At 37.8% G+C, this 72089-nt stretch overlaps 1 protein-coding gene across 1 annotated transcript; it reads right to left on the bottom strand.

Moving 5' to 3' along the window:
• Nucleotides 1–39951: 39951 nt before the first annotated feature.
• Nucleotides 39952–54850, bottom strand: LOC145556067 (putative glucose-6-phosphate 1-epimerase). Its single transcript, XM_081617744.1, has 9 exons — nt 54710–54850; nt 54350–54493; nt 53304–53378; nt 43000–43056; nt 42758–42915; nt 42550–42681; nt 42231–42333; nt 41995–42094; nt 39952–40347 (listed from the first exon to the last, which is right to left on the bottom strand). Exons 2-9 carry the CDS (start codon nt 54422–54424, stop codon nt 40130–40132), a joined length of 918 nt encoding a protein of 305 aa, XP_081473870.1. The 5' UTR covers nt 54425–54493; nt 54710–54850; the 3' UTR covers nt 39952–40129.
• Nucleotides 54851–72089: the final 17239 nt, after the last annotated feature.

Here is a 72089-nt window from a genome sequence, read left to right as displayed (position 1 = left end):
CTCACTCTCTCTTGCGTCATACATCAATCCTTAGAATCTCACCCTGTGAATTGGGAGTCAAACTCAAATGATCAATGTAAAATAGTTGTAAAAACAGCGTACACCCACCATAACCAGCAACAAAGCCATACTTCCCAAACTTTTGCTGAAACTTTGTCTGATATGCCATCAGTTAATCATGGCTAAACTCTGCCCAATTGTACAACTCCGCCTCTTGAGCTATCGCAACGGCCGGCTGATGAGGGGAATACTAGGTCGTTATTTAATCTTCCCTCGGTAAAACTAAATTTATAAACACTTAACAAACCTAAATACGAGTATAGAGGCAAGTTAAGGGTCGAACCCAAAGGAATGGTAATGTTCAAATACTTTTGATTTGGGTGCCTAAGCTAGGTCGAAGCCAAAGATAAAGAGAGAATACTAACAACTAACAAAATAAGTTACCAAGAAAATAAAACACTAGGAACGGGAAATCAACAAGTAATCATGTCAATTGCAACAACTTGGGAAGATCATGCCAATCAAAGGTTGTGAAGACTAATGATAAGAGCAATCAATTTGAATAAAAGAGCTATCTCCTAATTGTTAAGCTAGGGTTCACTATGAATAACAAACTAAGAGAATCACAATCAAAACCAATCAATAATTGCAATTCCTAAATCAATTGGTCATGTCATTAGCAGTTACAATGCAAACTAGCATATTTCTTAAGGCCTAATCGAATTACACACATGCAAACCTTCATTGATCACTTTAATCTCAACAATCAATTAACAAAATCCCCAAATTAAATTAACCACAATCAATCAATCAATCATACAAGTTTCACCCAGATCCTAGCCAAACAACTATTCAAGAATCGTCATCTATCAACTAACAACTAAGGAAATCAAGAATCAACAATATATGGAGCACAATTACACTAACAAGCATCAAATATCAAAATCAATACAAACAAACATGAAATTAAACAAAGCAATAAAGAGGAGAGAGAGTGAGAAATCATCATTGATTGATAATAAAGATCTTCAATACAATTGTCATCTTGAATCTTCAAACTCTCAAATAACCATTGAAAATCCTCACTTTATCTCTCTAAAATCTACTCCTAAAACTAACCCTAAAACTAGAAAGAGAAGCTCTCAACTAAGCTACAAAATATGTGGTCTAATTTTGGATCTAAAAATTGTTCTCTCATTTTACCCCAAAAATGTGTATTTATATTTACAAGGTTAAAAGAAAATAAAAGAGAAAAGAAAAGAAAAGAAAAATAAAACAAAAAGGAATTGAAATAAAAATAAAATAAGAAAAGAAAAGAAAAGGAAAACAAATACTCCCTCCGTGTTTTTTTAAGTGTTCCACTTATTAAATCCGGCCGTATTTTAATAAGTGTTATACTTCCTTTTTTGGCAAAAAGATACATTAAAATATTATATCTCTCTCCTCTCATGGTCCCCATCCAAACCCACTATTACTTTTTTTTATTATATCTCTCCTCTCACATTCATTACTTTTCAATAAACTATTAACTCCACTATCTTTCTTTTACAATTTTTTAATATTCCAACTACCCCACTTACCTCTTAATTTATTAAAGTCAATTAAATTGCCTAAAACTATGTGCCGGTCAAACTGTAACACTTTAAAAAAACACGGAAGGAGTAAAGAAAATTAAAAGAAAAAATAATAATAAAATCTAAAACAAACCCCCCAAATCGTGACTCCTTTGGCTACTAAAATAAATGGGATTCAATCCCCTGCTTCGCTTAATCACGCACCATCACAACTTTCATCAACCTCCATCAATCAATCACCACCGCTCATGATCATCGTCTTCATCAAACTTCATAGAAAGATCGTTCGATCTTCGTTAATTGTCACGTGAGAAGCTCGTGATTAATTTATAAACACCCAGATGACTGCACCGCGGCTAGGCCGCGGCCTAGGCGCGGGGAGCTACTGCCTCGAAATTGCAATATTCACGTTCTTGTACGCGGCCTCGATGTATCAATGCGTGCCTGCGAAGAACTAGAATCAAATTGGGGCTTTGCTGAGGTCCGAATGGTTACAGATCAAGGTGGGCTTTAATTGTAGTGGTGCTTAATTGAGTAGGAGCTATTTTAGTGCGGTGGAGAAGGGTGGCTGCGGTAGGTGGCTTGGTTCGGCTTAATTGGTGGAGGCAGCATTAGCGGTGCGGGGCTGTTGTTGTTGTTGTTTGTACGGAGACAAGAGGGGTTGCGGTGGCTGCTTGATGGTGAAGAGGCGCAGCAGGCCGCGGCTGGTGGGTGATGGTGCTGCGGCTGCTCTATTTGTTGGCTGCTAGGTTGTGCGGATGCTGTTCGGTTGTGATTGGACGAGGCAGGTGCGACAATGCGTGGCTGATGGGTGATGGTGGCATTGTGAGTGGAGGAATGCAAGTATGCTACTGTTGCTGTTATTGTTGTTCGCGAATTGGGGAAGCAGGGGAGCATGGTGTGGTGAAGGATAAGAATAGTGGGGTGTAGGATAAGCTAGCAGCGAAAGGGTTGTGAGATAGGATGAGACTTGTTGGCTTGTTATCGTTGCAACACTTGATTGATTTTGAACCTAAGACCTCGAAGCATCAAGCTTGAACATCAGAACTCCGAATATGACAATTTGAATCGTGTCTTATCCCGAGCAATCACCTACACGGACAACTGAACATGAGGGAGATATAGGAGACAAATAAAATAAAATAAATGGAAATAAATAAAGTAAAAATAAAAAATAAAAGATATAAAACTAAAACTATGAATTCAGGACTGAAATAATTAAAAACTAATCAAAACTCAAAATGAGTTACTTTCTCCCTTCTGTTAATATTGCAACAAGGAGGAAATTACGCATCCCAAAACACATTTTATATGCTAAATATCTATAATTGTGTAAGAGTAAAAATTATAAAAAGTTGATATTGTGAAAGTATCTTATAAGACGAATCCAACAAGATCCCTCTTGACTATATTTTGCTTAACGTATAACTCATATTATATGGTCAAACAAGATCGATGAATAGTGCAAAAAGTCCATTGTTGCAATATTAATAGAACGCATGAAGTATTAAAATGGAAAAACAAGGAAAACTAAGAAAATTATATGAAAATAAAGAAAGAAAATATAGAAAAAGAACCTAAATCTTATTCTTTTGAGCGCCATATATGACGCTCATCAAATTTCCCCAAGCTAAACTTTTGCTCGTCCTCGAGCAAAACAAAATCAAATCCAAGGAAAAATGATGACATTATTCAAGCAAAGAAAGAAACAAGAAAACTAGATAATATGGGAATATACACTAACTCACTAACTCACTTTCATAGGAATCACGGTCAATTTCAACAACTAAAGACAAGCCATTTAAACCCCTTGATCGCCCTAGAGGAAGAGTGATGCTCTCGTAAAGGTTTCCTAAGAGATTAACCTATAACTCCGTAATAATACAAACAAGGCAAAGCATGAGAAGGAAATCAAAAGAAAATAAAAGCAAACACATGTTCATGAAAGGACTTTTCCAAATTTAAAAGCACAAATGAATGCAAATCTTTCTAAACAAGTAAGGGAGTGCACGTTCCAAGATACCCGAGGTTGATTGAAACATAAATATGCTAAGAATAGGAACTATTTTTCGCAATCCACTTTCATCCCAAACGGTCTTACCGTGTTCTCCCTACTAGTCTCATATCTTCCCCTATTGAGCATCTCAAAAGTTCCACGAAGGAACCGGAAAAAGAGATAATTTTGGGCAACTCGACGTCTTAACAATGCATCCCCTCTCCTTAGGCTATGACTCATAATTCCCTCCCCCAATATGTAACTCAACCTCTAGGTCAAAAGGACTTTCAAAGGTTGTAATGTAAGGCAAAAAGGGTAAAGGGTAGGCTAAAATTTAGTGGTTTTCCTAATTAGTGAAGCAAGGGGTGATCAATCCTCAACACCATAATCAAGTAAGCACCAAATAAAAGCACCAACACCCCCAAGCTTATTCAAAGCTAACATCACAAACATATACACAAAAAGCATGAGAACGCTTCCCCCCAAGCTTAAATGGACCATTATCCTCAATGCTCTAAATAGGGAGAAGGATACTCACATCAAAATATTTTTGCATTTTTTCATTTTTCACTTTTTTTCTGCATCACTGCTTTGTCCTCGCCTCTTTTAACTTTGGACGGCTTTTTCAACTTTGCACTTGCTTTGTCCTTGCCCTTTTTTAACTTTGGACGACTTTTTCATTTATTCATCTGCCATTATTCACACAAATATACAAAACACAAGCTTGCTTACAAATATGAACCAATATCCAAAATCATATACCACAAACTCCAATAAAATGATCATTTGCTTCACAAAAACCAAAAATAGAACAAAAATGAAACAAAGGCTCAAAATTCTAAAGATGTGTCTTGAATCATTCCTTATGCAATTAGAATTGATTTTAGTCTTCTAGATTCTTCTAGAAGGTTCTTTTCATTCCTAATTCAATTAACATTGATAAATTGTCTTTGGTTGACTTTTTACAGTTTTAATCAGAATAAAAGAGTGTTTTTAAGGAAAATACGATTTTGCCCCTCTGTACGGCTAAATTTTATCAGAATTAAGAAAACGCGTGAAAATAATTGTTAGCGCCTGACGACAGCGCTAACCTGTTTTATCCTCATCGAAACTCTGATTTGTTTTTCTATCCGTTTGGCTGATTTTCTCTATAAATAGCCTCCTAAAACCTCTGTTTTCAATCATCAACAACTATCAAATATCATCAACTCTCTAGTTTTCTAATTCTCTTCTCTTTCTAAGCTAAAGCTTATTCTCTCTCTCTCTTTCTAAGCCAACCCTTTTGCATACAAAATTCCGCATTCACAAAATCTAGAAACACCTAGCCAAGTTCGAAGTTGCCTTCGCCCTAGACGTGAAAGGTTTTAATTTCTGATGGTTTGGTCCCAAATCTTTATTTCAATTATTTAATTTAATTCTTTGATTTTATATTTTCCTTTAAGTTACTAACGTGTGTATTTTGTTATTAGAAAGAGGTACGAGGCATCCAAGTAAGTGCTTTAATGGTTTTATTGATATTATGATATAGAAATCATGTCTAGGTTGTTATTATGATTCCTAGCGTCATGTTAGGGTGTTTTGATCTTCCTAGTATCATGTTTAGGATAACTTTAATATCAAATATGACAATTGTGATGCTTCTTATTTTCTTTCCTAATAGCATGTTAGTATCATGTTAGGGCTAAAGCTTTAATCTTTATTGTTTAGTGACATGCTAGGGTTTGTTATTAACCTTGTTAGTATCATGCCTTGGATCTTGCTATTATTATGATTTAACATGAACATGTTTATTTCTATGATTATGATTATTATAATTGTTTTAATTATTATTATGATTATGATTATAATTGTTATAATAATTGTTATTTTTATGATTATTATTATGTTGCTTGATATTTATTGTTATTGCTTGATCACACCTTTTATGCATGTTTACAGTGACGGATCCAGGATTTTCGACTTGGTGAGTCACTATCAATTATTGATTACTTGTGAAAGTACAAATAATTTTTCCAAATCTTGTTCATAATTAATTTCAATCCAAAAATTATATATATAAAAAAAATTATATTTCACCAAATCGATTTCAATCTAAAATAGGACACAAAAATCCATAATACAACCAAATACTCCGTACTACTTAATAATTCAATCTTACAAGTTGAAAATATTTCAAATAACATGTTACAAATAAATAGTAATATAAAACTATTACATTAACTTTATGATTTTTTACTTAGATTTGTGGGAAAATATTAAAATTGGTTGCACAAATATAGGATATAAAATTATAAATAGAAGCAAAAATTATTAATTAAAAAAATGAGATAACTTAAGAGACCTGTTATTAAGTATAACTGGTCTCTTTAATGAAGAAAGAAAGCATCTCTAAAATGTGAAATGCAATAGCAGCATCAAATAGACCACTTACCTTAATAGTTGGTCTCTTTGATATTTTTATAAAAGGAAACTTGTGCCAGCTCTGTTAGCAGCATCAAAGAGACCGCCTCTCTACAATAAGCGGTCTCTTTGATATTTTTATTTTTAAAAAAAATCATTTTTTTTGGTGCTGCTGAGTCACGTGACTTAGTGTGCACTAACACAGATCCGCTACTGCATGTTTAAAGGGAATTTGTACTTGTAATCATGCTTAATAAGATAATTAATAATCTTGTTTAGGGTTAATTTGGTTATAATTCAAGTGATCTCCAATAATAGTTTTATTTGTGCATTAATGTTCAACCAACATAGATAAATAGGTTTAGGGTTAAACCTATTGATTGCATGTTAGTCACAAAGCGCACATGAATACGATCAGAATGAAGTAGAGGCCTATTATTAGGTCGGGTTCAATCTCTTTAAGGTTGGATTTTTACCTACATCCCCGAACTACCAGTCATGGTTCCAAACCTATTGGAGTTGACGATCTCTTGGATCGTTAAGGGGTGTAACCTTCACCCTGTGAACGGTTTACAAGTTTCTAAAATTTGTTGGCGACTCTTTTGCTCTAGCTTCTTTCCCTTTGGACGCCACCGTACTTTAGTTTATGATCACAGTGGGGTTCAAGCTAGGGGTAATGCTTGTAATATTCCCTACAGGGATGAAGGTACAAATCTAATCTAAAAGAGAAAGAATCTGTCCTAATAATAGGCCTCTACTTTATAATTTTTGTATTCATGTGCGCTTTCTAACTAACATGCAATTAATAGGTTTACTCTAAACCTGTTTAGCTATGTTGGTTGAATATTAATGCACAAATAAATCTATTATTGGCGATCACTTGAATTATAATAAAATTAACCCTAAACAAGATTATTAATTATCTTATTAAGCGTGATTACAAGTACAAATTACCTTTAAACATGCATAAAAGGCGCGATCAAGCAATAACAATAATAAGCATCAAGCAACATAATAATCACAATAATTAAAATAATCATGTTCATGTTAAAAAATAAAGCATAATAATAGCAATATCCTAGGCATGATACTAACAAGATTAATAACAAACCCTAGCATGTCACTAAACATTAAAGATTAAAGATTTATCCCTAACATGATATTAACATGCTTATTAAGAAAGAAAATAGGAAGCATCACGGAAATCATAATTGATTTAAGAAACATATTCATTATCCTAAACATGATACTAAGAAAAGCACCCTTACATGATACTAGGAATCAAAATAATAACCTAAACATGATTTCTATATCAAAATAATATCAATTAAACAATTAAATTTCTTACTTGGATGCCTCGTACCTCTTTCAAATAACAAAATACACGCATTAGTAACTTCAAGGAAAATAATAAATAAACAATTAGATTAAATAATTGAAATAGAGATTTGGGACCAAACCCTCAGAAATATCAAACATTTCACGTCTAAGGCGAAGGCAACTTCGAACTTGGCTTGGTGTGTCTAGTGCTAATGTATGAGGAATTGTGTTTGTAAAAAGCTAGGCTAGAAAGAGGGATAAGGAGAATAAGCTTTAGCTTAGAGAGAGAGAGAATTAGAGAATTCTGGTTATTGAAAAACAGAGGTCTAGGGACCCTATTTATAAGAAAATAGTCTGGAATCAATAGAAACGAATCAGAGTTTGAAAAGGAATAAAACACGCTTCTGTCGCCAACGACAGGGCTTGTAGCCAGGGGACGAAATTGTCGTCAGGCGACAGGCTTTGTCGCTAGGCGACAAACCTGTCGTTTGGCGATGCAGAAGGTTTTCCATGCGTTTTCAACGCGGAATCTACTTTTTGATAAAATCAAGTCGTAAAGTCCGTACGAAGGGTAAAATTGTAATTTGATTTAAAACACTTCTTTTATTTCAAATAAAACTCATAAAACATAATTATCAATCCTAATCCCATTAGGATTTAAAAGAACTTTCTAAAAGTTTCTAGAAGACTATAATCAATCCTAATTGCATTAGGAACGATAATTCGTAATAGGCCCTCCTCTAGATTATTGGGTCGCATATAAGAACCAAACCGGGCCCATTTTAGTATTTTTGCCATAACTTCCTCATTATTCATCGGAATTGGGCTTATAATATATCGTTGGAAAGCTCTTTTCGAGCCTAATCCAACAACACCATTATTGGACCCATGTCATGGACAAAACTAAATTGGATTGGCCTTTTTCATAAAATAGAGCAGGTTTTTGAAAACAGAAAGAAAGATTTTAAATAAAAACTAACCACAACATTAGACTTTCCACACTTTCACTTCCTTTGATTATGATTTGACGCAAAAGGTATTCATCACTGGGTTTGGTTTTGGAGAGACACAAATGGGTGTCTAAAGAAGCCCCCAATTTGACTGAGTTTAAAGAAACGCAAGTTTCAAAAACAAAAGTCAAAGTAGCGATAAGGACAGAGAATGATTTAGAATGTTTTGCGATCCTAAATCATTCTTGTAACGCCGATACCTGTAAACTAGCGTTAGTTAAAACAGATAAGAGAGTTAAGAAACGTGTATTTTGCATCGTCGAGCACACGTCTCTGGGGGTAACTGATTTTGTTGCATTTGCTGTTGTGACAACCTTCCACAAGCTAGGGAACACCATCTTGCCGCCTTGCCGATGCTGATGTTCACTCGTCTCTGAAAAATGGATCTTTTTTTTATATGTCCACGCGTCTCTGAACAAAGAGCTTTAACGATCTTCCTCAAGCTAGAGGACACCGCCTGAAGACTGCTACGCCTGTAACTGCCTCCAATTTCCGCTGTGATAGTCTACTCAAAGCTGGAGAATACTGTCAAAGATTTCTTTGCTTGAAACGATCTTCTACCGCCTTATGACCATCTTCCGCAAGCCAAGGAACATGATCGAAGATTGCTTCGCCTAAAGCCATCTTTAGTTGTTATGATAATATTCCGAAGAAAATTATCGAAGACCAACGCTTGTTGACCCTTAATGCTGCTTAAATTTTGTTGTTGATGTTTTGGGTGATGAAAATCCTCTTTTCTTCAGGAACAGTTGTCAACACAACTCTTGTATGATGTATGACAATCCGATTTAGGGAAAGTTGTCAATGCTTCGTAATAATCCATCCTTGGAAATGTTGCCACGATGAAGCGACAATCCGTATCTCGGAACATTTGCCAAAATCCAATTTTGGGAAAAGTTTCCAATGCTTCGTAACAATTTGTCATAAGAACTTTGCTACAATCGACAATCCACATCTTGGAACATAACTCTTGAAAGCAATCCACCTTGGAAATTTGCCAACACTATGCGACAATCCTTTTAGGAAAATATTGCCACTATTGACAATCCGCGTCTTGGAACATTTGCAAAAAAGAGTCAACCGACAATCCACTTCGGGAAAATTTGCCACTTACTGAAATGAATGACAATCTACGTTTAGGAACCTTTGCCGAAATTTATGATGAGTAGAGACCTACGACAATTCTTTGGGAAATTTTTCCATAAGGAACCATGTGTATGACAATCCAATCTCGGAAAACTTGCCAGAGATGACAATCTAAAATTAGAAAAAAATGCCAAACAGAGAAGGAGAACGACAATCCACGCTTAGAAACTTTGCCATAGATGACAATCCAATCTTGGAAAAATTTTCGTTAAAGAAGATGCGCGACAATCCATATTTAGAAATATTGTCAGTTGGGGATGACAATCCAATCTTGGAAAAAATTGTCGTATAAGTGCTTTCTTTTGAACTGATACGCTGGTGCTTGTAATGAGCCAATGCTTAGGCGCTTAAGTTAAGTGAGACGATCGTCGTCAGGTCAATCACTTACTGCGATTGTAATCGAGCCGACTACTAATCATGTCAATTTGCTTATAGGGGCTAACTAGCGTACCAAGGAACCCAATCAATTAATATGACCGCCGTCAGACCGATCGATAATCAAATATGATTGCAATCAAGCTGACTCAAGTTGATTTGCTAAGTTGTTTGCGTCCTTTTGCTTCAAACTTATTGTAAACCTTACCCGTCCGTATGGGACTTAGTGTACCTGCATTTACATTTTGGACTATAGGACTTTGCACATGTAATTAGGGTTGACCTAAGACTTAGTGTTGCTTGACTCATTGACTTGACACGACTCAAAATATAAACTTGACTTAATGATGACTCACTTTGTGTGACTCGTGTGTGCATAGTGTTGACTCATGAAGCTCGATATGTACATGACTCAAAATGCAGAAAAACAAAATTTCCCTCATTTTTGTGGAGGGTACCGACTTTCTCCCGAAAAAGAAAGACATAAAAAAAAAAGAAGTGAAGTGTTGGATGGTATGTTGAATGAGCTTAGTCAAATGTTGTTTGATACTATCTCTCAAGGTGCAAGGATTAATTCATCCTAGGCTATCTCAATTGTTGACTCAATGATGAAAGTATTTGGGTAAATTAGGCACAGAGGCTAAGTACTTCATACTTTATGATGCGATGATGAGTGATGTTGATATGACAAGGCATGATTCAGCGTTGTGTTAAGATTTCATGACAAAAGGCTCCTAAAGGAAGTATATTCGGTCATGTATCTGTGATGTGTGTGAAAGTGACACTAAAGCTAGGCCGCAAGGGCTAAGTGTGTGGAAAAATATTGAGAAGAGTCAAAAGATGGTGACTCTTAGGCTGGGTTGGCTAATAATGTAAGGATCAATCCCCCAAGTCGAGCTATAAATGAATAATAATGAGCATTGGGGATCCCTTGATATGATCAATTATAAATGTAAATATGAATGAATGAATGCATTTTTATTACAACCGCACCCCTTTGTGATGTTGCCTACGTATCCATTAGGAATCAGGCCGAACGTAGCTCTAGCCGAACCTCGCACAAGTGTGTGTGTATACCTCAAAAAGGTCTTGTTTAGGGTAAAAATACCCTAGACACGTGGACCAATGAGAGGAGGCCACGTGTCGAGTTCAGGATGGCCCACGTGGCTTAATATTCTCTTAACACATGGCCCCTTGGATACATCCCTGAAATGGCGGCCTTCCAGGGCCCAAATCCCAGGAAGCGCCGTAAAACGGCGCAACCCACTGAAATCTAGGTCAAGTGACCTAGATAGGGGCACGTCCTCCAATGACCCTATAAATAGGGAGATATTTCCCCATTTTGGGGACACATTCAATCATTTATTACACCTACATTCTCTCTCATCAGAAAAACAACTGAGCTTGGAATCTAAGCAGATCCCTACCTAAATTTCCGTACTCTTTATTCCCTTTCAAGTTACTAACTTGATCTTCGGAGGCGGAGCTCCAACCACCCGGAGTCTCCGTTGTTTTGCAGGTACTACTCAGTCGGACCAGACTTCGTGATGTAACTCTCCCGACGGACAAAAACACCCAAAACATTTGGCGCCGTCTGTGGGGAGAGTACCTCAAAGATGGTTCAAGAGTCTGTACCACCTTCTAACCGTCTAGGCGATGACCCGGAAGTTTTTACAGACCAAGAGGATGAAGATCCTCACGTCGAAACCTATACAGCCAATGATGGCTCTTTGATAACCAAGCGCATCCGGCCCAGAGACACTCTGGAGCGGGGTGCCTCCCAGGCGGGTACAAATCGACCCCCTGGGCAGCCGGAAGGGGAAACCCATACGGCAGCTGGATCAGCACCTGTCACCCGAGACGAACTCATGAGATTCATGACAAGTTTCAAGGGTGAAATTAAAGAACTGCTCACTAAGAGTCGGGCTTGCCCAAGTAGGGGTCAGTCGACCAAGAAGACTCCTCTGGACAAGGGGAAGTCAGTCAGAGATCGGCAGCCCACTCCTTATCCAAAGGAGAAGGCAGCCGGGACCATTGATTGGTCCAAAATTCTTCTTCCTAAGAGGAATACCAACAATACCCGCCGGACCCAACAGCCGGTGGGAAGTAAAAAATCAACCGGAAGAGAAATCAACAGCTGTCTGAGTCGGCTTCTACTTCGAACTTTCCCGACAGCTTCAACAACACCTCTGCAGGGAATGCACTTTCCCTACATGAGAGCCAGACAGGCGGTAATACTGTCCATTCTGGCCCTCTAATGATTGGAGTTGTACCGTATGTACCTTCTCAGGTCTACGGTTAGTATCCTCCTCACTTCATGCAGCCGGCCTTCTTTGGAGGTCAGGCGACATATAACAATGTCCAGCCAATAGACTGGCAGCTTCGTCTGCTCCGCCTGGGTGAACAACCTTCTGCATTCACCCGGAAGATAACCGAGGCGGCACAACCGGCCAAGGTTAAAAATGTGCTGGTAGGTAACTATGATGGTACCACCAACCCGGAAGATCACCTCACGGCATACACCAACCTCATGTACTTGCAAGGGTTGGATGATGCCACTTGGTGTCGATGCTTCCCGGCTACATTGAATGGCATTGCCCAACAATGGTTTGGAAACTTGCCAGCCGGGTCCATTAATAGTTTCAGGAAGCTTGCCTTCCTGTTTGCTTCCAACTTCTCAATGAACATCTCTGCTAAGAAAACAAGTCTTGACTTGATCACCATTAAGCAGGGAGAGAGAGAAGGGCTGCGCTCCTATGTCAGGCGGTTCAATCTGATCAGAATTCAGATTTAAGGACTATCTGATGAGGTAGCTTTTACAGAATTTTTCAAGGGTCTGAGAGACTCGTCGACCTTTAAGTTCGACATAGTCTGAAAAGGGGCTTTCACTTTACAGGCGGCCCTAAGGGAGGCGGAAATCTACATTCAAGAAACGATCTCTGCTCGCCTGGTAACCAGTCGGACTCCAAGAAGTCCAACAGGCAGAAAGACAGTCGACCTGCTCAGCTGGCCAAAAATAAAGAAGAGAGCAAGAAAAGAAAGGATATTTGGGCGGTTAGTGACTCTGACCAACCGTCCCAGAAGAAGAAGAAGGAATTTAAACCGTACGTTCCTAAGTACGAGTTTAACAAGGACTGCAACTCCATCCTCATGGAAATCAAGGACCGGTTGTCCCTAGAGAAGCCGAATCCAATGAAAAGTTCCATTCAATCAAGGAACAAAAACAAATTCTGCCAATACCATGAGGAGGTTGGCCATGACACCAACGACTGCTTCAGCCTTCAACGGGCGTTGGACCGTCTGGCTGACAAGAGGATGTTAAAGTCCTACATTTCTAAGTCCAAAGGGACTAATAAGAAGAATCTGGGGCAGTCGTCTAAGACACCCCAGCCTACTACTAGTTCGGACACTAATAAGGAGCCGGTCTACACAATAGCAGGCGGGTTCTCATGCGGTGGCCCGACCATCCGGGGCACCAAGAGCCATCTTCAAAAGATGGACAAAGATGATGATGAGCAGGCATCTGCTAGCTCCTCCTTCCCAGACGTCCTAATCACTGAGAAGGACAGGGGCAGCGTCCGTCGTCCGCATGATGACCCGGTCGTCATTGAATGTAAGGTTGCCAACCAGCTGGTTGGACGGATCCTTATTGACACCGGCAGATCATCAGACATAATCAGCCTCCGATGCCGGCAAAAGTTGAAATACAATGTCAGCAGCATGCATCCGGTCACCCACCCCTTGGTTGGTTTTGGGGGTGGAATGGTTTACCCAGTCGGAAGGGTTGATTTACCAATCCGGCTGGGTGAGAAAGGAAAAGGGCGACATCTAGTCGTCAAGTTTTTGGTCGTTGAGGAGCTGACCGCCTACAACATTATTCTGGGTCGGCCAACCCTCAACGAAGCTAAGGCTGTAATCATCCCTTCCCTAATGCTCATTAAGTATGAGAGGGATGACGGCTCTGTTGGTTCCTTGAATGGAGATCAGAAGACAGCCAAGGAGTGCTATCTCTCAGCCGACCCAGCCCCACCAGCAGCCAGAAAGAAAAGAAAGGCACCTCTGCTGGAAACCCCAGACGGTCGACGTCTGCCTAGAACTTGGAATGTAGATAACTTAAAAAAGTACTACTTCTGAGAAGTGTAAATTTTTGTAAACAATAAGTCAATTAATGAGAATTCGAACTTTGTTTGCAGATTTATTTTTCCATTTTTATTGTTTGCCCGCCTGGGTAATACTCAGACGGACCCTTTGTTTAACTGGCTAAGTTTGATACTTAGTTTAATTTAATGATATAATTGCTTGTCCGCCTGGGTAAAACTCAGACGGACCCTTTGTTTAAATGACTAAGTTTGATACTTAGTGTAATTTAATAATTGCTTGTCCGCCTGGGTAATACACAGACGGACTATCCGTTCAAACAACTAAGTTCGATATTTAGTATAAATTCAATGTTGTAATAACGCTCGGCCAATGGTCCGATTAAAAACTAAGCACAAAAACGCTTAGTGGCTATACAACCGGTCTCAAACACGACCAAAGGCCAAAATGGCCGGATGGTTGCTTATTTTATAAAACCGCATGTCCCAACATGGACAAAGGCATCCGGCGACACCCCTCTGGGTGCAATCGTCGCAGAGGACAGACTATTCGTCGGTTCTACGTACCTATGCAGACGGCAAAAATTGAACGACCGAATCGGTTAACTCATAGCCGTCTGACCAGAATAATCTATGAAGAACGATTAAGTTACCAAATACTGGATGCCCTGGGGCATCAGTCGGTCACCGGCTGAAGTTCTCACTTAGGTCATTTATTCCAAAGTTGCACTCATTCTCCCTATTGGGGCAAAAGATTTTGTGTAATGGCTATGTGATAACCCCAATCGGAATATAACCGCCTGGGTAAGAAGCTCAAACCACCCGCTCTAATGGCCAGCTGTGCACTTGGTTTGGGGCAATCACCATTGTGATTGACTGGCCTAAAAACACTCCATACTTCTCCTAGTATGCAGTGTTTTCAAGCCAATCAATCAATTTGAGATAAAACCAACCACACAGCCGCCCAGGGGCAAGAGCACCCGGATTGTAAATTGCCGCATGCCTTTTTAAGTTAGGCAAAATATTAAAGAATTGCAAACATACGCAAAATTCAAATTGAAAAACTCAAACGCAAACAAGTATAAACAACTGACTGAGTCGGAATACTTCATTAAATATTTAAAATGGCTCAAAGGCTAGAAGTTGTGTTAACCGGAGTTACATCCGGTGAAGAAACAAAAAATAAATTGTTAACCCAACCCCATGGTTGGTAAAGATACAACAAAACACGGCATACAAGCCGGTAAAGAAACAGAATGGCATACTGCCGCAGAAAGTGGGGAGGCCCGCCTATGGCTGAGGTGGATGCTGCTGCTCCGGCTGAGTTTGGCTGGTTTGGCCCTCATCTCGCTCATCCGCCGCCGGCTCCTCGTTATCAGAGACTTCATATCCCTGCTCGGCAGCCCAATCTTTGAAGCGAGGCGGAGGAGCATCACCCAGTAGTTGGGCATCATACACCTCGGTGGCGTAATCATACCTTAGCTTATAGACCTCAAAGTCTATATCTGTGTGGAGGAGGCTCCAAGTGATCTTCAGCCGGGCCAGATTATCACGCTCATTCTCCTCCGTCAGCCGCTTTTGCTCTTGGGCTAGCTCGTCCGACTGCTTGTTTCGCAGATTCACAAGCTCAACCCCCAGGCGGGAAACGTCTTCTCGAAGTTGAGTGTTTTCTTGATCAGCATCTTCTAATGCCTTGAGCTCAGACTTGGCATCCTTCAGTTTCTGATCAAGATCATCAGCCCGGCTGTTAGCTTCGTCGTTCGCAGCCGTCAAACTCCGGATCAGCTCCTCCTGTTTCAACTCTACTGCTTTAATCTTTAAATCACACAAATAATTAGCATATTCAGCAGAGTTGAGGTTTTCAAGGGCCTTCCGTTTGGTGTCATTTACCTCTTCCTGTTTCCGCCTGAATGGGCCCCGGAGGCCATCCACTCTCAGCATCACCTGAGAAAAGAGCAGCCGGATTATGATAAGCTTAGTTCAAATAAAGGAAAAGTATTGGGGTTGTGGGAATTTTTACCTCACCCAGTTGGCCCATTATCCGGTCGAAGTCCACCACCTGCAGGTCAGGTATGGAGTTCTTCTCCGACCGGGTGAGGGTCCTCATCATCCGTTTGGTGAAACCCGCAAGATCCGGCTCGTCGGATGTCAGATCTGCACCAAAAGTAGTACTCTGTGAGTAAGAGGCAGCATAGGTGGCACTCATCCGTTGTCGGCTGCTGACTGAACCCCCAGAGGGGTCTACCTTAGTCTTGACTCTCATAAAGTCAAGTGGCCAAGGTATTTCAATCCTTCCCTTACCTTGGGTATCCGGATGGGGCGCATGCTTCTGCTCCTCCCCAGTTGTTGCCGCACTGTCTGCAACATTAGGTGGCTCGCCACCCTTTGATGCCGTAGAAGCATCCGGTGCTTTCTGCTGAGAGCGTTCTGAGCTGTCGCTCAAAATCTTCATCGCAGCAGGCGATTTGCCTCTGGTCGTTGGACGATCGGATTTGGCAGAAGAATGTGTCTGGGGAGGGGGATCCTTCCTGGCGGCCTTCGCAGCCGGAGCTTTCTCCAGATCATCTCCTTGCCTTTTGAGAAGCTTAGAGAAGGATCATGGAATTCGCTTTGCAGAGTCCTGAGAAATGAACAAGGGTAAGTATACCCAACCGGCAAATTGTTTTTTTTAAAAAAAAAATGGATGAATGAAAATGTATACACATAAAAAGTCAGGTGGTCTTACCCCGCCTTTCTTAGAGTCCTTGGCTTCGACGGCTGCTTTCTTAGCGAGTGCAGCCTCTTTGCGCAACAGCGCCGCCGACTTAGTCGGTGTCTTTGCCGGGTCGACCATTTTCAAGGCGTCGGCTGCATGAACAGAATTCAAGGTTAGAAGAAATTATGGCAAGTTTGCAATAAAAATAAAAATAACAAACACTCCGAATGTAAGGTATTCTACCCTTGGGAAACATGGTACTCAGCCCGCAGGCGGACAAGAAGCACTCGTCCTTGAAGAAGTCCGGATGGGGGATCCAGTTCTTGGGAACTATAATGTGAGTCCCATCCCCCATGGACTCGGTAGTTGTTTCAAAAAATCCCGGCTCTATTATTTGCTCCCGGGCCTTAGTATATAGCGCCGGGAGAGGGCACTTCCTGCCAAGAAGAGCCGGCTAAGTGTTGTATCGGCGCAGTGTCCGGTTATGTCTCAAAGTTGGGGAAGAAATCAAGTAAAACTTGTTTTTCCACCCGGACCATTTGGACACCTTGTCCAAAGTCATCAAATATTGGGGCAAGGTACTCAGAGTATACCATGCCCCATGGCCACCTGGGGCCTTGCTCAAATAATGCATGTGAGCAAAGGCGGAGAAGCTTGGATTTATATTCAAGAGCTTGCAAGCGGCGATGTAACTAAAAATATTCACCCATGAATTGGGGGTGAGTTGCCAAACCCCTACATCGTACCCCTTTAGGATTTTCCTAATCCCTGGGTGGAGGGGGAACCAGAGGCCGGCTTCAATGACCGCCTCGTAGCAGACGAAGTAATGGTCTGCATTATCAATATCGTCGCTCCAGGCCATTACAGCGTCAGCCGGTGGAACGATGATGTCCCAGCCCCTTCCAAAGGGGTGCTTTTCCTTAAAAGCCCTAAAGCCGCTCTTAAGTAGGGCGATGTTACCCGGCAGCATCCTAGTCCGTTTGGGTTTGGGTAGGTCGGCGACCTTAGGCGGCTGCTGATAGTCAGCCGCAAAGTTATCTTGGTCAGAGCCTGAAGATTCGGCCTTTGACCCTTTGTCGGCCTCATCATCGCCGGCTTCATTAGAGGAGGCAGCTCCCTCGTCGTCTACCTCTCGTACCCCCGAGCTCCCGGAAGTAGAGGGAGCCTCTTCATCAAAACCACTCTCCTCCAAATCCCTCTATTCCCCGTCGGGAACAACCTCATCGGCTGGCACTTCTATAGTGCGCCGGCTCCTAGACCTTCTGGTCGTCTGTTTCGTTCTGGCCATTATGTCATGTACAGACACAGAGAGGGAGGAATTCGGAGATGAGCATATCGGTTCCGACAGTCCAGAAAAGGCACCCCCTGTTCTAGACTCAGCCGTTCCGGGGGACCGGCTGAGTGTCCTAGGCAGTGCCGAGTGAGTGGATTGAGAACTCATCTATATTTTCTAAAAAAACTATGTATACAAGTTGAAAAAGAGGAAAGCTAAAATGGTACAGGCGGTTACCTTACTTTTACTCTGAAAAATCTGAAAACCACTACAACCGGTAAACCGGGTGTTGAACTTCTAGCACACGGAAACTTGAAACTGCTTTGATGCAGACGGAGGCAGATAATCTCTCTCTAGAATCTCTCTTTTTCTCTCTCTAAAAAGTTAAATGTGAATAAGGTGAAGAAAAAGGGGGAGTGTAGACACCCATTTATGTCTCCCCAAAACCAAACCCGGTGATGGGTACCTTTCATGTCGAATCATAATCGAATGAAGCGAAAGTGTGGAAAGTCTAGTGTTGTGGAAAGTCTAGTGTTGCGGAAAGTTTTATTTTCTTTTCTCTTCTCTCTGTTTTTGAAAACTTATTTTTAAGAAAACAGCCAATCCAGTTTGGTTGGTCCATGATATGGGTCCAATAGTAGTATAGTTAGATGGGGCTTGCAAAGACCTTTCCAACAATATATTATAAGCCCAATTCCGATGAATATTGACGAAGTTATGGCCAATTTACTAAACTGGGCCCGGTTTGAGATTTATATACGGCCAAATGATCTAGGGGAGGGCCTAATATGATTTATCATTCCTAATGCAATTAGGAATGGTTTTACTCTTCTAGAATCTTCTAGAAGGTTCTTTTCATTCCTAATTCAATTAGCATTGATAAATTGACTTATGTTGACTTTTCAGAGTTTTAATCAAAATCAAATAGCATTTTCGAGGAAATTATATGATTTTATCCTCCAGTACGGCAAACTTATCTGATTTTCAAAAATGCGTTAAATTTAAGCTTGGTGTCTGACCCCAGGCCTTGGCGCCTGGAACCAGGCCTGGCGCTAGCCATTGGCGCCTGGCGCTAGTGTTGGTGCCTGGCGCCAGCTAGCCAGGGTTGGCGCCAGCTCCGTTTTTTATGCGTCAGACTCTGTTTTGTTTAATTTATCTTTTTTGTTGATTTTCTTTATAAATATCGTCGTAAAAACTCCGTTTGGATGAACCTACAATCAGTTTTCATTCGCGATCATTAATTCTCTAATTCTCTCTTAATCATTCACCAATTCTCATGATCTACAATCAGTTTTAATTAGCATTCATTCATCTTTCTTCTCTAAACTTTGCTTTTCATACAAAATTCCGTAATCACAAGATCTAGAAACGCCTAGCCATATTCGAAGTTGCCTTCGCCCTAGACGTGAAAGGTTTAATTTCTGAGGGTTTGGTCCCAAATCTCTATTTCGATTATTTAATTTAATTGTTTATATTATTATTTTCCTTGAAGTTACTAATGTGTGTATTTTGTAATTAGAAAGAGGTACGAGGCATCAAAGTAAGTGCTTTACTGATTTTATTGATGTTATGATGTAGAAATCATGTTTATATTGTTATTATGATATTCCTAGTATCATGTCTAGGGTAATTTTAATATTAAATATGATTGTTACGATGCTTCCTATGTTCTTCCTAATATTTATGATTGTTAGTATCATGTTAGGGTTAAAGATTTGATCTTTATTGCTTAGTGACATGCTAGGGTTTGTTATTAATCTTGTTAGTATCATGCCTAGGATCTTGCTATTATTATTATGCTTTAATGTTAACATGAATATGATTATGATTATAATTGTTATGATTTATGATGATATTATTATTATTATGATTATTATAATTATTATTCATGATATTTATTATTATTATGTTGCTTGATTATATTTATTTATTGCTTGATCACGCCTTTTATTGCTTGTTTAAAGGGAATTTGTACTTGTAATCACGCTTAATAAGATATTTAATAATCTTGTTTAGGGTTAATGTGATTATAATTCAAGTGATCGCCAATAATAGTTTGTTTGTGCATTAAATTCAACCAACATAGATTAAACAGGTTTAGGGTTAATCCTATTGATTGCATGTTAATCAAAAAGCGCACATGAATACGATCAGAATAAAGTAGAGGCCTATTATTAGGGCAGGTTCAATCTCTTTTAGGTTGGATTTGTACCTTCATCCCCGAACCCTTATTTGGTTCTAGAGCTTATGGAGTTGACGATCTCTTGGATCGTTAAGGGGTGTAACCTTCATCCGATGAACGGTTTACAAGTTCCTAAAAAAACTTGTTGGCGACTCTTTTGCTCTATCTTCTTCCCTTTTAGACGCCACCGTACTTTAGTGTATGATCACAGTGGGGTTCAAGATAGTGGGATTTTAAGGCTTGAATTTATTCCCTACAGGGAGGTAAACTTCTATTTATAGAAGGTGAAAACGAGGGAAATCCTTGTTTGAAATTCAAAATTTAATACCCGTTACCGTTCACCTTTGATAGGTGGATACGTGTCACAGGCCTCACGTGATATGCACGTGAGCCCTGTGAGGGGCAAATGTTTAGGGTAAAAATACCCTAGACACGTGGACCAATGAGAGGAGGCCACGTGTTGAGTTCAGGATGGCCCACGTGGCTTAATATCCTCTTGACACATGGCCCCCTTGGATACATCCCTGAAATGGCGGCCTTCAAGAGCCCAAATCCCAGGAAGCGCCATAAAACGGCGCAGCCCACTAAAATATAGGTCAAGTGACCTTGATAGGGGCACGTCCTCCAATGACCCTATAAATAGGGAGATATTTCCCCATTTTGGGGACACATTCAATCATTTATTACACCTACATTCTCTCTCATCAGAAAAACATCTAAGCTTGGAATCCAAGCAGATCCCCACCTAAATTTCCGTACTCTTTATTCCCTTTCAAGTTACTGACTTGATCTTCGGAGGCGGAGCTCCAACCACCCGTAGTCTCCGTTGTTTTGCAGGTACTACTTAGCCAGACCAGACTTCGTGACGTAACTCTCCCGAGGGACAAAAACACCCAAAACAGGTCTTTTTAAGGTTTGTAACGTGGTTAGGCTAAAGGTTTGAAGAAGAAGGGGATAAAAGCTCAAGACCCTAGATAAGCCCCTAAGGTGTGCAACCTTGCTTTTGAATCATATTATTATGCTTGAGGTTTCTCACTTTTAAATTCTCTTTTATATTTTTGCTCTCTTTTTTTTGCTTTTGATTTTTTCATGTTTAAGTCTTTTTCTATAAGTGTGGGCAATCCCGATCATGCGGTCTATCACTAACTTGGAATTCATATTTCTCAGCCATGGTAACGAGCACTCGATAAGAGACACAATATGAGACGTGTTCATATCAAAGACATGTTCATGTCAAAGACATTAGAAAACTGGCCCTTTTGTACACTTTTATTTTTTTTGCTATTTTAATTTTTGATACACTCAAGCTTGTATATTTGGAACTTGCATGAGCCGCACACCATCCTATCCCAAGGTTAGGTAGATGTGGGTTGAAGAAAGAAAGGTCAATCGTTAGATGATTCTCAAAGTGGTTTATAAAGGAAGGATTATATATTTGAAAGGGTAAAGATGATATGATAGGCTACAAGGGGTGCCTCAAATCATTGGTATACCTTATGCTTAGTTCGACATTTTTTTAAAAAAATTTTTAGCGATGTAATGAGATGATCATATGCAAGAAATAAAATGCTCGTTTAATTAAAAGGAAAAAGTAAAAGAAAGTCCTACAAAATGATTCTAAGGGAAAAGGAAAGATGCCTTATTGGGGAAAGGAAGAGTGAAAATGAAATAGAAAAAGAGGTCATGAAATCTTGTAGTTGAAACTCGCTTCGTGCCTTGTGCCATTTTCTTTATCATCACCCAGTCTTCTTGCTAGCTAGAGGCAATGGGATCTTGTTTGCTTCTATGAGATCTTGAATGAGATTTTGAAACCTGTAGCATTCATCCGTGGTATGACCGTTTCCTTGATGGTACTTGCAATAAGAGTTGGGATTCCATCTCGAAGATCGATTTTCTGGCGTTGGATCTTCAGTAGGGCCGATAGGTTTGATTAATCCTTGACCATAGAGACGATCGAAAGCAACGTCATAGGTCATTCCAATGGGTGTGAGCTCTCTTTTGGGTTTCTTTTTAGATCCTTGATTATCCATGGCTAAGACTTTATTGTGGTCAAAGGTACTAACATTGTTACTAGAGTGGGCGTTTTCGGAAGAAGAAGGATTGTCGTTCTTCTTTCCTTTCCTGCCACTATGGTTACTATTTTTAGTATCTTTTTGCTTTGCGAGGTCATCTTCTATTTAAATTCCTATGTCATAGACGGTTTTGAAAGTATTCAAGTTATGTTGATATTTCAAATGCTTCGAATACTTGTCTTGAAGATTCTTGATAAACATCCTTACAGATTCTTTTACGGTGGGCACCTCAATCATTTTAGCGGAAGTTTCCCTCCACTTATTAAAGAAAGAAGTAAAGCCTTCATTCTCTTTTTGTCCTAGCATCTCAAGTTGTCTATAGTCGGTTTCGCCTTGAATATTACACTTATATCTGTCAATGAAAGCGTTTTTTATTCCATCCCAAGTAGAGGTTTTCTCTTTATCAAGAGAAAAGAACCAATGTTGACAAACGGTTTCTAAAGACATTGAGAATAAAGAGTGAAAAATATTCTTATTAATCCCGGTAATGTTCATTATAGTTTTAAAGGCCCTTAAGTGAAAGTAAGGATTGTCCGTTGGCTGGAACTTAGGGATGTCATTGGCATTGAACTTTTGCGGAAGAAGCTCCTTGTCCACTGAGACCCCTTGTGAGCTAATGCCCTGGAATCTATAGTCATTGGATATTTTGCTCAAGCTTTCTTGCATGAGCTCCATTTGTTGTTGTTTCACATGGTCATTGATTTAAAGGGTTAAAGCCTTCAACACCTCAGTCACATTAGCCATTTGCTTCTTAAGCTCATTAACTTCTTCTTGACTTGCCATTATCTTCTTAGTTTTTCTTTTTCGACAGACTGGTTTATCAAAAAGTTGAACTTGAACGAAGGTGTTGTCCTTGATTAATCGTCCTTCTCTCCTTGACCAAGCGCTGTAAATTAAACCATTTTATTTGTTTTAATGACTTGTCTCAAATTGACTTTGACTTTACTGGTTTATGAAAAAAGAAAAAAAAAACTAAAATAGGGTGCATATTTTTGGTAATCAAGTATATGGGTTCAAAAATGGTTTAATTGGAGGAATAATATCCTACTAACCCCCCTAAAAAAAATGACGGAAAGCACGCGCATACAAGACTCTCTAGATATGGTCAAAGTGTACATATATATTAGTGTGTGCTTTATTTGTGAGTGCGAGTGACATGCTTTGACTCTTGTATATGACCATGAGACTAAGTGCTTAGACTAAATACTGCCATAAACAAACCGATTAATAAATTATGTAATTAGACTCGTCGTGATGACTCGAGCAAAGAGCTGAACTGTCGCTAAAGCAACAGGACTGTCGCTACATACTGTAGTGCAACGCCAGACGACAAGATTGTCGTACGGCGTTGCACACCAGCGTTTGGCACTGCAGCCCAGATTTTTGTGCCATTACTGGATGTAGGGAATAATTTCAAGCTTTAATCCCACTAGCTTGAACCCCAATGTGATCATACACTAAAGTACGGTGGCGTCCAAAAGAGAAGAAGATAGAGCAAAAGAGTCGCCAACAAGTTTTAGGAACTTGTAAACCGTTCACGAGGTGAAGGTTACACCCCTTAACGATCCAAGAGATCGTCAACTCCATAAGGTCTTGAACCAAATAAGGGTTCGGGGATGAAGGTACAAATCCAACCTAAAAGAGATTGAACCTGCCCTAATAATAGACCTCTACTTTATTCTAAATCGTATTCATGTGCGCTTTCTGACTAACATGCAATCAATAGGATTACCCTAAACCTGTTTATCTATGTTGGTTGAATATAATGCACAAACAAATATATTATTGGCGATCACTTGAATTATAATCACATTAACCCTAAACAAGATTATTAATTATCTTATTAAGCGTGATTACAAGTACAAATTCCCTTTAAACATGCATAAAAGGTGTGATCAAACAATAACAAAAAATAATCAAGCAACAATAATAAATAATAAATATCATAAATAATAATCATAACAATAAAATTATAAAAATAATCATAAATCATGTTAAAGCATAATAAAAATAGCAAGATCCTAGGCATGATACTAACAAGATTAATAACAAACCCTAGCATGTCACTAAGCAATAAAGATCAAATCTTTAGCCCTAACATGATACTAACATGAATAAGCATTAGGAAGAACTTAGGAAGCATCCCAGGAATCATATTTAATATTAAAATTACCCTAGACATGATACTAGGAATATCATAATAACAATATAAACATGATTTCTACATCATAATATCAATTAAAACCATTAAAGCACTTACTTTGATGCTTCGTACCTCTTTCTAATAACAAAATACACACGTTAGTAACTTCAAGGAAAATAATAATCAAAACAATTAAATTAAATAATTGAAATAGAGATTTAAGACCAAACCCTCAGAAATTAACCTTTCACGTCTAGGGCGAAGGCAACTTCGAATATGGCTAGGTGTATCTAAGTCTTTCGAATGCGGAATTTTGTATTTGAGAAAAGGCTAGTTTAAAAAAAGAGAAAGAGAATAATCAAGAAAATCTTAATGAGAGTTGGTGAGAATTGGTGAATATTGGTGAATGAAAACGGAGTTTTTAATACGATATTTATAGAGAAAACCAGCCAAAAAGATAAAATAAACAAAACAGAGTATGACGCACAAAAAACAGAGCTGGCGCCAACCCTGGCTAGCTGGCGCCAGGCACCAACACTAGCGTCAGGCGCCAGGACTGGTTCCAGGCGCCAAAGCCTGGGGTCAGGCGCCAAGCCTATTTCCAACGCGTTTTCGAAAATCAGATAAGTTTGCCGTACTGGAGGATAAAATCATATAATTTCCTCAAAAATGCTATTTGATTTTGATTAAAAACTCTGAAAAGTCAAAAGTCAATTTATCAATGCTGATTGAATTAGGAATGAAAAGAACCTTCTAGAAGATTCTAGAAGACTAAAACCATTCCTAATTACATTAGGAATGATAAATCATATTAGGCCCTCCCCTAGATCATTGGGTCGTACATAAAGCTCAAACCTGGCCTAGTTTGGTAAATTGGCCATAAATTCCTCAATATTCATCGGAATTGGGCTTATAATATATCGTTGGAAAGGTCTTTGCAAGCCCCATCCAACTACACTACTATTGGACCCATATCATGGACCAACCAAACTATATTGGCTGTTTTCTTAAAATAAGTTTTCAAAAACAGAGAGAAGAGAAAAGAAAATAAAACTTTCCGCAACACTAGACTTTCCACACTTTCACTTCATTCGATTATGATTCGACGTGAAAGGTACTCATCACTGGGTTTGGTTTTGGGGAGACACAAATGGGTGTCTACAGAAGCCCCCACTTTGAGTGAGTTTGGAGAAACGCAAGTTTCGAAAAACGAAAGCCAAAGTAGCGATAGGGACGGAGAATGATTCAGAACGTTCTGCGATCCTAAATCACTCTTGTAACGCCGATACCTGCAAAACTATCGTTAGTTAAACAGATAAAAGAGTTAAGAAACGCGTATCTTGCATCGTCGAGCACACGTCTCTGAAAGTAACCGATTGTTGCCGCTTCACTGTTGTTTTGATGACCTCCTACAAGCTAGAGAATGCCATTCCGCTTGAAAACCATCACGATCGTAACTGCTTCCAATTGGAAGATTGCTTCGCCTGAATAGATCCTCCTCCGCATTGATAATATTCCACGTCCAAGGGAACACTATCGAAGATTATTTCTCTTGAAACAATCCTCAATTGTTTGTGACAACTCTCCATAATCTATGGAACGCCATCTTGCTGTTTGTTTTGACGATCTTCCGCAATCTAGGGAACGCCGTCGATCAATGTTGCTACATCTCAAGCCTTTTCTTGAATCATAGTGATAGCCTTTTCAATCATAGAAAAAGTCATCGAAGACCACCCATCTCGTGCTATCTCCTCAAATCTTGGTGATAACCTCCACAATCTTAGCGAACGCCGTCGAAGACCGCCCATCTCGTGCTATCTTCTCAAATCTTGGGTGACAACCTCCACAATCTTAGCGAATGTCGTCGAAGACCGCCCATCTCGTGCTATCTTCTCAAATCTTGGGTGACAACCTCCACAATCTTAGCGAATGCCGTCGAAAACCGCCCATCTCATGCTATCTTCTCAAATCTTGGGTGACAACCTCCACAATCTTAGCGAATGCCGTCGAAGACCGCCCATCTCGTGTTATCTTCTCAAATCTTTGGTGACAACTTCCACAATATTAGCGAATGCCGTCGAAAATAACTTTACTTGAAGTCATTCTCAGTTGTTGCGATAATATTCCGAAGAAAATTACCGAAGACCAACACTTGTCGATCTTTAAAGCTCGCTCGAACTTTGCTTCCGCTATGCCTGTACGTCGGCGCTTTCGTTGCTTTGAACCTATACGTCGGTGCCATTTCTGCTTTTGAGCCAATGCTTAGGCGCTTTAAGCTAAGTGAGACGATCTTTCATCAGGTCGATCACTTATTTGCTGTTGTAATCAAATCGACTACTTAATCATGTCAAATTGCTCATAGGGGCTAACTGGCGTACCAAGGAACCCGAAATCGCTGTATGAAGTAGAAATCACCTTTTGGAGAGGCTTTGAGCTCTGTCGCTGCTGAAATATCTCTGGTGCCAAGAATTGACTCTGTCGCCGAATGCTGTGATAGGGTCTTCCCTGTTCTGCTACACCTGTATTTATTTCGACTATAGAACTTTGCCAATCCCGTTAATTATCTTAGCATTGACCTAAGGTTTAGCATTGCTTGACTCATCGACTTGACACGACTCAAGGTATAAACTTGACTCTCTGTAATCGACTGACTCGAGGTTGACTCGACTCAAAGTGAAATGACACGTGTGACTCATGACCCGTGTGTGCATAGTGTTGATTCAAAAAAGCAAAAAATTTCCGTCATTTTTGTGGAGGGTACCGACTTTCTCCCGAAAAAGAAAGACGCGAAAAAGAATCGAAGTTTTGAAGGTGCATGTTGAATGAGCTTAGTCAAATGTCATTTGATACTATCTCTCAAGGTTCAAGGATTAATCCATCCTAGGTTATCTCAACTGTTGACTCAATGATGAAAGTATTTGGGTAACTTAGGCACGGAGGCTAAGCACTTCATACTTCGATGTAATGTCAATTATGAGTGATGAGTGATGTTGATATGACAAGGCATGCTTCAGCGTTATGTTAAGATTTCATGACAAAGGGTTCCTAAGGGAAGTATATTTGGTCATGTATCTGTGCGGTGTGTGAAAGTGACACTAAAGCTAGGCCGCAAGGGCTAAGTGTGTGGAGAAAATATTATTTGTTAAAAGAGTCAAATGGTGGTGACTCTTAGGTTAGGTAAGCTAATGATGTAGGGATCAAGCCCCCAAGTCTAGCTCTAAGTGAATAGGGATGAGCATAGGAGATCCCTTGATATGATCATGGTGTAAGTGTATGAATGTGAATATGAATGCATGTTTATTACGGCCGCACCTCGATGTGAGGTTGCCTACGTATCCGTTAGGAATCAGGCCGAACGTAGCTCTAGCCAAACCTCGCACAAGTGTGTGTATACCTCAAAAAGGCCTTTTAAGGGTTGTAACGTGGTTAGGCTAAAGGTTATAGAAAAAAGGGATAAAGGCTCAAGACCCTAGTTAAGCCCCCAAGGTGTGCAACCTTGCTTTTGAATATTTGTATTTTCATGCTTGAGTTTCTACTCTTTTTTAGCTCTCTTTTATCTTTTGGTTTAGCATCTATTTTATTTTTATAAGTGTGGGAAATCCCGATCATGCGGTCTATCACTCACTTGGCATTCATGTTTCTCAGGCACGGTACCGAGCACTCGATAAGAGACGCAATCTGAGACGTGTTCTTATCGAAGATATTTTCATATCAAAGACATTGGACACTTACCCTTTTGTACACTTTTATTATTATTTTTTTTTATTTTGATCTTTTGAAATCACTCAAGCCCTTTGAGATTGCATAAGTTACACACCATCCCATCCCAAAGTTAGGTAGATGTAGGTTGAAAAAAATGAAGGGTCTATCGTTAGACGAGGCTCAAAGTGGTTTATGAAGAAAGGATTGTATAGGTGAAAGGAGATATGATGTGGCTACAAGGGGTGCCTCAAACCATTGGTATACCTTGTGCTTAGTTCGACATGGTTTTTTTTTTTTAATGCAATATAATGAAATGAAATGATCATATGCAAGGAAATAAATGCTCATTTTATTAAAGAAAAAGAAAGAATCTACAAAATTAATCTAAGGGAAAAGAAAAGGTGCCTATGCAAGACTTATTGGGGAAAGGAAAAAATGAAAAAGAAAATAGAAAAAGAGGTCATGAAATCTTGTCATTGAAACTCGCCTCTTGTCTTGTGTTGTTTCCTTTATCATCACTCGCTCTTCTTGTTAACTGGAGGCATGGGAAGCTTGTTGTTATCAATCAAATGTTGGATAGCCTCCTTTAGCTTCCAACAGCTCTCAGTAGCATGACCCCTACCTTGATGGTACTTGCAGTGTTCGTCTGGATTCCAACTAGGCAATCTCTTTTCAGGTGCGGGATCTTGAATAGGTCCAATGGGAGTAATGAGTCATTTGGCATGGAGTCCATCGAAGGCAGTATCGTAGCTCATCCCAATGGGGGTGAAGTCTTTCCTTAGTTGCTTCTTAGATCCTTGGTTATCCATGGCTAAAACTTCACTGAGATCAAAGGTACTAACATTGTTACTAGAGTGGGCGTTTTCGGAAGAAGAAGGATTGTCGTTCTTCTTTCCTTTCCAGCCACCGTGGTTACTATTGTTAGTAGCTTTTTTCTTTGCGAGGTCATCTTCGATTTCAATTCCGATGTCATAAACGGCCTTGAAAGTATTCAAATTGTGTTGATATTTTAAATGCTTCGAATACTTCTCTTGGAGATTCTTGATAAACATCCTCACAGACTCCTTTTCAGTGGGGACCTCAATCATCTTGGCGGAAGTTTCCCTCCACTTATTAAAGAAAGAAGTAAAACCTTCATTCTCTTTTTGTCTTAGCATCTCAAGTTGTCTATGGTCGGTTTCAACTTGGATATTGCACTTGTACCTATCAACGAAAGCGTTTACTATCGATTCCCAGGTAGAGGTTTTCTCCTTGTCAAGGGAGAAGTACCATTGTTGGCAAAAGTTCTCAAGAGATAGTGAGAACAGAGAGGGGAAAACCTTCTTATCGATACCCTTAATGTTCATTATAGTTTTGAAAGCTCTTAGATGAAAATAAGGACTATCTGTTGCCTTGAATTTAGGGATGTCAGTGGCGTTGAACTTATGCGGAAGAAGTTCCTTGTCCAGCGAGACCCCTTGTGAACTCATGCCCTGAAATTTATAGTCGCTAGATAGCTTGCTTAGACTCTCTTGCATGAGGTCCATTTGTTGTTGCTTCACGGGATCATCGATCTTGAGCGTGAGTAGCTTCAGTGTCTCAGTCATGTTAGTCAATTGACTCCTAAGTTCATTAACTTCCTCTTGAGTTGCCATTATCTTCTTAGCCTTCCTCTTTTGACAAATCGGTTTATCAAAAAGTGAGACTTGAACAAAGGTGTTGTCCTTGATTAATCGCCCTTCTCTCCTCGACCAAGTACTGTGGAAAAGGAATTTGGGGATATTCATTGTTAATTATTTAACTCAAACTCTATTCAACATGCAATGGAAGGAGGATGTGAAGAAAAATGGAATAGAATGTGAAGGAAAATGATGGAGGTGGAGGGATATGAAGAATTAGGAATAGAATGTACCCCCCAACTCAAATGACGGAAAAAGACCGACTCATGCATGAACCTAAGACATGGTCATGGTGATGTGTACTCAAAGTGTGTGCTAAGACTAGTGAGTGTAGGTGACATGTTAAGACTCTTGTCATGACCATGTGGCTAGACTATGTGACTAGACTCAAGCAAAGACTAAGTTAAGACTTCACGTATATGTATTAAACTGGACAGATTGTGGTATTTTAGTCATAACTTTTTATCTGTGACTCTGATTTAGATGAAACCAACGCCAAATTAAAGATAAAACTCGGGGCTACAGATCCATAGTTTGTACGACTCGTATTTCTTCTTAGAACTCCGGCTATGACCAAAACAAGTTGACGCTTGTGCAGTATACGGGAATAAAAATCCGGGTTGACTTAGAGGAACTATGACTCGATTTTAGGTATATTTATTAGCTCTAATTAATTAATTAATTAATTAAACAAAGTCCTTTAGTCATTAATTAGTTTATTAAGACTTATTTGCAAACACAAGTCAAACCAAACGATTAATTTAGTCACATAATAAGTATGCACAAGTAGGAGATGCACAAGTAGTCAAGTAGTCACAACATGATGCAATGAGTTTGCAACCTAACCATGGCTCTAGTTCTCTAAAGTTCGGGATATGGTTTAGTCAATAGAGGGTCCATGGTTAATTTTTCGGATGCACCGCGCGGAAGCCTAACCGTGAAGGGTTGGCGCGAGTGGATGGGACACCGTGAGCTTTTAGAAAAAACTCGCTTCCATGGTTTGGTGAATTCAACAATCTCGGATGTACCCTTTGTTGCACGGAGCGTTCAATCTGGTAGATGGAGCATGAATTCCCAGAGGGTTATGTCCATATGTAGAACACATATGGGTTTCAGAAAAGTGAGAAAAAATTCAATCAGGAAGTAGGATCGAGCAAACAATACGAAAAACCGGTCGAAATTAGAACGCATATTTCTGGCTCGGTATTGGGGGAAATTGGCGCCAGCAAACAGAGACTGGCGCCAGCTTTTAACTGTAGCGCCTGGCGCCAATACTGGCGTCTGGCGCTTCGACTAAAATGCTAGCGCCAAGCTCTGGCCCCTGACGCTACTTCCCACATGCCTCAGCAGCTTTTTGTGCTCGATAAAATTTTCCAGTTTCCCGCGGTGTTATTTCAGTCCTAGTTGTGAAAGATATTTCTCAAATTTCCTACGTGTAAAATCCTATGTTTTTAACTCATTACGGATGGTCTTTCCAATGAGATCTTTTTTATGCATATGACAATAATGTTAATAAAATTACGCACATGAAATACTTAGAACGTTTCGAGTCTCATCCACTCATTCTAAATCATTGCCGAAACAAATTCAGGAATTAAAATAGAAATCCTCCCCAGTGGATGACAAGGGGAAAATGTATGTCGTTATCTACCCTTCCCCCAAGTCAAACAAAATTTGTAAACACCTAACCAACCTTATATGAATATAGGGCAAGTTAAGGGTCGATCCCTAGGGAATGCAATGATGAAAACTAGAGTCTAAGTCAAGCTACCTCGAAGATGGAGTTGATATTATGGTTGGCACTATGGTAAAATAAAGCAAGTATAATCAAGTAAAACAAAGGTCTAAACACTAGGGATATGGGTTCCACATGCAAGTTCAATGATAATGCTAGTTTAGAGCTCAATCAATTAATTCAAGTATTGCAATGGACAAACAATAGTAGCAATCAAGAGAGTTCAAATGCTATCTCCTATAGGCCAATCTAGGTGTCACTATGAAAGGCAAATCAAGAAGAATCACAAGCAAACCCAATCAATTAGAGCAACTTTCAATTCAATTGTTCATGTCATTAAGAGTTGCAATGCAATCTAGATTAATCTTATAGGTTGATCACTCCTAGTCTAATCAATCACATGCAAAACTATGTCAACCAATTTAATTGCAACAAATCAATCAATCAAAGAGCATCAACTAGCAATTTCATTAATCAAACATGCTTCCCCCTTTCCCTAGCAACTAATCTACTCACTAATCATGGTGAAATTTAAGAACAAACAACTAGATATTGCTTTAATCTTCATTTCTATATCAAAATCTAAGAGAAATCAAAATAATCAACAATATCAAATTCAAATCCAAAGAAGAACAAGCAACAAGCAAAAATTAAATAGCAAGTAAGTAAAAGATGAAAGAAGGAAGAGATTCTCACTAATATTGATGATTGAAAATGAAGAAATCCAAACTTGATTGATCAAATGTTGAGTTACAAATCCAAAACCAAGAACTTCTCTCTAACTTCTCTCTAGATTCTCTCTCTAAAACTAAGCTAATGAAAATTATCAAAAAGTTGGTTTCAAAAAGGAAATACAATTCTATTTATAAGTAAAGAAGAAATCGGCAGCTCCCGCGCCCTCTCTCGATAGACCCGCGCCCGCGAAGAAATGGGTACGGAACCCTCCGCGGGCTATCTGGGCAGACCCCGCGCCCGCGGCAACAGAGACCCTCGCCCGCGGCAGTGAAACCCGCGCCCGCGGCAGTGAAACCCGCGCCTGCGGCTAATCCCCTGCTCCCAAAGCCTGATCAGGGGGCCGCGGTCTCTCTAAATGGAGCGGCCTCTCCATTTTACCCGCGCTCGCGGAGAGCCCGCGGGGCAACCGCGGCAAGTTCCTGCCAAGTTTTGGCAATTTTGAGTAACATAGGCCCGCGCCCGCGGCAAGATGACCCGCGCCCGCGGCCTGCTGGATTTGCCTTGGAAACCTCTCCGAGGCCTCTCTAAGCCCTCTCTAGCCAAATGCTTCTTCCTTGCTTGATCATTAAGGTCCCAAATTGAATCCTTTGCCAAAGTGATTCTCACAATACCTACACAAGTAAACAAAGAAAGGAAATAAAAGGGAAAAAGAGCCAAATAAAGGAAAACACGATAAAAACACGAGAATCATAAAGAAAAGAGGAAAAAGAGAAACTAAAGGAAAAAGGACCAAAAATAAGAGAAGAAAGCATGAAAAAGGGAAAGAAATAACCCTAAAAGACTACCCTATGAGTGCCATAAATGACACTCATCAGTGGAGTCGCCAAAAACTGTAGGGAATAATTTCAAGCTTTAATCCCACTAGCTTGAACCCCACTGTGATCATACACTAAAGTACGGTGGCGTCAAAAAGGGAAGAAGATAGAGCAAAAGAGTCGCCAACAAGTTTTAGGAACTTGTAAACCGTTCACGAGGTGAAGGTTACACCCCTTAACGATCTAAGAGATCGTCAACTCCATAAGGTCTTGAACCAAATAATTAAGGGTTCGGGGATGAAGGTACAAATCCAACCTAAAAGAGATTGAACCTGCCCTAATAATAGGCCTCTACTTTATTCTGATCGTATTCATGTGCGCTTTCTGACTAACATGCAATCAATAGGATTACCCTAAACCTGTTTATCTATGTTGGTTAAATATAATGCACAAACAAATCTATTATTGGCGATCACTTGAATTATAATCACATTAACCCTAAACAAGATTATTAATTATCTTATTAAGCGTGCTTACAAGTACAAATTCCCTTTAAACATGCATAAAAGGTGTGATCAAGCAATAACAATAAATAATCAAGCAACAATAATAAATAATAAATATCATAAATAATAATCATAACAATAAAATTATAAAAATAATCATAAATCATGTTAAAGCATAATAAAAATAGCAAGATCCTAGACATGATACTAACAAGATTAATAACAAACCCTAGCATGCCACTAAGCAATAAAGATCAAATCTTTAGCCCTAACATGATACTAACATGAATAAACATTAGGAAGAACATAGGAAGCATCGCAGGAATCATATTTAATATTAAAATTACCCTAGACATGATACTAGGAATATCATAATAACAATATAAACATGATTTCTACATCATAATATCAATTAAAACCATTAAAGCACTTACTTTGGTGCTTCGTACCTCTTTCTAATAACAAAATACACACGTTAGTAACTTCAAGGAAAATAATAATCAAAACAATTAAATTAAATAATTGAAATAGAGATTTGGGACCAAACCCTCATAAATTAACCTTTCACGTCTAGGGCGAAGGCAACTTCGAATATGGCTAGGTGTATCTAAGTCTTGCGAATGCGGAATTTTGTATTTGAGAAAAGGCTAGTTTAGAAAAAGAGAGAGAGAATAATCAAGAAAATCTTGATGAGAGTTGGTGAGAATTGGTGAATATTGGTGAATGAAAACGGAGTTTTTAATACGATATTTATAGAGAAAACCAGCCAAAAAGATAAAATAAACAAAACAGAGTCTGACGCACAAAAAACAGAGCTGGCGCCAACCCTGGCTAGCTGGCGCCAGGCGCCAGGACTGGTTCCAGGCGCCAAAGCCTGGGGTCAGGCGCCAAGCCTATTTCCAACGTGTTTTCGAAAATCAGATAAGTTTGCCGTACTGGAGGATAAAATCATATAATTTCCTCGAAAATGCTATTTGATTTTGATTAAAAACTCTGAAAAGTCAAAAGTTAATTTATCAATGCTAATTGAATTAGGAATGAAAAGAACCTTCTAGAAGATTCTAGAAGACTAAAACCATTCCTAATTACATTAGGAATGATAAATCATATTAGGCCCTCCCCTAGATCATTGGGCCGTACATAAAGCTCAAACCGGGCCCAGTTTGGTAAATTGGCCATAACCTCCTCAATATTCATCGGAATTGGGCTTATAATATATCGTTGGAAAGGTCTTTGCAAGCCCCATCCAACTACACTAATATTGGACCCATATCATGGACCAACCAAACTGGATTGGCTGTTTTCTTAAAATAAGTTTTCAAAAACAGAGAGAAGAGAAAAGAAAATAAAACTTTCCGCAGCACTAGACTTTCCACACTTTCACTTCATTCGATTATGATTCGACGTGAAAGGTACTCATCACTGGGTTTGGTTTTGGGGAGACACAAATGGGTGTCTACACTGGAACATTAATCTGGGACTGCTTTAAGTATTTTTACTCTACAGGGACTGGCCTAAAGTCGTACTAAGTCAGTTTCATTGATTTATTAGCTTTTAATTACTCAAAGTAATTAATTAATTAATTAATTAGGCAAAATCCTTTTAGTCATTAATTAGTTTATTTAGACTTAATCACAAGTCAAACAAACGGTTAGGAAAAACACATAGAGTATGCACAGCAAATAATGCACAAGTAGTCAAGTAGGCATAATATGATGCAATGAGTTTGCAACCTAACCATGGCTCCAGTTCTCTAAAATTCAGGATATGGGTTGGCCAAAGAGGGTCCATGGTTATGAGTCAGGATTCACCGCGCGCAAGCCTTACCTTTGGAAGGGTTGGCGCGTGTGGATGGGACCCAGAGAGTTAAACTCGCTTCCATGGTTTGGTGAATTCAACATTCTTAGAAATACCCTTTGTTGCTCAGAGTGTTCAATCGGGTAGATGGAGCATGTATTCCCAGAGGGTTATGTCCATTTGTAGAACACATATGGGTTTCAGAAAAGAGAGAAAAACTCAATCAGGAAATAGAATCGAGCCAACAGTGCTAGAACTAGTCAAAACAAGAAGGTAGATTTCTGGCTCGGTATTGGAAGAACACGGCGCCAGACAACAGAGTCTGTCGCTAGAGAAATAACTTCGCCGCCAGACGACAAAATTGTTGCCAGGCGGCGAGGCCATTTTTCAGGCGACGAACGATGTTTTCTAGACGCTAGTTCCTACATGCCTCAGCAGCTTTCTGTGTTCTTAGAATTTTCCAGTTTTCGCAGTATTATTTCGATTCTAGTTGTGAAAGATATTTCTCAAATTTCCTACGTGTAAAAATCCTATGTTTTTTACTCATTACTGATGGTCTTTCCAATGAGAACCATTTTTATGCATATGACAATAATGTTAATCAAAATTACGCACATGAAATACTTAGAACTTTTCGAGTCTTGTCCACTCATTCTAAATAATTGCCAAAATAAATTTTAGTAATTAAAATAGAAATCCTCCCCAGTTGAGTCCCCAAAAACTGTAGAGAATATTTCAAGCATTACCCCAAACTTGAACCCCACTGTGATCATACACTTAAGTATGGTGGCGTCCAAATGGAAGGAAGCTAAAGCAAAAGAGTCGCCAACAAGTTTTAGGAACTTGTAAACCGTTCACAGGGTGAAGGTTACACCCCTTAACGATCCAGGAGATCGTTAACTCCAATAGGTCTGGAACCAAGACTGGAAGTTCAGGGATGAAGGTACAAATCCAATCTAAAAGAAAAAGAACGTGCCTTAATAATATGCCTCTACTTTATTCTGATCGTATTCATGTGCGCTTTCTGACTAACATGCAATCAATAGGATTAACCTAAACCTGTTTATCTATGTTGGTTGATTATTAATGCACAAATAAAACTATTATTGGTGATCACTTGAATTATAATCATATTAACCCTAAACAAGATTATTAATTATCTTATTAAGCGTGATTACAAGTACAAATTCCCTTTAAACATGCATAAAAGGCGTGATCAAGCAATAACGATAATAAGCATCAAGCAACATAATAATCACAGTAATTAAAATAATCATGTTCATGTTAAAAATAAAGCATAATAATAGCAAGATCCTAGGCATGATACTAACCAGATTAATAACAAACCCTAGCATGTCACTAAACATTAAAGATTGAAGCTTTAGCCCTAACATGATACTAACATGCTTATTTAGAAAGAAAATAGGAAGCATTAAAAAATCATAATTGATTTAAGAAGCGTATTCATTATCCTAAACATGATATTAAGAAAACATCCTAACATGATACTAGGAATCAAAATTATAACCTAAACATGATTTCTATATCAAAATATCAATTAAAAAAAATTAAATTACTTACTTGGATGCCTCATACCTCTTTCTAATAACAAAATACACGCATTAGTAACTTCAAGGAAAATAATAAATAAACAATTAAATTAAATAATTGGGACCAAACCCTCAGAAATATCAAACCTTTCACGTCTAGGGCGTAGGCAACTTCGAACTTGGCTAGGTGTGTCCAGTGCTAATGTATAAGGAATTGTGTTTGTAAAAGGCTAGGCTAGAAAGAGGGAGAGAGAGACTAAGATTTAGCTTAGAGAGAGAGAGAATTCTAGTTATTGGAAAACATAGGTCCAGGGACCCTATTTATAAGAAAATAGTCCGGAATCAATAGAAACAAATCAGAGTTTGAAAAGGAATAAAAATCAGAGTTTGTGTATATATATTTTTTAATAATTGTGTGCTAATTTTTAATCTCTTTGAAAAATTTTCAGGATACAAAGTGAAGATCTATGATTTTGCTTGTTGAATTATTTAGTTGGCGTGAGGTTGCTACACAAGATATTAGCAGGCCTTGGTTATAGAGTTAATTAGTTTTTTTTTTAGTACGGAGTATGAGTTTTGTGTAAATTTGGAAAGAATATTGATTGTACTCAAATACTTCGTATTAATGAGTTTTTGGGATTGGTTTTGTATAAACTACGTATATAATTTTCGTATTAATGAATTTTATTTTTTTTTATTGAAATCATATACGAGAATATATTAAAATACAAATAATTTTTATTTTTTAAAAAAAAAAAAGAAGAAAGAGACCATTTATTTGAAATAGGTGGTCTCAATTTTTGAAAAAGTGAGACCACCTATTTGAAATAGGTAGTCTCAGTTTTTGAAAAAGTGAGACCACCTATTTTAAATAACTGATCTCAGATTTTTAAAAATTGAGACCGCCTATCTTAAATGAGTGGTCTTAGTTTCTAAAACAAGAGACCACTTTTGATGAAGTGGTCTCTTAGGCCAAAGAGACCTGGAGCTAGAGACCACCCCTAAGGTAGTCTCTTAGGCCGTTTTGATATGGTCTCTTTGGCTAATTTTGTAGTAGTGCTTGTCGCCAGGCGACGAAATTGTTGCCAGGCGACAGGCTTTGTCGCCAGGTGACAAACCTGTCATTTGGCGATGCAGAAGGTTTTCCACGCGTTTTCAACGCGGAGAGTACTTTTGATAAAATCAAGTCGTAAAGTCCATACGAAGGGTAAAATCGTAATTTCATTTAAAACACTTCTTTTATTCCAAATAAAACTCATAAAACATAATTATCAATCCTAATCCCATTAGGATTTAAAAGAACCTTCTAGAAGTATCTAGAAGACTATAATCAATCCTAATTGCATTAGGAATGATTATTCATAATAGGCCCTCCTCTAGATCATTGGGCCGCATATAAGAACTAAACCAGGCCCAGTTTAGTATTTTGGCCATCACTTCCTCATTATTCATTAGAATTGGACTTATAATATATCGTTGGAAAGCTCTTTTCGAGCCCAATCCAACTACACCATTATTGGAACCATGTCATGGACCAAACTAAACTGGATTGGCTATTTTCATAAAATAGAACAGGTTTTCGAAAACAGAAACAAAGATTTTAAATAAAAACTAACCACAACATTAGACTTTCCACACTTTCACTTCATTCGATTATGATTCGACGCGAAAGGTATTCATCACTGGATTTGGTTTTGGGGAGACACAAATGGGTGTCTACAAAGTGCAAAACTACTTAAGATTCCAAATAACAAATTAACAAGTGCAAAACTACTTAAGATTCCAAATACCAACATCATTCGACTTTGAACCAACAATCTGCTATTCAAATCAATTGAACTTTCAAAACAATTGAACTTTCAGATGCTTTAAAAACCTAGTCAAAATAAATTTCATAGTTTTCCACACATCAATTAGTTACTTCAACATGAAACCTGAATTACGATATTTAGGACACCACACCAGCCAAAATACATCAACGCTAGTAGTAAAACAAATTTCATGGTGTTCCGCACATCATAAACTCAGCTTTGTTTCACAATTGTACAACATAAATTCCATTGATGGGAAAATTAGACATAAATTCCATTAATTTTCCTTGTATTCGCAGACATAACTCCAAACTAACAAATCATTTACAACAGAATTACCCAAATTAGCAATAAATTTAGTACAATGCATTCAAATTTTAAAATTTCTCCACCCAAAACAAACAAACAGTATACATTTTCAAAATTCAAGGGTTTCCCAAATTTCTTACCTGTACTAGCAGGAGAACAATGTTGATGCCTGAACAACCACCACCAAACAACGAACGAACAATCACAAACAACCGGAGACCCAGAAGCGACGCGAGAAGAACGCGAAATTCAGTGACAGGTAGAGAGGGAGTACAAAGAGAGGGAAGTTATGTATTTTAAATTCTTTATGGGAAGATGAACAAGGAAGTTAATGAGAGAGAAGGGAGAAGGATGTTAGTGAGAGAGAAAGGGAGGTTGAAAAACAGAAAACGGGTTTTCCCACACGTGACACCTTTGCAAATAGCTAAATTACTTTTTTACCCTTACTAACTGCAAAATGACGACGTTGCCCCTGCTAGAGCCATTCTCGTCTCTAGTTGCTAGATGCTGAGACATTCTCTTGAACTGCTTGTAAGATTGAACAAAATGGCTTTGGCTCAGAACAAAATTTTATTAATGCAATCTTTGCCCCTTAGATAACTCAGCCCAAATTCGGCAGTGTGGCGTACATTTCATCGATAGACATTATTTTGAAGACTATTTTGGTGTTTACAACTTGTTCGAGTTAAAACCCTTTGAATTCAGGGTTATTCACTTCCAATTAGAAGAAAAAGAACCCTCGTTAAATCTCTCTTTTACAATTTCTTCACTTGCTGTAAGAGATAACAAGAAATATATATTAAGTTTAGCAATCACCACAACAAAATCGTCTTGTTCAGATTCCATCTTTAAGTTCAAGTAGCTTCTTTGCTGATGCATTTGCGTTCGCGTTCGCCGAAGGACATGAACTTCATCTAACAGAGGATTGATTAAACTTTTAACTGAAGTTGAGGGAATTTACACACAAAACACTTAGAAAATTCACTGGGCTATAAAAAACATGTAACCATCTTCTGCTTCAGTCACGGTTATTTAAGCCGCGCTTTTTCGCCTGATAGCTTGACTTGTTCCAGCAGAAAAAATTAACAGATCAAGCCTAGCATCAGTCAGTTCAAGGTCATAATAGCATTTTATAGATTCATAGTAATACATATAGTCCACAAAAAAATGTCCTCATATGTTCTGCCAAAATATAATACTGTTAACAAAATATATCTGCATGGTCTTCTATCAGGAAAACAGAGCAGAAATCATAATATATTAAGAACAATTTTATACGAGGATGAAGTCAAGTAAATCCGTAAAGAACTCTACGGGGGTCAAGCTGGCCACTGCAGTAACTTGAAGATACAGTTGAGAGTTCTTGATATCCCTTCCACTCTTCTGAAGGTTTTAAGACTATGTTTGATTCAACCGCAGCTGAATCTACACAGAGCATGGATTTGTAGCCCTCATCTCCCAAGTCGGGAATAGCCTTTGCTTTCTTGTCCCAGGGATTCCAAACAGCTGTACAATAAGATTAAGGATTCTGTAAATGCCTCGACAGTATATTTTAAAAATGATATGTAATAGATTCTGAATTTAAAACATGCAGAGATCACAGGCTGTGCACTGTCATCTACGAGCAGATTTTGTTATTTTGACCTCACTAAATTAAGACTCGGAAAGAAAGGAAAAAAAAGACGGCGGGGGGTTTAGTATACAAAATTAACAAAAGCACAGCTGAAAAAAAAAAAAACAAAACAAAAAATAAGCGCAAATAGAAAGAAAGAAGAGATTCAACTGTTCAATTTAGCACAAATACGGAGTACCAAGTTATGATCAACAAAAATTGAGAGTAACCCCAAAGTGAATGGCATTAATAATCATTGGACATAAGAGAAAACTTCCTTTCCCCATGCTAGCTATTTGTTATTTATATCTCAAATTATGTAATGCAAGAAACAATTGCATTGGTGCTTAACCTCAGAACTTCAAAACCTGGAACTGTTCAGTTTTAGTTTTCTTGAATTTCAAGTATTTCCTTGCCCTAAGACCCAATCCTTAGCCCCTTAGTTTATATAATAATTTTTTTGTTAAATACTCCCTCCGTCCCCGAATGATAGTCACTTTTGCCATTTTTAGTGACTCAAAATGTTAGTCACATTTGCTTTTTTCAAGTACCATTAATATTATTTTTTTTACCAAAATTCTCTTAACATTTGCAAAAACATTTGTGCAAACTTAACTTTCCCATGCAAATTTAACTTTCCTTTAATGAACTAGCTACGGCAAAAGAGAAATACTAGGAAATTGCAATGAATTAAAGAGAAGGACGGCTTAAACTTGATTGATTACGATAGAGAAGGGTACAATTGATAACTTGAGGCTATCACTCTCCTTAGTAGCTTGAGGCTACAACTCTCACCAATGTTTTCACTTAATTTCTGGATACCTTCTCTAGACACTCCTAACTTATCTTATACTAAGATGGTCATAGAGGACCTTGGAGCTTACATGTGATACTTAGCTAAACTAGGAAAAAACATAAAGTGACACAAAGAAACTAAGCTGCTTTCCTTCCTTCTCTTCTTCTTAATTACGTTTGTCTTCTTGTTAATTGGAACTTCCATAGTCCCTTGAAGTGTTTGCTGCTGGTGTTGTCTTTCTTCCTGCTTGGTTGACTTGCCTTCTTCGTGTATAGGCCTTAATGGGGATGTGATTTGTCCGACCACCTTGACCAGGTGGATCCGTGACATTTCCCATGTACTTTAATTACTTTCTCTCTCTACTTTTTGCATACCCAATGTAATTTTACTTTTTCAATGGACTTTCTTTAATTCTCCTTAATTCCCGTGATTTTTCTTCATAAGTGACTATCAATCGGGGACGGAGGGAGTAACATACAATGAGTTGTCTTTTGCAAAATATTTAATTCAATTCATAGTCCTTCCCGGGTAATTCTTGTTTGATTTTGTTAAAGTTTTTGTTTTTGTCGTTAATTGTCATTTTTTTTAAGACGTCGTTAATTGTCATTTGTAAATGCCGTACGGCTTAAATCAATAAAAATTAGTGTTCTTTAGGGCTTCTTTAAAAAAAAATAAAAGAAAGATATGAATAAGGATAATTTTTGTAGAGTTCTTGAAAACTGTAATTTTGAAACATATACATTACCTGCATCAGGCATGCCGTCTTTACGCAACACAAAGGTGCGCTTCTTCTCATGATCTATAATAGCAATCTTAAATGGTGTTCTCAGATATACACGATCAACCTACAATAGAGCAGCCATTTATGATTGAAATTACAGTAACTCCTATAATCCTACTAAAATGCTCAAATGCCATTAATACAGGATAACCTCCAATTGGTAAACAAAACTTTTGTGACAAAAGTGATTAATTAAGTACCTCACCATCAAAAGTGATTGCATCTGCCTGCTCTGTGTACCTCTCTTTATTCATCAAATTATCAAGGTAATCTAAAGTCTCCAAGCCTTCAATGCGCACTTCACTGCAAATTATAATGAATCATGTAATCAGCCGAATTATTAAGGTAATCACACTGCTTGTAAAGCTAGAAAACCACCAAAGCAGCAACAAAAGTTGACAGAAGTGACAAAAGCATCAGTTCCATCATAACACACAATTTAAAATGTCTAGGAATGAGTTTTGCCAAGAGTGAGATAGTTTTGATATAGAACACAATTAAAGGGTATCTATAGCAAACCTTATATCTGACACAGACAAGTAATTACGCAGGGCGAACATAAATGAGAAGCTTTTGTTATCCGTATTTCTCACACGAGGAATCAAAGTGAGCTTTCCAGAGCTAATAGAAACTCGAAGCCTCAATTCAAAGCTGAATGAAAACAAGAAATGATTAGTATACATGCGGTCTTATACCTGAAATGGTGAAACTACAATAAAAGGCAGACCTCTGAGACCATGTCTTTAAATCATCTTCAGTGGACTTTAATATAAGATCCACAGTCGAATTATTGGTTGCAGGAGACAGTGGTGCAGGAGAGCTATCCAGTGACCACATCCTGTTCCTTGCCAATCCATGTCGCTCAAGTGAGCCAAAATTTCCAAACTAAAACAAGTAAAGCTGATAAGAATGCAGATTTTCAAAACGTATGAAAGCAGTGATATTTTGATTCCTTGGTCTCAAGCTAACCTGTGGAAAGCAAATAGGAATCCCTCCTCGAACAGCTTTCGGTGGCTTCCAGATTGCCTGTCAAGCATCATTTCCTTGTAGTCATCCATCAAAAAGTGATTCAGAGAAATAATAGTTGCTAGCTTAGGTTAGGCTAGGCCATGCTTAATTTGGTAAAAGTTGGATATCTATAACTGTAGACACCCATTTGTGTCTCCCCAAAACCAAACCCGGTGATGATTACCTTTCACGTCGAATCATAATCGAATGAAGTGAAAGTGCAGAAAGTCTAGTGTTACGGATAGTTTTAATTTTTTTTTCTCTTCTCTCTGTTTTTGAAAGCCTATTTTAAGAAAACAATCAATCCAGTTTGGTTGGTCCATGATATGGGTCCAATAGTAGTGTAGTTGGATAGGGCTTGAAAAGAGCTTTTCAACAATACATTATAAACCCAATTCCAATGAATATTGAGGAAGTTATGGCCAAATTACTAAACTGGGCCCGGTTTGAGCCTTATATGCGGCCCAATGATCTAGAGGAGGGCCTAATATGGATTTATCATTCCTAATGCAATTAGGAATGGTTTTAGTCTTCTAGATTCTTCTAGAAGGTTCTTTTCATTCCTAATTCAAATTGACTTTTGTTGACTTTATTTTTAGAGTTTTAATCAGAATAAAAGAATGTTTTTGAAGAAAATACGATTTTATCCTCCTGTACGGTTAATGGTTAATTTTTATCTGATTTTAGAAAACGCGTCAGAAATTTAATTAGCGCCAAACGCCAGCCATTAGCGCCTGGCGCTAAGCTTGGCGCCTGACGCTTTCAGAGCTCTGGTTCGATTTTCTATCTTTTTGGCCAATTTTCTCTATAAATAGCCTCCTAAAAACTCCGTTTTGATTCACCTACAATCTACAATCATCAACTCTCTCTAAGCTAAAGCTTCTCTCTTTCTCTTTTCTAAACCTACCTTTCTTACAAAATTCCGCATTCACAAGACCTAGATACAACTAGCATTATTCGAAGTTGCCTTCGCCCTAGACGTGAAAGGTTTTAATTTCTGAGGGTTTGGTCCCAAATCTCTCTTTCAATTATTTAATTTAATTATTGTTTATTATTTTCCTTGAAGTTACTAACGCGTGTATTTTTTTATTAGAAAGAGATACGAGGCATCCAAGTAAGTGATTTAACTGATTTTTTGATATTATGATATAGAAATCATGCTTAGATTGTTATTTTGATTCCTAGTATCATGTTAGGATATTTTATTGCTTCCTAGTATCATGTTTAGCGTAAAGAATAAGTTCATTAAATCAAGTATGATTGTTATGATACTTCCTATTTCTCTTCCTAATATTTATGATTGTTAGTATCATGTTAGGGTTAAACCATTGATTTTTATTGTTTAGTGACATGCTAGGGTTTGTTATTAATCTTGTTAGTATCATGCCTAGGATCTTACTATTATTATTATGCTTTAACATGATTATTATGATTATGATTATTATAATTGTTATGATGATTATTGTTTTAATTATTATCATGATTATTATGATTATGATTATTATTATGTTGCTTGATTATATTTTATTTTTATTGCTTGATCACGCCTTTTATGCATGTTTAAAGGGAATCTTGTACTTGTAATCACGCTTAATAAGATAATTAATAATCTTGTTTAGGGTTAATATGATTATAATTCAAGTGATCACCAATAATAGTTTTATTTGTGCATTAATATTCAACCAACATAGATAAACAGGTTTAGGTTAATCCTATTGATTGCATGTTAGTCAGAAAGCGCACATGAATACGATCAGAATAAAGTAGAGGCCTATTATTAGGGCAGAATCAATCTATTTTAGGTTGGATTTGTACCTTCATCCCCGAACTACCGGTCATAATTCCAGACTTATTTAGTTAACGATCTCTTGGATCGTTAATGGGTGTAACCTTCACCCTGTAACCGTTTACAAGTTCCTAAAACTTGTTGGCGACTCTTTTGCTCTATCTTCTTTCCCTTTAGACGCAACTGTACTTTAGCGTATAATCACAGTGAGGTTCAAGCTAGGGGTAATGCTTGAAATCAGCGTTACAAGGTTCGCGGTACATAGCCACGAACCGCGAACTGAGTCGCGCGTATCGGAACGCGGAACAAACGCGATTTGAGTCGCTAGGGTTCACGACCTGGTTCGCTGAAGGAGGCGTCTCTGGTAGCAACTAGGCGACTGAATGGGTTCAATGGTTTTTTGCGATATTTCCAATGCATTTTCTCTCTCTTCTGGTTTTATATATCTTAGGAATTAGGAGTAGTTTTTTATCTCTCTTCTCCTTTCTCCGGTAGTACTATTAAGCCAGTAAGTTTATAATGCTGTTTTTATTGGAGTATTTATTATTTATTTATTTGTACTACATAGGGTGGCGGCTAGGGTTATATTCCAAATGGGCTTAAATCTTTGGGCTTTATATTATATATATTATGTACTCTATTTTCTTAACCAACCCACATAAATTCCTAAGATACAACTATATTTTATATTATTTTCCAAATCAATACCTTATTAATAAAAATCACCCATATATTTTATTATTTTATTTATTTCGTACCCAATCGTACCGGATTCATCACGGGTAGCGTGTTGCGTATCCGTTTCCGTACCACGTTTCGAATCGAATCGTGTACCTTGTAACATTGCTTGAAATATTACTTACAGGTTTTTTTGGCGACTCTAATGGGGAGGATTTCTATTTTAATTCCTGAAATTTATTTCGGCAATGATTTAGAATGAGTGGATGAGGCTCGAAAAGTTCTAAGTATTTCATGTGCGTAATTTTGATTAACATTATTGTCATATGCATAAAAAAGATCCCATTAGAAAGACCATCCGTAATGAGTTAAAACATAGGATTTTTTACACGTAGGAAATTTGAGGAATATCTTTCACAACTAGGATCGAAATAACACTGCGTGAAACTGGAAAATTTTATCGAGCACATAAAGCTGTTGAGGCATGTAGGAACTAGCGTCAGCGAACAAAGATTAGCGCCAGTATTTTGACTTTAGCGCCAGACGACAGCCTCTACGCTAAAGCCAAAAAGTGGCGCTAGCCTCTGTTTGCTAGCGCCAAGTTCTTCCAATACCGAGCCAGAAATATGCGTTCTAATTTCGACCAGTTTTTAGCACTGTTTGCTCGATCCTACTTCCCGATTGAGTTTTTCTCACTTTTCTGAAACCCATATGCGTTCTACATATGGACATAACCCTCTTGGAGTTCATGCTTCATCATCCTGATTGAACGCTCTGTGCAACAAAGGGTACATTCGAGAATGTTGAATTCACCAAACCATGGAAGCGAATTTTTCTAAACTCGCGGTGTCCCATCCACTCGCGCCAACCCTTCACGGTTAGGCTTCCACGCGGTGCATCCGGACAATTAACCATGGACCCTCTTTGACCAAACCCATATCCCGAACTTTAGAGAACTAGAGTCATGGTTAGGTTGCAAACTCATTGCATCATACTGTGCCTACTTGACTAATTGTGCATTATTTGTTGTGCATACTTATTATGTGAGTAAACTAACCGTTTAGTTTGACTTGTGCTTGTAAATAAGTCTTAATAAACTAATTAATGACTAAAGGACTTTGCTTAATTAATTAATTAATTAATTAATTTGATCTAATAAATATGCCTTAAGTCGAGTCATAGTTTCTTTAAGTCAACCCGGATTTTTATTCCCGTATACTGCACAAATATCAACTTGTTTTGGTCATAGTCGGAGTTCTAGTTAGAACTACGAGTCGTACAGCCTATGGATCTGTAGCCCCGAGTTTTATCTTTAATCTAGAGTTGGTTTCATCCCAATGAGAGTCACAGATCAAAAGTTATGACTAAAATATTACAACCTGTCCAGTTTAATGCATATACGTGAGGTCTTAACTTAGTCTTTGTTCGAGTCTAGTCACATAGTCTAGCCACATGGTCATGACACGAGTCTTAACATGTTACCTACACTCACTAGTCTTAGCACACACTTTGTGTATATGTCACCATGACCATGTCTTAGGTTCATGCATGAGTCGTTCTTTCCGTCATTTGAGTTGGGGGTGCATTCTATTCCTAATTCTTCCATATTTCTCCATCTACATCATCTTTCCATTCTCTACATGCTTTCTCCATATCACAACCTTCATTCTTCCTACCTTCTACCATCCATGCATGTTGAATCGAGTTTCAGTCATGTGATTGACAAACAAAAAAAATGAGGGTAATGATGAAACAAATGCACAAGGCAAGCTTCTCACCAAGATTTCATGCATTCTTCTTCTTTTTTCAAACCTTTCCCCAATAAAGTCTAGCATAGGCACTTTTCACTTTCCTTAGATTTATTTTGTAGGATTTTTTCCTTTTTTCTTTTAATAAAATGAGCATTTATTTCCTTGCATATGATCATTGCATTGCAAAGCAAATAAAAAATTAAAAAAAAATAAAAATAAAAAAATCCATGTCAAACTAAGCACAAAGTATACCAATGATTTAAGGCACCCCTTGTAGCCACATCATATTGCCTTTCACCTTTCAAATATGCAACCCTTTTTTGATAAACCACTTTGAGCCTAGTCTAACGATAGACCTTTCATTCTTCAACCTACATCAACCTAACCTTGGGATGGGGTAGTGTGCAACTTATGCAATTTTTAAAAAAAAAGCTTGAGTGATTTCAAAAGATCAAAATAAATAAATAAGCAATAAAACAAAATAATAAAAGTGTACAAAAAGGCAAGTGTTCCAATGTCTTTGATATGAAAATGTCTTCGATATGAACACGTCTCTTATCGAGTGCTCAGTACCGTGCCTGAGAAACATGAATGCCAAGTGAGTGATAGACCGCATGATCGGGATTGCCTACACTTATAAAAATAAAATGCTAAAACAAAATAAAAAAGAAACCTTAAAAGAGTAGAAACTCATGCATAAAAATATAAAGATTCAAAATCAAGGTTGCACACCTTGGGGGCTTATCTAGGGTCTTGAGCCTTTATCCCCTTTTTCTTCAAGCCTTTAGCCTAACCACGTTACAACCCTTCAAAAGACCTTTTTGAGGTATACACACACTTGTGCGAGGTTTGGCTAGAGCTACGTTCGGCCTGATTCCTAACGGATACGTAAGCAACCTCACATCGAGGTGCGGCCGTAATAAAAATGCATTCATATTCACATTCACACACTTACACCGTGATCATATGAAGGGATTCCCTGTGTTCATCCCTATTCATTTAGAGCTAGACTTGGGGGCTTGATCCCTACATCATTAGCTTACCTAGCCTAAGAGTCACCATCATTTGACTCTTATAAAAATAATATCTTTCCACACACTTAACTCTTGCGGCCTAACTTTAGTGTCACTATCACACACTGCACAAATACATGACCAAATATACTTCCCGTAGGAACCCTTTGTCATGAAATCTTAATACAACGCTGAAGCATGCCTTGTCATATCAACATCAATCATCATTGCATCACAAAGTACGAAGTGCTTAGCCTCCGTGCCTAAGTTACCCAAATACTTTCATCATTGAGTCAATAATTGAGATAGCCTAGGATGAATTAATCCTTGAACCTTGAGAGATAGTATCAAACAACATTTGACTAAGCTCATTCAACATGCATTCGAAAACTTCGATTCTTTTTTCGCGTCTTTCTTTTTCCGGAGAAAGTCGGTACTCTCCACAAAAATGATGGAAAATTTTTGCTTTTCTGCGTTTTTGAGTCGCACGATCACAAAACAATGCACACACGGGTCATGAGTCACACGTGTCAATTCACCTCGAGTGAGTCATCATTAAGTCAAGTTTATACCTTGAGTCATGTCAAGTCAATGAGTCAAACAACATTAAGTCTTAGGTTAACCCTAAAGAAAGATAAGCAAAGTCCTATAGTCAAAAATATAAATGCAGGTGCAATCCAGCATGCGAGGACATTCCCGGATTTTTTTCGAAAAAACCACGAATATGACACAAGAAATTCCTCCAAGATAAGAGGAGTTACATTCATCAGTAAATTAGAGGTGAAGAGCTTTAATTTACAAAAGACTTGACCGGATTTGGTTGAAAGGAAACAACCAAGCTCAAAGTTCGGAGCGAAACCGAGCACCAGCGGCAGAAAAAGCAGAATAGGGAAGACCCGACTCCGACAACAACATCCAGCGTCTGGCAATAGATTTCAGCGCTTGGCGCTAGATCCCAGCGTCTGGCGACAGGCAAAATCGCGGCGCCAGAGATATTTGAGCAGCGACAAAGCTTGAAGCCTCTCAGAACAACAATTTCGGGTTCCTTGGTACGCTAGTTGGCCCCTATAAGCAATTCGACATGATTGAGTAGTCGATTTGATTACGACCGCAAAAAAGTGATGTTCCTTAGCTTAAAGCGCATCGTCTCACTTAGCTTAAAGCGCCTAAACATTGGCTCATCACAAAGGCACCGACGTAATGGTTCACAGCACCGACATACAGGTTCACAATTCAAAGTACCGACGCACTGGTTTACAAGCAGCAGAAGTGCCGACACACTAGCTAAAGCAAAGTTCAAGCGAGCTTTAAAGATCGACAAGCGTCGGTTTTCGGTAGTTTCCTTCGGAATATTATCGCAACAACTGAGGATGACTTCAAGAGAGGTTATTTTTTCGACGACATTCGCTAAGATTGTGGAGGTTGTCACCGAGATTTGAGAAGATAGCACAAGCTGGACGGTTTTCGACGACATTCGCTAAGATTGTGGAGGTTGTCACTGAGATTTGAGAAGATAGCACGAGATAGGCGGTCTTCGACAACATTCGCTAAGATTGTGGAGGTTGTCACCAAGATTTGAGAAGATAGCACGAGATGGGCGGTCTTAGACGGCATTCGCTAAGATTGTGGAGGTTGTCACCAAGATTTGAGAAGATAGCACGAGATGGGCGGTCTTCGACGGCATTCGCTAAGATTGTGGAGGTTGTCACCGAGATTTGAGAAGAGCGGTTCGTGATGAGGCGGTCTTCGACGACTTTTGCTATGATTGGAAAGGTTGTCACTATGATTCAAGAAAAGGCTCGAGATGTAGCAACATTGATCGACGGCGTTCCCTAGATTGTGATCGTCAAAACAAGCAGCAAGATGGCGTTCCCTAGATTGTGGAAGGTTATCACGACAAATACAACAGCAATGCAACAGCAGCAGATCGGTTACTTCAAAGACGTGTGCTCGACGATGCAAGATACAGGTTTCTTAACTCTTTTATCTGTTTAACTAACACTAGTTTGCAGGTATCGGCGTTACAAGAATGATTTAGGATCGCGGAATGTTCTGAATCATTCTCCGTCCCTATCGCTACTTTGACTTTTGTTTTCGAAACTTGCGTTTCTCAAAACTCAGTCAAAGTGGGGGCTTCTGTAGACACCCATTTGTGTCTCCCCAAAACCAAACCCGGTGATGAGTACCTTTCACGTCGAATCATAATCGAATAAAGTGAAAGTGCAGAAAGTCTAGTGTTACGGATAGTTTTAATTTCTTTTCTCTTCTCTCTGTTTTTTAAAGCCTATTTTAAGAAAACAGCCAATCCAGTTTGGTTGGTCCATGATATGGGTCCAATAGTAGTGTAGTTGGATATGGCTTGAAAAGAGCTTTCTAACGATATATTATAAGCCCAATTCCGATGAATATTGAGGAAGTTATGGCCAAATTAATAAACTGGGCCCGGTTTGAGCCTTATATGCGGCCCAATGATCTAGAGGAGGGCCTAATATGGATTTATCATTCCTAATGCAATTAGGAATGGTTTTAGTCTTCTAGATTCTTCTAGAAGATTCTTTTCATTCCTAATTCAAATTGACTTTTGTTGACTTTATTTTTAGAGTTTTAATCAGAATAAAAGAATGTTTTTGAGGAAAATACGATTTTATCCTCCTGTACGGTTAATTTTTATCTGATTTTAGAAAACGCGTCAGAAATTTAATTAGCGCCAAACGTGGCGCTAGCGTTAGCGCCTAGCGCTAATGTCAGCGTCTGGCGCTAACCTTGTTTTTTCGCGTCAGAACTCTGGTTTGATTTTCTATCTTTTTGGCCAATTTTCTCTATAAATAGCCTCCTAAAACTCCGTTTTGATTCACCTACAATCTACAATCATCAACTCTCTCTAAGCTAAAGCTTCTCTCCCTCTATTCTAAACCTACCTTTCTTACAAAATTCCGCATTCACAAGACCTAGATACACCTAGCATTATTCGAAGTTGCCTTTGCCCTAGACGTGAAAGGTTTTAATTTCTGAGGGTTTGGTCCTAAATCTCCTTTTCAATTATTTAATTTAATTATTTTTTATTATTTTCCTTGAAGTTACTAACGCGTGTATTTTGTTATTAGAAAGAGATACGAGGCATCCAAGTAAGTGCTTTAATTGATTTATTGATATTATGATATAGAAATAATGTTTAGATTGTTATTTTGATTCATAGTATCATGTTAGGATATTTTATTGCTTCCTAATATCATGTTTAGGGTAAAGAATAAATTCCTTAAATCAAGTATGATTGTTATGATACTTCCTATTTCTCTTCCTAATATTTATGATTGTTAGTATCATGTTAGGGTTAAACCTTTGATTTTTATTGTTTATTAACATGCTAGGGTTTGTTATTAATCTTATTAGTATCATGCCTAGGATCTTACTATTATTATTATGCTTTAACATGATTATTATGATTATGATTATTATAACTGTTATGATGATTATTGTTTTAATTATTATCATGATTATTATGATTATGATTATTATTATGTTGCTTGATTATATTTTATTTTTATTGCTTGATCCACCTTTTATGCATGTTTAAAGGGAATCTTGTACTTATAATCACGCTTAATAAGATAATTAATAATCTTGTTTAGGGTTAATATGATTATAATTCAAGTGATCACCAATAATAGTTTTATTTGTGCATTAATATTCAACCAATATAGATAAACAGGTTTAGGTTAATCCTATTGATTGCATGTTAGTCAGAAAGCGCACATGAATACGATCAGAATAAAGTAGAGGCATATTATTAGTGCAGGTTCAATCTATTTTAAGTTGGATTTGTACCTTCATCCCCAAACTACCGGTGATGGTTTCAGATCTATTTTAGGTAACGATCTCTTGGATCGTTAAGGGGTGTAACGTTCACCCTGTGAACGGTTTACAAGTTCCTAAAACTTGTTGGCGACTTTTTTGCTCTATCTTCTTTCCCTTTGGACGCCACCGTACTTTAGTGTATGATCACAGTGGGGTTCAAGGTAAAGGTAATGTTTGAAATATTCCCTACAATAACTAATCTATAGGGTGTTGAAACTTTTGTAAATGATTAATAGGAATTTATTCCAAAATCTAATAATAAAAAGTACAAGCACATCCCAAATACCAAAAGTTAATAATTTTAAGATGCTATTGAAGATGGAATAGCAATAAGATTTTCAAGAACTAGTGATGAATTTGCATCCTGCTAATTCTACATAGTTCAATTAGATTCATGCAAAATGCATTATATCTTTCTCATAAGCACCGGTTATTTTATCTTCTCCAATGTAAATGGCATTCAGCTGATTCACCAAAGAGCTTAGATAAGGCGTTTTCAAACCAGCCGTGAATTAAAATATTAGAAATATTCCTGTTGACTAAACTACCCTTTTGGTATTTATAGGGAATTTGGGCATTATTTGTAGCATTAAGATGATAGTGACAAAGAATGGAATCCTCAAGCCAATAAGTGGTGATTAAGAAGACCATGAAAAAAATAGCGTTCCTGTTCAAAAGATGAAAGTTATACTCATCCTCATTCATCTTTTAAAGGGCAACAGAAAGGGAAAAAGATGTTTGGTTACCTTTGCATATTTTAAGGTTAGAATAGATCCCTTCCTATTCTTTGTCCACTAGTTCAGTCGTTCCTTTCTCTCAAATATAGCCAGAAGGAAAATTCCAAAAGCATAACTTTTCCAATGTTAGTGTTCGTAACTCATTATTCTCATGTCAACCTAATAGGCTACCAATTTTTTTTTAAGAAAGCAATACAACACTTCCGAATCTATGATTAAAATCTCAATGCATACTTTAAGATAGAACAATTAAGACGTAAGCAATAAACTAATTATCTTAAACCATGTATCCTTCACAACTTAATTTGTAAATATCCGGGATTGTTCTCCCAAATGTTTTAGCAGTATCTTAAACAATATATCCTTTACAACTTAATTTATAAGTATCTGGGTCCCAAATGTTTTAGCATCTAAATTACTATGAATACAAAAATTCCTCCCTTACCTTGCTGCTCATGAAAAGCAAATCTTCTCTCCGTTCATTTTTCCAAGAAACAACCTGCCCACCATAAAGTAGTACCTGCAACACATGTAATTTTCTTCCTCGATGACATGATGTCCATGACCATATGAAATTAGCTTATAATTTTTGTTTTATGCTACACTAAAAAAATAGTTTTCTCCATACAATACAGCTATGTCCTGTAGTCACTTAGATTCTGATAAGAAAATATTACAATAAACAATTGCTTGATTATCAAGCAGTCAATTAAAAACGGAAGGAAATTCAAATTCTCGAACTGAGAATGCAACTTTTGGCAGATAATTTTTTTTTGTTTTTTTTGTTTTTGGAAGATAATTGATCAGAAGTTAGTCTTCAATGTAACAGAATTATGAACTGAATTGCAACAATATTTTTCACATTATTATGCATGCCCTTCTCCTTAAAAAGAAATTATAGTCCTTAATTGGAAACAAAACTAACTTCTGAGTATGACTTTCCTTTAATCCTTCATCTTCTAAAGCAGCTACAATATCAATCATATTCATCATAATTTTATTTTATTTTTTACAAGAAAAAAAGGGATATTCACCATAATTAAGGTCACATAATATAAACAAAGTTATTCATTCATCACCCGATTACCCGAATCAAATATCTCACAGATTAAATAAGAATTAAAAAAAAAATTCCCTTCATCCTTCCCCCAAATTAGAACTGTCACAGATCACATACAAGTTTATTACCTAAATTTTGACTGAAAATCCCATTTGATCAGAAAACTTCAAAAATCGTGATTTTAATGTCAACTCGAATAATTCTTACTTCTGCTTTGCTTTGCAATCAATTAGAAACCCTTGAACCCATTTCTTTCTCAAAAAATAAAAACCAAAATAAAGTTTACATCTTTTGCAAAATGAACGAAAACCCAGTAATTCTACTTGTATAAAAACAAAACCCAAGAAAATTAAATAAATAAAAACATGAATTTAACAGAGAAAAACAAGAAACGAAATTTATAATAAAGTAGAAAGAAATAGAGATCAAACCTCAGCAGATGATCCCATGGGTTCAGTCAAAACAACTCTGGGAAATCCATCATTATCAATCAGATTGACAGGCATCTGCTTTAACTTTAATCTTCCCTTCAAATTCCCAACAAATGGGTTCAATTTCCCTTTTCTCCACTCCAGCTGCAATTCAACATTCACAAATTAATCATAAAAAAAAATAAAAATAAAATAAACTAAAATAAACCCAGAAAATAATAAATATAAGTATTCTAACAAATTCAAAAAAAAAAAAAAAAAAAAAACATACATATAAATGAAGGGAGAATCAGACAGTAATAAAGAAGGTAATAGAATTGAAAATGGTATGTGAAGTTGTATAAGTAAAGAAATACAAACCCCAATTGGTAGATGAAAGTGAGTAAACGTTTGGTTAACCTTTTTTTTTTATTTATTTATTTTTTTTTTTAAACCACGTTTGGTTTAACTATTCAATTTTCCTTTCAATTTAAATTGAAAAGGCTTACGTTTATGGGACTGGATTTTAGCGGTTTGAAGAGGTTCCCACCAACTATTAGATCATCAAATTTACAAAATTTATATCTGTTTATGCAATATATAAAAAGACAGCTAATATATGAGAATTTTTTTTTTTTTTTTTTTTTTGGACAAATAATATAATACGTATGAGAAGTAGAAGAAGTAAAAAGGGTGACAAAAGGAACTAAGACATATGCCTAATCTTAATCATCTTAATATTCTTAAAGAAATGAAAAGGAATGTATTTTCTACGCAATAACACACAACCATAAAAACATTCTCGATCTTCTACCACCACCTCCATTACTTCTCCACACTAGTTGTGGACCCGCGCGCGCATCGCGCGCGGTTCCCCAAGTTATCAATGTATATTCTCGACTAAGCTTGTTATCGGTGTTGTTCTCGAGTGATTTTTTTACTTTTATCACGCATTAAGATTTGTGGTTCGCCAATTTATCAATGTATTTTCTCGACTGAATTTAAGTACCTTGATTATAGTTAGACAAGTTTAAGACTAATTTTTAATCACAACATATGTATGTGTTACAATATTTTCTCGTGATTGTCACTTGCTAGTGACGTTGAATTTTCATAAAAGAAACTACACTCTAATAATTGCTATGACTATGTTTTTATGGTTTTGCTAATATTATGAAGTAAATTTATGATAACTCCCCCCTCATCCTTTTATCACTTGTCAAGTTTATTAATCTCTTTTTCCTTCATCATTGTTGTATACACTCTCTTTTATACTGCTCCTTCTCCCTATCTCACTTGCCTTTTCTATCCATCCCTTACTTTCTCCCACCTTATTGTTCCTTCTTCTTCATCTCATCCATTCGAAGGAATTGTATCTCACGCAGCCAATGGTCAAGGCTTCTTGCATATAAGGGGAATTTACAACTTGTTGACTTGTCAAAAAAATGATTTAGAAGAATTATCAAAATGTAACCTCTTCTCATGATTCAGTTTTCTCATAAGATTGTCAACAAAGGACAAAGGGCAATCTAGTATTCTGGTAAGATAAATAAAAGGCACCCAGATATAAGATGAGTTTAAGGGGGAAATTATGTAAAAGTACAATCTATACCATCTCTGTCAAATCACCCATACCTTATCCTTGGCAGCCTATATAATATTGTAGCATACTTTAATTTATAGCTCATTTAATTTGCTATCAGGCATATTTTAAGTAAGTGGCGGAATTGAATAGTGAAGAAATGATTAATATAGCCATAATTACTTGTTTATTTATGCAATATGATCTTCATATGATTTTGTAATTACTACTTAGGAATAAGTTTGACGTATGACGCACATTTATAGCCAGTTGATCATGATAGTAATTAAATATATTGTTCTTATATTATTTGACTTGATTTAGTAATAATTTATACAAAATGAAGTCAAGCTTGACAAAGTTTAAGAAATTGAGTGGTGATTTATATATTTAAGAATCATAATTTTGATTTAATTTAATTTAATTTTAACTATAATAATGATGTTAAATCCGATTATAATAATATATCCCTCACTTTTCTTGTGAAACAATCCATAACCCAAACTTGGCAAATCTAAGTCCATATACTTGGCAAATCTAAGTCCATATATATATCCTTAATAACAAAAGCAATACCTCAATCGACTTGTCATATGGGCGTTAAACAGGCCACAAAAGAAAAGTAATTACAACAGTGAGTGGAAGGCAGAACATAGTAGCAACCAACCTCTTACAAGGGCAGATTTGGAAAGGCGCTGTTCATAAGCTACAGTGAAGCGAGTACTGTTCATAAGCAACAGTAAGGATGTTGCTCATATTTATAGAAAGGGTTAAGGATACACACCGACTCTTTACATGATTTTACTTGTTAAGTTAATGTTCATGATTTTACTTGTTAAGTAAATGTTAAGAATGTTGTCAAATACTAACAAAGGGGAGTGATTTTTATGATCTGAATTCTGAAGTAGGAAAATCAGATGAAAGCATTCCTACAACGATACCATGTATTGGTATCATGGTATACTAGTTTTGGTATCATGGTATACTAGTTTTTTGCCCATGTGATACGCGGGTTGTTTATTGAATTTTATGATAAATTTTTAATCTATATGTCAATTTTTAAAATATATTATTGATACAAAATTAGTTGGAAATTGATGTGCTTTGTGACGATTTGCTATCTAGTAGGCATGTAATGATTGACAATAATGTTGGTGGAAATGTTCGATTTAATACAATAAAAAAATAAAAAAAAATTAGCAAAAAATAAATTAAATAAAATAAATGTTCAAACTCATTAGGTTGACCCGAACCACAACTTTGAGCAGGGGTTGAACATTTCTTGACTTGTAACCTAAAGTGACCCGATCTAAAATGACTCATAACCCGACCCTAATTGACATGTCTACATAGTAATAAAGTCCTATTAAATTGTGATTTAGATTATTTTAACTGATTAGTATATATTATAAATAGATGCTTTACGCTTTGAACTACTTCCTTCACTCTAAAATATATTATGATATAAAAACAAATTTATATGAGAATTTTTGAGAATTATAATCTAATAATTTTTTTTTTGAATAAAATTATAATTCAATTTGTACATTTGAAATAATGGTATTTAATCGAAAATAAAACTCTAAAATAATAATTTTATCCAAAAATTCTATCCAAATAGAATTCTTAACAATTTTATTTTTTGTAATCTTATGAATGAAGGGTTTTAGGTACTTTAAGCGGAATTTCATGAATCTCATTCATACGCACCTAAACAGGATCTCATGCATATACAAATAAAGGATCACATAATAGTTTAGAATTAACCTTTGATGCGTGAATTCCCAAGCTTTCTTCTACCTTCTTGCGGAGATTAGAGCCCCAATTGTTGCTCCTCTAATATTGGTCCACAAGTGTAGATCGAACCTCCACCAATGCTAGTTGGACGGGAGAGATTAATCTCCTCTTCTATGGAGAACTTCTAACCGGATGTAGAGAGAGAGGAAGAGAAAAATATTACGTGGTTTCTTTATGAGAGATGAACGCCTGTTTATTTTTTCCCAAGCCCTTTATTATATATAATCATATTATCTAATTAGGGCAAGACTTATTCCTATCTTACTCCTTATGGCCAGTCATTCACTAAGCCCAACTTTTGGACTCGGTATTCATGTTCGACCTAACACTGTAACGTGTGACCTCATAGGATCCATTTAGTTGGCATTGGTTTAACCCAGTGATCAATATTGGTCTCTAGCAAGACGTAAAGACGACCCAACTAAACGAACTTATTATCTCCATAATATGATCCATATTATATTAGTAATTGCACGAGAGTCAAGGACACATTTCCTTCAATCTCTCACTTGTCTGAGACAAGCGTGCAATCTTCAAATTCCTTAAGTCTCTTAGTGTCCAATTTGATAGTATGATTACATCTCTATGTCATCCATACTAGCGTTCAAATTATTTCTTGAAATCCGAGTTCGAATTGCTACACAAATGATTATCTAGTAATTCATTTGAGCACGGCCATGCATTTCCAGTCCTTACTCTTCAAGAGGCCAAGACACCCATCCTATCTAACATAGGAGGATTTTTTCAATCTTGTGGCAACCAAAACTCCCACTCAACTTTTAGCACAACCCGAGTGTCACCTTTATAGTCCCCTTTTACGGCATGACGTTTGACAACATCAAAGTTACACTAATCATTGAATTGAGTAGTGTTCCACTCATGTCTAAGGAATCCACTAACATAATTGCGAAGTTTTTCAAAACTTCTAAGTAGGTCAGTTCGATCTATATCAACCATACAAATCCATATAATTGACTGAACATCTCTATGTTCCCATAGCCCATGAAACTGCGCTATCAATCAATCTTATAGGCTAATCCTTTTCAGTAAGTCGTTTATGTCCAGTTTAATGACTTGGATTAGGAACTTAAATATTCCATGAATTCAGTTCACTTATGGGGTTTCATTCATCAAATCACGCAATTGACAAACCCATTGAAATTCATAAAATATCTTGGACATTTTATTTAATACTAAACCATGATTAAATAAGTATGAAACTTTATTTCACATTGATAAACATAGGGAGAACACAATTGATAGTTTTGCAACTGTGTCCAATACACAATCAAAGCCATCTAATATGTTCAATTTCTATTGAACCTAATATGACTTTCATATTTAGGCTTCTGAAATAGTTTAGTTAACAAAATTTGAGACATTCTCATCCATATGAACTTTGCGACCTTTTCTTTTATGATAGTTTATCTCCATATACTTAGACGTTGCCTTTTGTTCTTCTCCAAGTACTTCAGGAAACTCTTAATTCTATAATTTCCAATATCACATATCAGAATTTGATTGAAAATTGCATACATGCATCAAATGAGTATAATGCGTAGCCTTTATGACGAATCCTTTGCCCATGCACAAGGAATGTCACTCATTCGCTAAATCTCATCAGTCTTTGCTTTGCAATGAGTCTTGATAAGCAATGTGCTATGCCATATGGGAGTGAAACCTCCTTTGGAGTTTTCATGATTGAACATAGAGAGAACCTCATCTAAATAAGTTTCTCAATCAAGTTCAATCCTCTTCCAAGACCAATCTCAATAAATCTTGATTCCCAAGATGTAATCATTTAAACCTTCAAGGTCTTTCATACATTAATAATTCATTAGCCATTACTTGACCTATTCAAGTGTGGAAACATCGTATCATGTAAGAAGTATGTCATCTTGTAGAAACCCATTTGTGTCTCCCCAAAACCAAACCCAGTGATGAGTACCTTTCACGTCGAATCATAATCGAATGAAACGAAAGTGTGGAAAGTCTAGTGTTGCGGAAAGTTTTTATTTCTTTTCTTTTCTCTCTGTTTTTGAAAACTTATTTTAAGAAAAACAGCCAATCCAGTTTGGTTGGTCAATGATATGGGTCCAATAATAGTGTAGTTGGATGAGGCTTGCAAAGACCTTTCCAACGATATATTATAAGCCCAATTCCGATGAATATTGAGGAAGTTATGGCCAATTTACCAAACTGGGCCCGGTTTGAGCTTTATGTACGGCCCAATGATCTAGGGGAGGGCCTAATATGATTTATCATTCCTAATGCAATTAGGAATGGTTTTAGTCTTCTAGATTCTTCTAGAAGGTTCTTTTCATTCCTAATTCGATTAGCATTGATAAATTGACTTTTGTTGACTTTTCAGAGTTTTAATCAAAATCAAATAGCATTTTCGAGGAAATTATATGATTTATCCTCCAGTACGGTAAACTTATCTGATTTTCGAAAACGCGTTGGAAATAAGCTTGGCGCCTAACCCCAGGCCTGGCGCCTGACGCTAGCCATTGGCGCCTGGCGCTAGTTTTGGTGCCTGGCGCCAGCTAGCCAGGGTTGGCGCCAGCTCTGTTTTTTGAGCGTCAGACTCTGTTTTGTTTAATTTATCTTTTTGGCTGATTTTCTCTATAAATATGGTATTAAAAACTTCGTTTTCATTCACCAATTGATTTCATTCATCACCTATTCTCACTAATCATTCACCAATTCTCCTCATTCACAAGTTTTCATCTACAATCATTAATTCTTTAGCATTCTCTTAATCTTTCAATTCTTTTTCAAACTTTGCTTTTTAATACAAAATTCCGCATTCACAAGATTTAGAAACACCTAGCCATATTCGAAGTTGCCTTCGCCCTAGACGTGAAAGGTTTTAATTTATGAGGGTTTGGTCCCAAATCTTTCTTTCAATTATTTAATTTGATTGTTTGATTATTATTTTCCTTGAAGTTACTAACGTGTGTATTTTGTTATTAGAAAGAGGTACGAGGCATCAAAGTAAGTACTTTAATGGTTTTAATTGATGTTATGATATAGACATCATGTTTAGATTGTTATTATGATATTCCTAGTATCATGTCTAGGGTATTTTTAATATTAAATATGATTGTTACGATGTTTCCTATGTTCTTCCTAATATTTATGATTGTTAGTATCATGTTAGGGTTAAAGATTTGATTTTTATTGCTTAGTGACATGCTAGGATTTGTTATTAATCTTGTTAGTATCATGCCTAGGATCTTGCTATTATGATGCTTTAATATTAACATGAACATGATTATGATTATAATTGTTATAATTTATGATGATTATGAATATTATTATTATTATTATTATTAATTTGATGTTGATTATTTTATTTATGATTATTATTGTTATGATTATGATTATAATTTTATTGTCATGATATTTATTATTATTATGTTGCTTGATTATATTTATTTATTGCTTGATCACGCCTTTTATTGCTTGTTTAAAGGGAATTTGTACTTGTAATCACGCTTAATAAGATATTTAATAATCTTGTTTAGGGTTAATGTGATTATAATTCAAGTGATCGCCAATAATAGTTTGTTTGTGCATTAAATTCAACCAACATAGATTAAACAGATTTAGGGTTAATCCTATTGATTGCATGTTAATAAAAAAGCGCACATGAATACGATCAGAATAAAGTAGAGGCCTATTATTAGGGCAGGTTCAATCTCTTTTAGGTTGGATTTGTACCTTCATCCCCGAACCCTTATTTGGTTCTAGACCTTATGGAGTTGACGATCTCTTGGATCGTTAAGGGGTGTAACCTTCATCCTATGAACGGTTTACAAGTTCCTAAAAAAACTTGTTGGCGACTCTTTTGCTCTATCTTCTTCCCTTTTGGACGCCACCGTACTTTAGTGTATGATCACAATGGGGTTCGAGCTAGGGGTTTAATGCTTGAATTTATTCCCTACAGTTTTTGGCGACTCCACTGGGGAGGATTGAAAGGAATGGTGTCCTTCGAACAAGTGTACTATTCCGTTAGTGGGTTCAGAATTATTAGAAATCTAATATATATTCAGTGAGGTCAAGTGATCGGAATGCCTGGGTGGAGGCCGCTTCCGATCAGTAATATTAATGAATAATTAATATTACAGCTTAATCTTGACTGAACCCTTCGGGTCACACCCAAGCATTCAACAAACCGAACCGACGAATTAATTCGGAAGGAATTAATGAGTCGACCGAGTAATATTTATTTAGACTTCGGAAATTCGAGCTTAGAGCGTCGAAACCGAGCGTCGGAAGTCGAGTCGAAAAATAGTGAAAGACGAGACGAGAAATAGTAATAAATCAACAAAAGACCAAAATACCCCTAGCATCGGAATGCCCAAGCAAACCGAGTGCTAAGGGCATATGGCCTAGCATGGTGGCTAGCATGCGCACCAAGCCGAGCCTAGGCTGGCTGGTGCGTGCTAGCGCACCCATGCTAGCATCGCAAGGCTAGGCGCTGCCTAGTGCGTGCTAGCATGCTAGGCACAGCCTTGTGCGCGCAATGGCTAGCAAGCCATGCCGCAACAAGCTGCAGCAGCTAGCACGCTAGGCGCGCCAGCTCGCCACAGCTAGCAGCAGCATGGCTAGGCCATTGCTTGCTGCCTAGCAGCGCTGGCCAAGGCACAAGGCCAGCAGCAGCCCGCACAAGCATGCTGGGCTTGCTGGCCAGCAGCGCCTGGCAGCCCGCATGCGAGTGCTGGGCCTGCTGGGCTTACTGGGCGTGGCTGCCACGGACAGCAGCACATGGCAGCCCACCTTGGCTGCCTTGGTGCCCAAGGGTGGGTGCCATGTGGCTTGTGGTCCTTGAGTGTGTGTGGAGTGAGGTGGCCGGTTATGGGAGAGGGAGTGGGGAGCAAGTTTGGTCCCCCCCTTCTCCAAGTGGTCCTCACCTAACCACTCACATGAGCTTGCCACTTGTTGATTCATTACTAGCTTGATTATTAATTTTATTTTAGTTTTAAAATAAAATGGAAAAATCATACTATCCCACATTGATGGGAGAGTAAATGATACTCCCATCATTTCCTATAAATACCCAAGTATGGGCATTGGGAATGATGCTTGAGTAAGAGTTGGAAAAGGCATCACAATTAGTGAAAACCTTTGAACTCAATATAATTACTCGGGTTTTATTGGTCGGGTCTTGCTAACCCCAAGACATTGGACCTAGTCGGTTTTGTTGGTGCGGGTGGACTTCGTTGGAGGTCTCCGTGTGAGCGGGACTTGAAGCTTTCAAGTAAGAGCTCATTTTGGAGCGAAGCACGCGTCAAAGGTAATTAGCTTATCTTAATCTTGTGATTAATATAATTATGTTTATGGTTTTATTTATTGCGAGTGCGGTCTTGTTTTTGGGTTTGTTTCTGCGGTGAGTCGGACTCACCAAACCCCAACAGCGGTATCGGAGCCTCGCTCGTTTATTTTTAAAATCATAATATTTTCAAGGTGTTTTTATGGCTTAATTTTTCTGGTTTTAAGTTGCTAATTCGATTAGTAACTCGTTTTTCCAATTTTTACCTCGTATTAGAGCTGTCTTCAGCTCCCGAACCCAGATTTCGACCCAAAATTAGTGAATTTTGGGTGAAAAAGGCGTTCTGGAAATGGTTTTACCCTTTCAGGACTCGGTTGTTAGCCAAAAAACGACCAGAAATGCATTTTTCGTTTTGACGAAAATTTTTAAGTCTTTCTAACCTTGAAAATTGATTGCATATTTATGGTGGTTATGTATTTGGTTCTTTCCTTAATTTATATGCAATTTTAGACCACTTTAAGCATGATTACTTGGTAGTAATTGGTGCTTGAAAGTTTGGTTTTATTTTTCACATAATTGCAAATTGATTGCATTAAGTGTGAAATTGTTATTCTTTGTTGCTTCCAAGTACTAAAGATTCAATCTTTATTTATGATAAACTTTGAGTTACTAAATTCCATGAATTTTGGTTAAACTTTGTTGATTTAATCATTTTTTAGTTGATTGGAATCATAAAGTTTAAAACTTGTGATTGAAATTGGTTTATCTTCATATTGGAAGATATAATTTTTCATGAAGTCACAAGTATTAAAGTTGGAGTCTTTATTGAACTTATGTTCATTTTTCCAACTCCCTTTTATTTTGTCAAAATCTCAAGATTAATTTAAAGTGATTAAATTAATAGTGAGAATTGCCCTAATTTATTTTATTACACCAAGTTAAACCAATTTTATTAAAGAATGGTTCTTGGAAATAAATTTGGTTAATTGCATTTGGATGAATTATTTAAGTTGGACTTGTTATTTTTCATTTTTCCTCAAAATTGATTCTAAAATTAATTTAGAATTGATTTATAATGTCACACACAAAATCGATAATTTTCGAAGCATTAGCACGCAACACGAGGCCTAAGAGCCCCGAGCTAGCTCTCAGCCAGCTGGGCTGCTCACGCAACCCATATGTGGCTGCCGAGGCTGCTGGGCACTTCGTTCTTAGGTGCGTGGTGCTGTGCGTCTGTGTGTGCGAGGAAGGGCGTGGGCTGCTGCTCGCTGCCAGCAGCATAGCGCGCCAGCCAGCAGCAAGCAGCAGCATGGCGCAGCATCAACATAATGCTGTGCGCGCTGTGCGTGCTGCTACGCTTGGCTGGGCTGGGCGTAGCGCATGCGAGCACAAGCAGCCCACATGCATGCTTGATGTTGCGGGGGTGCGCATGGACATACTACGTGCTTGTTGTACGGTACGTACAATCCCATAATTGGCACAATAACCCCGGGTTATTAAGGCGATGCTATTTTAAAGTTAATTTTAGCGTTGCTTAATATGTAAATAAGGGTATTTTTTTTGGACTCCAAGTCTTAGTGCTAGGCACTTAGACATTTTGGAATTCGTAATTTTGCTTAAATTGTCATTTAAATTATTTAAATTATTTTGTTTATTTAATTAAAATTTTTGGAGGCTAGGCCTCGGTTTTTGAGCGACATTTGGAAAAATTTATTTTGGCAAATATTTGGGTTCACCGACTTAATTAATTGGATTAGTTAAGTTGGATGCGGAATTTAGTGGGAGCGTCTCTTAGTTATTTCCATAACCGGTTAAAACAACTTTGACTAGTTTAATTAGGCGTGTTAATTGGATTAACCACCTAGATTAGTTACTAGTTCTCGCGCGTTTTATGCATTGTTACTTTTTATCGTTGTAAAATGCATGGGCCATTCACAGATAGTGAATGGAATGTAAATTCTCTCACAGGTTTTATGAAATGGCAGCTAGTGGGGCCCGATTAGGATAGAAAATATGGTCCGTGATCCGTGATGTATTTTTGTAAATCTAAATACGGTCTGCGAACCGTTGAGTATTTTTGTACCTTAATATTTAGATTAGTCCTAATCGTAGATACTAGAAATTGTAATATTTTAGTCAAGTCTTGAAGACGGGGTTCTTAGAAGACAAAGCCATGAAGTTGCAAATGAAGACCTTTTGAAGACTTGAAGATCTCAAGGGGTCATGCTAGTTGCAAAATGCATCTCTATTTATGTTTTCGATATATATTTATGTTTATATATATATATGAATTATATGTTAGATGCATGTTTAGGATTTCGAATGTTGAGATGATTAATTAAGTTCACTTAAATCAACCAACATAGAAACCCTAGGTCCCTAAAATATTGAGTAAAACTTGCCATTCCAAAACACACTTACCAACCGAACGAGGGTAGTGGTGGGCTACGCCAAAGCGAGGAATCACTACTTCTCCAAGGAACGTAAGGCATACCGGGTATGCAAGGTGGTTTTGGTTATACTCAACGATATGAGTGATGGAGTCCTAACATGTCGTGGCAAAGTGAATAAATTGTTTAGAGAGCATTGGATGCGACGGTTTATTCAACCAAGAGTGGCTTGGAGCCATTAGCAAAGCATTGCTTACCTTAGGAGATTGAGTGTTAAGACAAGCCAAAGCATGCTTAACCACTCTTTGTTTCTTTGGATCTTGGAATCGACTTATTCTCACCTAAAATGGGGACAATCTTTAATGTGTGAATAAGACGTTTTAAATAAGTTTGATTAAAATGCATGAATTCAATCTTATTTAAGTATAATGAATGGTTTTTTATTTCAAATTCTTTCAATTGTAGAATCATGTCTTCAACTAATGTCAACGACCTTATGCTCCCGGAATTGCCCGAAAAGTTGTCAATTTCTCTGAACTTGGTAAACTTTAAGGAATGGGAAGAGGAACTCCGAAAGACCCTCCGAAATTGCTACCTAGAGCACATTCTGGACACTCAAATCCCGAGTTTCTACTCAAAGGGGAATATGAGTGATGAGGCACATGAGGTATGGAGTGTGGATTGTAAAAGAGTTTCTAGACTCATGGCAAACTCCATCCCGATACAATGGAAGGGGAAGTTCTCCAACTGTTTTCTGGAGATGATGCTCAAAGCTCTAGAAGATGTAGTCAATTTGAGAGTCACCAAAAGTACTAGAGGCAACTATGATGGACTTGTGGAAGATGTGACTAGGTCACTCTCGAACATGAGGATCAAGCCACCGCAAGATGGGTGTCTCACGAAAGAGAGACAAGAAGTATGGGCTAAGGTCTATAATGCAAGACTTAGACCCGGGATGCCACTTCAAGCTCATGTGCTCAACATGACAAGGCTATTCACCCATTTGGAGCTAATTGGCAAACCAGTGGACGATGAGCAAGCGGCTCTCATGCTACTAAGCTCACTCTATTAGGGGTATGTTGCATTAAAGATGCGACTTACGGCCAAGCGGAACAAACTGTCCTTGATGGAAGTTGTTCAAGAGCTCCAGAAAACCTATTCTTGCAAGAAGGCTAAGGTTGCTCTGAGACCAAAGAAGAAGGAGTTCAAGAACAAAGCTAAGATGCGCTGCTTCTATTGTAGTAGACCCGGACACTACAAAAGATAATGTAGCATGTATCTAGAAGATGAGGCGAAAAGAAAAGTAACCTTAATCTCAGGTATCATCTTTACACTTGAACATAAGCCATTTATAAGATATTAGATACCGGAAAATTGGCTCACTATATGCTCCTGTTTCAGGAACAAAGTGAGCGGTGCTTTTCAAGTGGATATGAGTACACAAGTGGAAGAAGAAGATAATCTTTCAAAGAAAGCTTGTAAATCTCATATTTTGTCTAGATTTAAAACTTGTTTAGTTTTATCTACCATATTTTGATCTTGTGGCGTTGGACGTCATTTTGAACTTGATCACAAGACATATCATCTTGTTTATATTTATGGAATGACACGTTTGTGTCTTTGGACAAATTGTTTATAATGATACCAAAAGAGCTAAGACCATAGAGTCAAATCAGACTTACTTGTGGCATTGTCGTCTTGGCCACATCAACATCAAACGCATCAAGAAACTTCTACAAGAAGGTGTTCTTGACTCTTTCGATTTAGAATCGTTTGAGAATTGCGAGGGATGTCTATTAAGCAAGATGATTAAATAGCCATTCTCCAAGTTGGGAGAAAGGGCAAGTGACTTATTGGGTCTTATACATACCGATGTATGTGGACCAATGAGCTCAACCACAAGACATGGACATCGATATTTCATCACTTTCACAAACGACTATAGTAGATATGGCTATGTCTACCTCATGTCGCATAAATCTGAATCATTTGAAAAGTTCAAAGAATTTCAGAGTGAAGTTGAAAATCAGCTTGGCAAGAAAATCAAAGCCCTTCGATCAGATCGAGGTGGTGAATACTTGAGCCAAGAATTCGATGACCATCTGAAAGAAAAGGGTATACTTTCAGAATTGACACCTCCATGAACTCCTCAATGGAACGGAGTATCCGAAAGGAGAAATCGGACCTTGTTAGACATGGTACGATCAACAATGGGTCTTAGTGATCTTCCTATCTCTTTCTGGGGACACGCACTTCTAACTGCGGCACTAACACTGAACCGTGCTCCATCAAAAGCTGTAGAAAAGACTCCATATGAATTATGGACGAAGAAACCTCCCAGGTTATCTTTTCTAAAGATATGGGGATGCGAAGCATATGTCAAGAAATTGATTTCTGACAAACTTCATCCCAAATCTGACAAGGTTTACTTTGTGGGCTACCCAAAAGAAACCAAAGGGTATTAATTCTACAAAAAATCGGAGAACAAAGTGTTTATTTCTTGCGATGGTGTCTTTTTGGAGAAGGAGAACCTCTCCAAAATGACAAGTGGGAGGAAAATCGAACTCGACGAAGTTCGTGAGGATGAGCAACAAAATCATAATGACAGTCAAAGTGCTCAAACAGCATCTGTTGACGCAGGTCAAAATGATCAAAATGTGCAAAGTCGAACCGACAATGCAAATGCTCAATCCATTACCCTACGTAGGTCTCAGAGGCCGAGATCTCAACCTGATAGATATCTTGGTTTAGTATTAACCGAGAATCAGGAAATCCTGATTATGGATGGAGATGAACCGGTAACCTACAAGCAAGCGATGGCAAGCACCGACTCTGCTAAATGGCAAGAGGCCATGAGATCTGAAATGGATTCCATGTTGGAAAATCAAGTCTGGGACTTGGTTGACTTACCCGAAGGTTATACACCTATTGGATGTAAGTGGATTTTCAAGTTGAAAACCGACAAAGATGGAAATGTATTCATTTACAAAGCTAGATTGGTGGCAAAAGGTTACAGACAAGTTCATGGTATTGATTACAATGAAACCTTTTCACTAGTCGCAATGCTTAAATCCGTTCGGATCCTCCTAGCGATTGTTGCATATTACAATTATGAAATATGGCAGATGGACGTCAAAACCGCCTTCCTTAATGGTTATTTGGAAGAAACTGTGTATATGACACAGCCTGAAGGTTTTGTCGACCCAAACAATGCTAGGAAAGTTTGTAAGCTTAAGAAGTCCATTTATGGATTAAAGCAAGCAAGCAGAAGTTGGAATCTGCGATTCGATGAAGCCATCAGTAAGTTTGGTTTTATCAAGAATCCAGATGAATCTTGTGTTTACAAGAAGGTCAGCGGGAGTGACATCGCCTTCCTAGTCTTATATGTCGATGACATATTGCTCATTGGAAACAACATTCCGTTGTTAGAGTCTGTAAAGGCCTGGCTTGGAAAGTGCTTCTCAATGAAAGACTTGGGAGAGGCTCAGTACATACTAGGCATCAAGATCTATAGGGATAGATCGAAAAGGATGATTGGATTGAGTCAGAGTACTTATATTTAAAAGGTACTTGCTCGATTTGGCATGGAGGAGGCCAAGAGAGGTCACCTGCCAATGTCACATGGCATAACCCTAAGCAAGAAGCAGTGTCCACAGACACTTGATGAGCGGGTAAGAATGAATCAGATTCCATATGCTTCGCTTATTGGATCGATCATGTATGCCATGATATGTACTAGGCCAGATGTATCGTATGCCTTGAGTGCTACAAGCCGTTACTAATCAGACCTAGGAGAGGCGCATTGGACTGCGGCCAAAAATATCCTAAAGTACCTGAAAAGGAACAAGGATAAATTCCTGGTGTATGGTGGTGCAGAGGATTTAGTTGTGGAAGGTTATACCGACGCAAGCTTCCAGACAGACAGAGACGATTTCAAATCGCAATCTGGATATGTGTTCTGTCTAAATGGAGGGGCGTTTAGTTGGAAGAGCGCAAAGCAGAGTACAACTGCAGATTCTACAACTGAAGCCGAATACTTAGCAGCTGCTGAAGCAGCTAAGGAGGCTGTTTGGATTCGTAAGTTCGTTGGTGAACTTGATGTTGTACCCTCTATAAAGGGTCCAATAGCCCTCTATTGTGACAACAATGGAGCTATTGCTCAGGCTAGAGAGCCTAGGGAACATCAGAAGGTCAAACATGTCAAGCGGCAATTTCACATGATTCGAGAATGGAAATCAGAGGGTGAAATCAGAATTTGCAAAGTTGGAACGGATGACAATGTAGCCGATTCACTTACTAAACCTTTGCCTCAAGTGAAGCACAACAAGCACGTTGAGGCAATGGGAATCAAGCATGTAGGAGACTGGCTTTGATTTCCTTGTTTAGTGTTTTAGTTAATTTTGAGAAAAATTAATGTAAGACGCTAAGGAAAACCATTCAAGTTTTGGAGTAATATAAAATTTCATGCAATATTTTATTACTCCGTTATGCTATTTAATTGTGGTTTAGGATTAAATAATGAGTCCATTTGATTCTGAGAATATTCAAAATAGGGTATCAAGACCAGTCTTGGTAAGGAAACACCTATTAAGTGAACATTGAATATTATAATCGAAAATTATCCCTAATCAAGGTCATTTAAACAATGGACGATTAAGGACCGATTGAGATTAGTGTGTAGTTTGATTTATAGCACCGTTTCATGTGCTACAAGGACATGATTGTCATAAATCATTTGCACAGGTATTGGTTTAGAACCATACTGGATCGACCTATGAGAATACTTTAAGAAATTAAAAAATTTGTCATAAGTATACTTCTCATTATGGCTATCGGAACCTATTTCCTCGACCATGAGTATTGTGAGTTCTCTTGTTTGAGTACTAGTTCGCTTTGATGTTGTCAAACGTCTGCCGTAATAGGGGATTATAACGGCAACACTCGGGCGACTAGGTCCTCTCAGTAAGAGGAGCTACATTACAAGACTGGGAATGTCCCCCTACTAAAATAGGGAAGATGTCTTTGTTGTATACAAGGCCTCTCGTAGAGCGAGACTGTAAAATGCATGGCCGTGCTCGGATGGATTTTAGAAATCATCTGTTTATTGACAGTCGGACTTGGAATTGGGAAACACTTCTGGACGTAATAAGGATGACAAAATAAATCTTACCTTATAGTTCATGAAGAGACATTAAGCGACATAGGAAGAAGGCTGTACACAAAATGCGCACTTGTCCGGAAGGACAAGTGGGAGATTGAAAGGAATGGTGTCCTTCGAACAAGTGTACTATTCCGTTAGTGGGTTCAGAATTATTAGAAAGCTAATATATTCAGTGAGGTCAAGTGATCGGAATGCCTGGGTGGAGGCCGCTTTCGATCAGTAATATTAATGAATAATTAATATTACAGCTTAATCTTGACTGAACCCTTCGGGTCACACCCAAGCATTCAACAAACCGAACCGACGAATTTATTCGGAAGGAATTAATGAGTCGACCGAGTAATATTTATTTAGACGTCGGAAATTCGAGCTTAGAGCGTCAAAACCGAGCGTCGGAAGTCGAGTCGAAAAATAGTGAAAGACGAGACAAGAAATAGTAATAAATCAACAAAAGACCAAAATACCCCTAGCATCGGAATTCCCAAGCAAACCGAGTGCTAAGGGCGTATGGCCTAGCATGGTGGCTAGCATGCGCACCAAGCCGAGCCTAGGCTGGCTGGTGCGTGCTAGCGCACCCATGATAGCATCGCAAGGCTAGGCGCTGCCTAGTGCGTGCTAGCATGCTAGGCACAGCCTTGTGCGCGCTATGGCTAGCAAGCCATGCCGCAACAAGCTGCAGCAGCTAGCACGCTAGGCGCGCCAGCTCGCCACAGCTAGCAGCAGCATGGCTAGGCCATTGCTTGCTGCCTAGCAGCGCTGGCCAAGGCACAAGGCCAGCAGCAGCCCGCACAAGCATGCTGGGCTGCCACTTACCAACTGTAGGGAATAATTTAAAGCCTTTAAAATCCCACTAGCTTGAACCCCACTGTGATCATACACTAAAGTACGGTGGCGTCCAAAAGGGAAGAAGATAGAGAAAAAGAGTCGCCAATAAGTTTTTTAGGAACTTGTAAACCGTTCACGAGGTGAAGGTTACACCCCTTAACGATCCAAGAGATAGTCAACTCCATAAGGTCAAGAACCAAATAAGGGTTCGGGGATGAAGGTACAAATCCAACCTAAAAGAGATTGAACCTGCCCTAATAATAGGCCTCTACTTTATTCTGATCGTATTCATGTGCGCTTTTTGACTAACATACAATCAATAAGATTAACTGTAAACCTGTTTATCTATGTTGGTTGAATATTAATGCACAAATAAATCTATTATTGGCGATCACTTGAATTATAATCGTATTAACCCTAACAAGATTATCAATATCTTATTAAGCGTGATTACAAGTATAGATTGCCTTTAAACATGCAATAAAAGGTGTGATCAAGCAATAGAAATAAATATCATCAAGCAACATAATAATAATCATGGTCATAAAACTATAACAATCATAATAATAATCATGTTAATCATAATAACAATAATTATAAAAATTATAATCACAATCAAAACAATCATAAATCATGTTAAAGCATAATAAAAATAGCAAGATCCTAGGCATGATACTGACAAGATTAATTACAAACCCTAGCATGTCACTAAGCAATAAAAATCAAAT

Source organism: Chenopodium album, chromosome 1 (genome assembly GCF_948465745.1).
Source record: "Chenopodium album chromosome 1, dcCheAlbu1.1, whole genome shotgun sequence".
NCBI lineage: Eukaryota > Viridiplantae > Streptophyta > Magnoliopsida > Caryophyllales > Amaranthaceae > Chenopodium > Chenopodium album.
The sequence above is the reverse complement of the archived record's forward strand: the minus strand, read 5'-3'. Positions and strand labels throughout refer to the sequence as shown.

Coding starts and splice junctions, on each gene's coding strand:
- LOC145556067 (XM_081617744.1), bottom strand. CDS start 54,424: ATGCCTGTCAATCTGATTGATAATGATGGATTTCCCAGAGTTGTTTTG. Junction 42,682..42,757: donor TTAAAGACATGGTCTCAGAG/GTCTGCCTTTTA, acceptor GTTTTCATTCAG/CTTTGAATTGAGGCTTCGAG. Junction 40,348..41,994: donor AGACGGCATGCCTGATGCAG/GTAATGTATATG, acceptor CTTATTGTACAG/CTGTTTGGAATCCCTGGGAC.